This window comes from Triturus cristatus, chromosome 5_1 (assembly GCF_964204655.1).
Source record: "Triturus cristatus chromosome 5_1, aTriCri1.1, whole genome shotgun sequence".
NCBI classification, from domain to species: Eukaryota; Metazoa; Chordata; class Amphibia; order Caudata; family Salamandridae; genus Triturus; species Triturus cristatus.
This window is the reverse complement of record NC_140587.1, coordinates 850,528,914-850,601,002: the sequence shown is the minus strand read 5'-3', so window position 1 is coordinate 850,601,002 and position 72,089 is coordinate 850,528,914.

Here is a 72,089-nt window from a genome sequence, read left to right as displayed (position 1 = left end):
AACACCTGAAACAAGGACACCGACACAGTCCTGGATCCTCAATAGGGTCTCTATAAATGAGTTCCTTGCTCAACCTTCGGTAGCTGACACCGAGGAATGAGGCTGAACTTAGGAGAGAGACATGGAAAGCATTTAAAAACATCATTGCAGTAAATAAGTAAGACACAACACACAATAAAAATCCCACACCAATTTATAAAAATAGGACATATTCTTATCTTTACAATGACCCCATAATGACCAGAATCCAATGTATGTAACCGGAGATATGAATTTGTAAATAATACATACTTTCTAGTGTTTAGAAGCCAATAGTGCCACTTCTGGACATCTGATCACGCTTGATGAGGGCAGAGTCAAAGTTTGAGCCTGACCGTGATGGAGCCCAAGCTTGGATACCCCACTTGGGAGGCCTCAGTCAAAATGTTTAACTTCGAATTCGGAAACTTTTCTGGAGCGTTTTTTCAGAAGGCCCTCGCTGCTCTCCCCCGTCTGGATTTGGTGAGGGTTTGCTAGCTTGACTTTCAGAGAGCTGCAGGCTAAACCTTGGATGTTGGACCTCTGGAGCTCTTCAGTGGGACGAACCTGGAACCCGGGCTAGGTCATGGTTGAAAGTGGCCAGCTTGGCTCTCATGGTTGAGTCTGTCCCCTTATGGATCTTTTTCTAAAACAATTCCCAAACTTTCTCAAGCTTCTGGAGGTCCTTCCAGGAGGTCTCCTGGTGGGTCCAAGTGTCCAAAACACAAATCTAATGGTCTGGAATATCCTAGATGGTCCTTGGCAGGCCTGGACTTCACTTCCCACAATGCACTTGTTCAACCCCTTAAAAACTCCACTGGATGCACTCCAGGAGGGGGACTCTGCCTCGAGAAGGGTCTGTTAAGCTCTTTTAACCTGTAGCTGCAGGGAGTCCACTCTTTGCTCTTTCTTGAAGCCAGGCTAAGTCCTCAGAGCTGTAGTCCCAGATAGTGCAGCAGGTGCAGTCTTCACCAGGGAGGCCCTTGGGTGCAGATCATTATTCCAGGAGGACAATCCTCCTTCTTCTTGTAGTTTTAGGCAGCAGAACTGCAAGGCTCTGCACCTCTCACATATTTATCCAGTGTCGTATGGTGACAAGCAGGGGGTCAGCCCTGTCCAATGAGGTGCATGACAGCACCCTAAAGCATGACAATTTACTCCAAAGTGTGGCATAGTATTGTTCCAGAAAGCACTATTCTCTCAAAATCCATCATGCCTGAAGTTTCAGAATAGTAGCATGCGCTAACTAAACTAAACTCACAGTATGGCTCGTTTCCATAAACTCCCCTTACTCACATCTGTAAATTCCTTCCTTATTCCTTCCATCAGGAAGGGAGAGGGAGTGGACCTGGCTGACAGGCTTGCTTGACCTGTTCTTCCTTCAAATCTGATGCTTTGTGGCCCAACCCCCAGCTCCGGTATTCCTGTGCCCCACAGAACTCTCTCCGCCAGATAGCCTCTGCCTGGCAAGGCCACTTTTCACCCAATCAAGGCAGCTTGACGAATCCCCTCAGGGATGACTAATCAGGGAAGAGTGCTAGCGGCTGGATTTTGACTGACAGCAAAGAAAGTCTTATAACTACAATTTTCTGCATAAGTTTTATTTAATTCAATGCTGCCAAGTTGCTGGATTTATCAATACCATTCTATTCAGTCTTCAAATGAAACCTTGCACAATCTCCTAGCAATATTTATCCATCCATAGCATTTTGCCATTTTAGCCAATGAGGCCAAATATCCTCAATTAGGAACATGAAATGTCCAGCTTTTTTCTCACCAGGGCTTATAGAACCTCCTTTATAAACCACTGCTCATAATCAAATTACCCCCCACCACTGGGACACCTAAGGTAGATCTGGGGGGTACCTCATATGCAAAAGGTTTTTTGGTTATTACTTCACAGCACCAAAGTTTATGTTGTAATGAATTTCCTACACTGGAAAAAATAAAAATGGCCAACTTTCGCTCACCAGGGTTTCTAAAACATATTTTATAGAGACCTTGCTTATAGTTACATGACCCCCCCACCCCTGGAACTCCTTGAGGGGACCTTGAGGATACCCACAATGTACAAATAAGGTAGATTATCACTTTTAAAGTGCCCACACCACCAAAATCAAGTTTGCAGTGAATTCTACTTTTAAAGTCAGTGCTTTTAAAATCACCTCAGGCTCTCCGCAGTGCACACATGCAAGTGCAACAAAGGCTACTGGGCTTTTAAACTGCCGTGGCCTATTGTTTACTAAGTACTTAAAGGTAGTTGTTATTCCCTTGCCCTATGTTGTGTCCTGCTGGACTCGTTATAGTGTCTCAGCAGACACAGAGTTTGTTAACCACTCCCTTGGGGGAGTGGGCACAAATGCACCCCACACCCATCCATCACAGGTGTCACAAGTGATGTGAGCCTGTTACTAAAAGGGCCTGGGTGCACGTGCTCATGGCCAGTTCCTGTACCTTAATACTGTGTGTGCGTGTCCATCATTAGTAGCATGTGGGCCCAGCTCCCACAACACCACATTGGCGACGAGCGGGTCTGACCCCGCGCATACCATGGGTGCTGACTCTCTGTTCCTCGTGGGGGAAAGAGTTGCTGAGATAGGAGGCACCCCCGGACCTACTGGGCACATGTTGGCGAGATTGTGTCCCCCGCCTGTAGCAGCCTGCTATGCTGATCGGCCCTGAGGTGGGAGAGAAGAGTCCAATTGTCTCCCACAGTCCGGTAAACCCGCTGCCACCCGCTTGGTGAGTCAGGGCATGTATAGGAGGATGGCGTAATAAGGAGGGATGCGCGGCAGCGAGTGGATGAGCCCACAAACACCCCAGTGGTACGATAAGGCGTAAGACTAGTTCTGCTACATGCCTGTGGTGCAGCAAGCTGCCCCTGCCTGCCACCATTCGCCTCCGTAAGTCAGAAGTGCAGTGAAGTTATGGTAGGGCAGCGCTGGCCGGCAAGCACGAAGAGGTCACACCAGCCCTGATTCACCGCCTATATTGTACAACTTTCCCCATGCCGGTCTCCGCAGCTGCCAGCGGAAAGTGGAACAGCCTGCAGTGCTGTGAAGACTGCAGTGGCCCCATATGTGCAGAGAAGCGCCATCCCGGCATGATCCGACACAGCAAAGCTAACTGAAAGCACCCATAGCTACACTCCTGCCCCTTGGACAAAATGATCTCTGCTGCTACAGGGAAAAGGCCAATGATCCCTACATTCAAACAAGGAATGGAAGGAAGGTTCCCTGCACCTCCTTCCCCATCTACAAACTGCCATTGCAGCTCACAGGACAGAGAGCAGGAGGAAGCTGAGAAGCTGCAGCTGCCCGCTCCCTATGCCAGTCTCTCCTACAGCAGGGCAGAGCTGAATCCAGCGATGAGCACCGCTGCACCAAAAATACTGAACCTGTAATGCATTCTCCAGAATGATGGGGCCCGCACCTTTGCGGAGGCTGTTTCACCAAGGAAGTTTCTGAAGTGCCACCTAGTGTCACGGCGCTGCACTTCAGCACACCACATACATGAAGCAACCCCCCACCCCAGCACAAGTTTTCAAAGAGGTATGCTTCTTGGCATGTGTGAATAACATGAAGTGTCCTCTGCAAACCTTCATCCATGTTTAGCAGAGGGCCCAAAGCATTGTCAGCCCACCAGCGGTCACTACCTGCATCGCCTCTACCAGCCAGCACCAGAGTGAAGGGTGAACACAGAAAAAAAAACTTTGCATCAGCACATCAAGCAGGCACACATGCCTTCTCAGCCTGCCCGTACACACTGATGGTCTCAACCCTGCGGGCCCACACCTACAAAGTGTCTCTCCTCAAACCAGCACCTCTAGCACCCACCAGGCCCGCAGCAGTCAGGAACAGCTGCTGGGGTCTCTTCCTAATCGCCAGCAGCGCCACGAAGTGGCCAGTCAAAGTTACCACTTTGAAATAAAAACTGAACACTTTTGCAAAGGACAGGCTAGCAGCACTGCTAAGGCTGCAGCAGCCCAAAGAAACAACCAATTCAACACTGCCAAAATGGAGCAGAGGGCACAACACGCCCCTAGCGGGCTGATGAGGCTGGAAGGGGGAGAGACAAAGAACCCCTGGAGGGAGAGAGATGCACACAGAGTACATGTAGGGAGCACCTCTGTATTTCACATACTCAAAGCCATCTGAGACAGAGGCTGAAAGAAACAACCAGGACAAGTGCTGAAAGCGCAGCCTGCTCCCTGGTGGCCACCTGTTTCCATTGCTGCACTGAAGAAGCGGTGTGCAAGAATAGCAGTACTATCTTGCATAGCAGCACACATGTGAGGCTGGGGCAGCAACAGAAGAGGACTGTTTCAAAAAGAGAGTCACACGCATCCTGGACCTGCCAAATGGTTTTAGAGGGGGAGAGACTGAACCTCTGCAGAGAGCTCCTGCCAAGCCCGATGTGACAGTGCAAATGAGAATCTATGAACACAAATGGCCCCATTGGAGGACTGTTACTCCCGGGCGCCGCACAACTCTGCTGACCCGCCTCGAGAAGACCAAAGCGGCACCAGCTCAGGAAAGAGACAAGTAGCCAAGAGCAGCAAAGCCTAAGAAGGCATCCAGCCTTAAACAAAGTACAGGAAGAATATGCAGGGAAGACGCAACCCCCAGTGGATGTCTTACGCCACTGAAAGTGAGAAGAGTGCATCACCTACCCCAGTGGTGAATAGCCACCACCGCAAGCCCAGAGCGGGCACCGAAGAAGAGGATGGAGTGCAGGAGGTCCGAGGTGCGCAGAAGGCCACACCATCGAGCCTGATGGCATGGGCAGGCGCCCAGGAGATAGAGACATCTTCCAGAGAAGCACTGCTAAAACGCAGCACAGAGAGCATCCACATATGTGCCGCACCAGCGAAGCCTCACAGCGGACCAAAGACAGCACAGTGTCCTTCCTCACACTGCCTCAAGATGGAGTCCTCTATGACCCAAGACAGGCAAGAGGAGAGTTGAACACTCCAAGTGGCCAGCCACTACCACAGCTCCCTATTGCCCGTGAAAGTCATTCCCAGAAGAGGGAAAACCCGGAGTAGGAGCTTCAAGAAGCTGCCTGAAGAGGGAGCACACGAGACAAGTGGCTGTTCGCCACCCAGCAGAGGAGAGCGATGGAAGTCTTGCCTGCATAGTCCAGAGACCATTTAAGTTGATAGGCCTTGTTGGCCTTTTTGGAGTATTGTGCATGTCACTGCACCCGGAGGAGAAGCGAAAAGAAGAGTGACAATCCTGTCACCAGGAACAGCTGGACAAACACAGGTGTGCTGAGGAAAACAAGAGGAGAAGCACGAGGACTGGTAGCAGCACAAGCCAAGAGCACACCCAGAGACACCAGATAGCCACCAAGGCGAACCGACATCCCTGGAGACAGCCCCATGGGAGAACCAAACATAAGCCGCAGCAAGTGCGAACTGCGTTTCTCTCCAACACTTCCCAGTGCGACCGTCCATCCCCGAGTGTCGGCAGTCGAAGTCAGACGGCATCCCTGCTCCTGACCGCAGATGCCAGATGTGAAGAAAGCGCATCAGCAAGGCAGAGACATGTAGCTGCGAAGTCCCTCAAGAAACCTCCTCTCACAGAAGATCGTCAACACCTGTTGTCAAGGTCCCATGGCAACCACCTCATCATTGCCATATGCATAACACCTTATTCAGCATGAAACGTGGAAGTGTGACCGGAGGGTCTACACTAAGAATCAGAAAACTGACCAAGTTCAGAAGGGGAAGTTGTGAGTGGCCGGGCCAGATGATGAAGAGAACCCGAGCTGCAATAAGAGCGAATCCTGACACACCAACAGCAAGTGAAGGGGGTGACAGCCAGAGAATGAACTGGCGACCGCCCAGCGGGAGACCGAGAGTAAGCCAAAAAGGGTGACTTTCTAATACACAGTTCACTCATTGGTCCTGAGATAATACCATGACTCTATAAATCGTGTTTCCAATATGCACTCCAGTGATGTAATGCAAAATGATGCCACTTCCCCACACCCGCCCCTGCAGAATGTGATGAGTGCTCTTGAGTCTCCCATATTTCACAGATATTTATTTAGCCTCGGGCTGAATTGCCCTCCCCCCCAAATAACTGGAGCCACCTGGAGAGTTGGGGGCCCTCTGCGACGCAGGGTCTGCAGTGACCTGCATTACACCCCTGATGCACTCGTTGTGTACCTCCGAAAGGTGTCGCATTTGTAATTTTAAGCGGTTTCATTTAGTGATTTCACATGCTGCAGTCCACAACTTTAAAGCTGATATAACCTCCTACAGTGGAAACAATTCCTGATAGTACAGAGTCCAGGTTACATATTTATCAATTCTAGGCACCAGGATTCATAGATATCTGCCAACCAACTGTCCAGCTATGAATATAAAAGAAATTAAGAACAAAAACACTAATTGGCGAACAACATGTCTAAATCTGTGAGAGCAGACAGAGGGGTTGGAATAAACAAAATTTAGTGCAGATATCGATATATTTACTCACGGGAAATTATTCCCTAAGAAGATCGTGACCTATTTAGGACAAAAACAGTAGGGCAGCAATATTTAAAACACGTTTTCGTTAAAAACTGAAGAGAATAACAGATAAACGTTTCAAACGTTGGCGGTTTAGTCCGAGTTGTGAGAAAGTTCCTCTCGGCGAAGTGTAAGCGTGATGAAGTAATGAGCGTATTAGCACAGCAGCTGTGTGTGCACCGCAGCAGGGGGCGGGGTTTACGACGCATCTGGTCTGCAGCACTGATAGTCAGCGAAAACGAAATATGGAGCCTTTTCTGTCGAGGATTATGGCTACCGTGGCTCAAGGGGATGTCACATGCTGAGCAACATCAACTACCTAGTGCCGTGCAGGGACGAGTAACATTGATGGTACCCCTCATTGAACCCCTGCATACTCAACGTCGCATCTATTACTGCGTTTTTCTCAGTGTTAGGAAATGGTGTGACTTGTACTTTAGCTAAAGCTGCTATCACATTGCTGGCGAGATGCATAGAGATAACACTTAGGACTGGACCAATCGAATGTCTCGTTGGGCATATTTTGCAGAGTACTCAACTATGTTGAAATATTTTCAGGGAGGTCATCGTGCAGAACGATTATGTTTCGGGCAATAAGCACGTCCAAGTCCCAAATTTGGGGTAAAAGGCCGCTTTATTGGACAGGTAGGCAATAGAATACATATTTATATACAGATCATACTTCAAAACATATTCCACCCTATCACCCCCCGCCCCTAAGCAATATCCCCATCGCAACTATTACCCAACCTTATTCGGCCTAATCCTCCTCCCCAAACCCCTATCTCCATCTCCTGCCTACCTCTTGCCTCCAACTACGCTCCCTTGCTTCCCTCTGTCCGAAGCTATTCCTAATGCCCCCAACCCTTCCTGCCTGTCTCGATATCCTCCAACTCTGCCACCTGTCCAAGCGACAACCGCCAAAATTAAAAAATTACATGAAAAGCTTTACATAAAAAAGAAAAAACAATAAAATACATAATGCAAGGGTGGGAGGGCGGGCTAAATTTCCTTTCCCTACCTCACCGCGGTCAGGAGCGAATGCGCCACACAGAATTTCGCGCTCCTGGGGCTCGCGCTGCTGACCGCCAGCCAATCAGTGCAGCCTCCTGTCCTTAGGGCCGTACTATGTGCCCGAAGCTGCCCGGGGGTGGACACTCTGCGAGTGCCACCCCCAGGAGCCCTCATTCTGTGGTTCTTTATTTTCTTTATTGTATGTACCCATTATATTGTATCATATCAAAGCGTTGTAAATCCAAAGCATTCGAAGACAATGCATGCCTGACGAAACAGCGTATCTACTGCAAAGGCGGGGGGTTCATAGCAAGAACTCAACAAGAATCAGGACTGACAGATTCTATCCCAAGGCTGTTGAAAATGATATGGGCGGAAAATCAATATTTTTTACAGCTGAAATTAGAGGCAATAAATAAATGTAGGAAACTATTCAAAATCGTTAAGAAACCGCTCGTAAAATGAAAGACAGCAAAATAAAGCAGATACAAGCTGTGAATTAATTCGTTACAGAGAATATCATTTAAATAAAAGTTCGTATTGATCTATAGAGGTTCCCAGAAGGGTCCGACAGCACAATTGTAGCCTCCTAAAAAAAAGGTGCTTCACCCGCTTTCAAGGAGAGACAGCTGAAGAATTCTGGCTTAAGTTTCAAAGATGAACTCTTACTTTAATCCAAGTATGCAATACTCAGTGTGATAAAGAAAACCTGTGCATCCTCCCTCATTTCTGAAATATTGACAATCATATTATTTTCAGAAGCTGGGCTTATGTGACTGTATAAACAAGCATTGAAAATGCAATAGGTCTCGCCCTCGTTTAAGTTAAAGCAATTCTGTTTGTAATTAGGTTGCTTTTTAGCTTTGCTTTTATTCGTGTTTTTCAAACTTTCATGTACATAACATGCATATGTATGCATATATGTATATGTATGCATACATTTATATTTGTATTTATATAGATATGCAGATGTATATAGATGTTCATATATGAATGTATGTATATACACATACATATATATATATATATATATATATGCATATGCAGGATACTGGGGATTTCTTTAGAAAAATTGCTGATATTGAGTGGCATGAGGGATACCATCTCTTGGCCCTAGATGTATCCTCACTTTACAAGTGTATCAAGAATCAGGATGGATTAAAAGCTGTTGATTACTTCTTAGCAAATAGGCCACTGAAATACGCAGAACACAACAAGATGATAATGGACATGTTAATATTCTGTTTGGAGAACAATATGTTTATGTTCAAACACCAAATGTTCCAGCAAATTCAAGGTGTTGCTATGGGGGCCAGCTTCTCCCCCAGCTACGCCTGTCTTTTTATGGGCTGGTGGGAGGAGCTGGTCCTCAAAAGAACATTTGAGCAGGTATATAAGAACAATGTTGTATGCTGGCTAAGATATATAGACGATCTATTCATTGTGTGGCAAGCAACACAAGAGGAGGCCCATGATTTTGTCGATCAGTTGAATGACAATGATGTAAACCTGCATTTCACTTCTAACATTAGTGACACGAGCATAGCCTTTTTAGATGTACAGGTCAATATAATCAATAATAAAATGACCACTTCCCTACATCGTAAGGAAACAGCAGGCAATACTTTATTACACGCATCGAGTGCACACCCTCCGCATCAAATACATAGCATTCCCTATGGAGAGATGCTTTGTATTCGAAGAATCTGCAGTGAGGAGTATGATTTTAATATAAAACAAGAAGAGTGTAAGCAGCGGTTTCTGGACAGAGGTTATACTAATGCAACCATTGAAACTGCAATGGTCAAATCTAGAAGCCGTTTGAGACAAGAAATTATGCAGGATAACAAAAAATCTCCTAAATTAGAGACGGACATGAGGGATATAATAGCAGAGCCCACAAGACTTATTCTCACCTACTCGAGACAAGAACAACAGCTTAGAGCTATAATAAGAAGAAATTGGCCAATAGTACACGATGATCCAGTAATTGGCACTCTTTTGCCTAAACAACCAGCCATCACCTACAGAAGAGCAGCCACCATGGCTAATCCTCTGGTTAAGAAAAGCCTGAAGAACATGAGAAAGTAGGATGGCTAACAGCTAGAAAGGGTTTCTTTAAATGCTCTACTTGTAAAGCATGTAAATATGCCTCAAACAGAACTACATATCGAACAGCCTTCAGTGATAGGCCATGCGATATAAAACAACATTTGACTTGTAGAACTGATTACGCTGTATATGTTTTACAGTGCTCTTGTAACCTATTATACATAGGCAGTACCAAATTACATGTCCACAAGCGTATATTACAACATATCAGGGCCATTACAAATAATGACCCCAGTTATCCCGTCGCAAGGCACTTTAAGATACAGCATGACAATTGTTCGCAACACCTACAATACTATGTCATTGATGCGGTACCACCACAAGGCAGAGGTGGTGATCGAGAATTAAAATTAAGACGCCTTGAAACACGGTACATTCTAGAGCTAGACACGAAACAACCAGGGGGTCTCAATATTAGCGAGGATTTACATACTTATCTTGAATTAGAGAGAGACACATCAGACCACCTGCACCATTTTTCTTTTCAGACACTAATACACTTACACATGGATAGGATTATGCATACATGTATGTATTTACATATATATGTGTATGGGTTTATTAATATTCATATTTGTATTTATATTTATGCATACTCATACTTCATATTCCTCATCATTTGCTAAAAATATCACCATTCTTATCTTTTTGACATAAGTTTTCTTTAACCTCATGCTTTTGAAATATTTAATTGATCGATTTGCACAGGACATAATTTTATGAAAAGATCTAATTTTATGATTATTTTAGGGGTAATTTTAGGAATGAAACTGTAATTTTGATACTGTATTTATATATTTAATATTTAATATTTATTATTCAATATTTATTGTATTGACTATATTAAGATGGTATGAGGATGTAATTGCCTCACACAGTTCTACCTTCCCAGTAATAATCAATCTGTTTTCAGAAATTTTCTAATAGTCTTGTTAGCCATACAGATGACAACATCCTTCCATCTTATTCGCGAAATTTATTTGTTATGACCTATAGCTCTGATAAATCAGGTCTGTGACATAAGAATTAGCTTTAAAGTCATTTGTGTATATCATATATTATTTTCGAAGTATATTTTTCATATACTTCTTTTGCACAGGCACTTTAGTATTTTTAGCACCGGTTCTTTAACTTTTCATACTTATATTTGGTACCCTGTTATATTTTATGGTTGGCACACAGGGTCTAAATCTATTTAATAGACATCAATTCAAAACATAATGTCTCCCGCATTTATGCTGTTATGTTGTTAGGATTGACACTAATTAGATTATATATAAAACACATATATTGAGTAGCTATAGAACTCCGGACATTGAAATGTAATATGCATTTAAGCAATTAATTTTCTTTGCGTCAGGTATGCATCTGTGTATATATATATATATATATATATACATATATTTTTTCTATGTCTATTGAAACATGTGACCCGGCACTTGCACTTTAAAAATGGTGATCCTCCATGTGAGCGCTGTCATGTGATCAAGGCAGAGGAGCTGCCGAAACGCGTCATGGGGGAGTGTTGCTTGCAATAAAAACAAGTTAAGCACTTAACTGGGTCCATTGTCATTCTATTCCAGTACAGCGGAGTTGCAAGGCGAGCTTCCTTTATATATATATATATATATATTCATTCACTGAAAAAACCATAGGTTTCAGGGACGTTATAGTCCGGCACGCACCTACTAAATAATCCATTCAGGGACTTGTAAATTCACTCTTTCTTCAATACACCTTGGCATAGATATATACGAAAAATATTTAAACTTTACAGAAACACACAATCACTGGATGATGTCATCAGTGATGTCATGTGAGATGTCATCAGTGATGTCATCAGTGATGTCAATGACCATGTCATGAGTGATGTAATATGTGACATCATCACCAGTGCATTGCGGGTGCGTGAGTTATAGTTAGCTCAACTAGCTATAACGGGTGAATTTCTCTGGTTTTATATGAGTCAAATGTCCAACTAACTATAACGTCCCTGAATCCTATGGTTTTTTCAGTGAATTTCTGAGGTTTTTTAAATGCTAATTCCTAACTATAACGTCTGTAAAACCTATGGTTTTTTCAGTGAATTTCAAAGGTTTTTTAAATGCTAATTCCTAACTATAATGTCTGTAAAACCTATGTTTTTTTCAGTGAATTTCGAAGGTTTTTTAAATGTTAATTTCATATTTTAATATTTATAAAACCTATATATTTCTATTTTTTTGTAATATTTTGGAATTCTATTATCCTTTTTTCTTTTTAATTTGAAAAATATGGTAATGTTTTATATCTTCAAAAAAAACGTAGGTATATCGTTTTTTTGAGAAAACTGAAGTCCCGTACCAGTAGTGTACCAAGCTCCGTCAGCACGCTAATCCTATCCGCCATATTGCTAAACTCTTAAAGGATGTGGATTTCGTATCCAACGGGTTTGTGGCATCGCGTCCCATGTGACATCATATACGTATGTGGTCGTGCCAGCTGCTACTTTGGTATGCGACAGGTGCGCAGTACCAAGCCACGCCTTACGTCATTTATGTATGGGGTCACGCCCGCTGCACACTTAGATAGCCACATCAAAAGCATTCAGCATGTGCACAACCTGCGATGATGCGTGCTGCGGGCGGGCCGTACTAGGAGCAATGTCTGTTGCCTACAACACTACATCATCTGCAATAGCAACTCGATCTGAATTGTAAACACTGCTGTCTGCAGTGTAGGCCAGAGAGCGGTCAGCAAGGGCCCACAGACACGTGGCGTTGACTTGAGCTGCCCTGTTTGCCATACGCGAAGCAACAAAAACCATGTGCGGACCCTGTGATGATGCGTATGCGTGGTGAGGACAGAGCGCACTGGAGCAATGTCTTTTGCCTACAGGACTGCGTCATCTACAATAGCGACTCAATCTGAATTGTGAACACTGCTGTCTGCAGTGTAAAGATAAGGCAGTAGTGAGTACAGTCTTCCATGAATACTTTTTCTCACGTCCTCTTCACAAAATACAACAACATAAATTACACAAAACTCTAAAATAAATAAATCAAAACAATTCGATTTGCGATCTCTGCTGTCCACTGTGTACACTGTTATTCAGTGTTCTTTACCACTACCAAGAAGAATTTGGGGGCATATGCATCAACATTAGCATTTGCGATTCCTTATTAGCGAAAAATAAGGAATCGCTAATAAGGAATAGCAAAAGGCTATGCATGTAGGAATCGCTATTCAAATAGCGATTCCTTAACATTCCTTATTACCGAATCGGTAATACCGAATCGGTAATAAGGAATACCTACCCATTCATTCCTATGGGCTTGGAGGCCCATAGGAATGAATGTAAAGCCATTCTGTATTAGCGATTCGGTATTACCGAATCGCTAATAGCGGGAGCACTTTCAAGGGTGCCAGGGTGTCAAAAGGACACCCTGTTGCACCCCTGAAAATGATATGTGCACATATGTTGCACACACACATGCTCTAAGGGCATGTGTGTGCGCAACATGAAACTTTGAAAAATGCACAAAAGTGCATTTTTCAAAGTTTTTGCAAATTACCATGCAGTTCATCTTCATGGTAATTTGCTCCCCTTATTAGCGAAATCGCTAATTTTTTAACTTTGATGCATTGCATTTAAGGAATCTCACTTTGGGATTCCTTACATGCAATCGCTATTTAAGGAATCGGTATTTAAGGAATCCCTATTTAAAGAATCGCTATTTAAGGATTCCTTAAATACCGATTTCTGCTTTTGGGTTGATGCATTGGGATTGGGTATTTTTTACTTAATACCGGGAGCTAATAAGGAATCGGTATTTTACCGACTGGATTTTGGCTTGATGCTTGGTCATTGTACTAGACCTATAAGTCATCTTAAAAAACTTCTTCAAGCAAGTATACTAAAAGGCTATTGTGTATATTTCAATTGACGTTGTAGTTAGTTGCCTACTGGATTCTGTAATTAAACAATCACCACTCCATCTGAATTGTGAGCCCTGCTGACCACACTGTAGGCCAGAGGCAGTTGTCATTAACGCCTCACAGTCACGTGCCGTTGGATTCGGAAGCACGCAGTTGGTTGCACCTGATCTGAATGGGTACACAGAAATCATCACAAACTTTAACTCCTGACATCCTCAATCACAGAATCAAGACCCCGTTTCAATGTTCCGACCTGCTGTACCACGGTGTACTACACCGACTGCAGTCAATCAAGCCAAATAATCATGTGCAGCAGATAACTACGGTAGCACAGAGTCTGATGCACCTCAACGAAGGGAGTTCTGTGAAAACCAAGCAGCACGTAGTATCGGACATCGTCCATTCAGGGATCAAGACACCGTTCCACTGTTGGGACCTAGAGTTGGTTACACCTGGTTGAAGGGAGTACCTTCATCTGCACTCTCAGATGCAGTTCTAACATCGTCCATTTTCGGATCAAGACCCCGTTCCACTGTTCGGACCTGCTGTACGGCGGTGTAGTCCACCGAGTGGTGTCAACCAAGCACAATAATCATGTGCAGCACTTAGCTACGGAAGCACAGAGTCTGATGCACGTCAATGCAGGGACTTCTGTGAAAATTCACAAGCAGCAGGTAATATCGAACATCGTCCATTGTGGGATCAAGACACCGTTCCACTGTTGGGACCTAGAGTTGCTTGCACCTGGTCAAAAGGAGTACCTTCATCTCCTCTCTCAGATGTAGTTCTAACATCATCCATTTTGGGATCAAGACACCGTTCCACTGTTGGGACCTAGAGTTGGTTACAGCTGATCGAAAGGAGTACCTTCATCTGCACTCTCAGATGCAGTTCTAACATCGTCCATTGTGGGATCAAGACACCATTCCACTGTTGGTACCTCTTCAACTACTGTGTTAGTAGTATACAGAGCACTTCATGGTGCTGGGTCTCAGGTTGCGTACGCCGAGCCAGCCCACTACGCTAAAGATTTTGAGGGGGAGGGGGCACGTATGCGCTATGTTTTCGTAATCTTCCCTACTGACTGTACTATCATGGTTGCGTCCACTGTCGACTTCACTCAATAGACCATCAGTGTATGTTGACAAGTAAATGTCTGTGCTCTGCATAATCAAGTCTCTCCGGCACATCCCCTCAACACCTTGCATTGTATACTTTTATAATCGAGAATCACTTGCCACCTTCGCACATACTTTGCTCCCATCTCTCCCCGCATTCTGCATTGTGTGGCAGAGGTGCCATGCCATGTTTGGTTTGTGTACATGGCTAGCCACGGTTCTCACAGTACGTAGTGTTGTTGTGTCTGCAAGGTGTACATGTTGTTTGTCATGTTATATGTGATTATATAAGGTAGCGCATTTATTTACGAGCAGTGGTTTCTCCCATTTACATATCGCAGTCTTAAAGAGGATACAGAAGTTTTTCTCACAGGTGAAAAGTGCGACCACAATGGCAGTCATTCATTACTATGCAAGAATGTCCAACTGCACGACGCTTCTAAGCTTACAGCCCCCAATCTTGCGTGCTTTCTTAAAAGCACGCCAACTCCCACAATCAGACCAACATTCACACAGCTTTCTAACAGCAGTTATCTGCTTCTTAATAACATGGACAAATACGCAATGTGAGCTGGCATACCGTATGTCCTTACTGTTTCAAACCGGATAACTTCCTCTGGCAATCTCTAGTCCCACTCACACAAAGTATATCCCAAAGTTCAACCTGACTTTCAGTACCTACTTTGAAAACAGATTTTATTAAACAGAGCAAACTGAAAGCGCTTTTGTTTCAAACAGAAGTGTCCCTCACTTCTCCAAAAGTAATTTATCGACTGCAGATAGCACAAACTTCAAGTAAAATACACTCCCTTTTAAATACGAACCTCCCATTACACTTTGTGAATTGTTATACAATTTACAACACATCTGACATTTAAGGGCTGGCACACTTTTTTAACATTGTCTCCTTCTCACAGGCTTTCAAACTGTTTTTAGTCCAATACCAGACTTCATTCATTCGATCATCTCTGGAATAACAGCAACAGTGCCCATAATTCTCGCTCTGTTTGCGGCCATCCTACTACTATTTTAGCTTGTTAAAAATGGCTATGCTCCCTGTGGTAAAAAGCATGTCCGACAGAATATGCCTCTACGCAAAGCTAGATCAATACCGTGAAAAAATGGAACAACTTTTCGGCTGCCTGCCTCTATCTATTATCGGAGCCAGCTACAACATGAAATTTATTTACACATATACAATCTGCATTCAACCATCTTTTTATTGCAAAACTTGCCCAATAGACTGGCGATTGGATCTATGCCTTGCCAACATCCCAGCAAACGCTCCCGATATCCAGCAGGTAATGTAGCATCTTGAAAACCATGAACTTGATTGTTCGGGCAGTGGAGCAATGGCGGATGCAACGCAAAAAGGTATCTTGGCGGAGTGGGATTTCTGCGGAGCCGCGAAAGATCTCCTGCAACGTGCGACCTTTGACAACATCGTAGATTACCTGCCAATTCAAATTGCCGCTCCAACATTCGAAGAACATTACTGTCCCTTTGAGGATATGAATTGGATCACTTCGCTTTTCTCACACGATGGCAACAATTGCCTCTTGGAACATTACGCATCTCAAGCCGCTGAAGAACTTTCGGACTGCAATCTCCAAGACTTGTAAGAAATTCACTTTATTCTTGGATTGATTTTTTTCCAACTTTTTTGACTTTTTCCTATTAAATTTTTTAATACACTTCAATTGAACTATTTTCATATAATAACTTTCTAAGTATGCTTAGGCATTTGAACTCTGTTTTCATTATTGTCCCTAACCTCTCCACACTAACCAGGGATGGATGATGTATGGCCTATGCAAATACGCTATTTACTTGCTAAATTAGCCTAAACCTGACATCCATTTTGAAATCATATCTATTCTTAGTACACACGTCTCTCTGCCTGCCTCTTATCCACGAAGCCCTTTCACACAAATTAGCTCATCCTCAGCCTCTGCTCACGAACTGGTGATCAAGATCAAAAAACACGGCATTGTTTATGAACTGGTTGGCACAGTTTGGTAATCGTATCCTACCGTTATTTTCATTCTACAATTTACAGTCATTCATGTCTAATAGGTATTGTTTATGTCACATGGAACTGTAACATGTAATGTGGAATTGACTGAGCTTAGGTTTGAATACAGCAGAAGCGGTTGGAGTTTGCCTCAGCTGGATGCCTTAGCTCTTGCACCAGTGGTTCCATTTATGGCACTTACATAAAGACACTTTTTATATAACTTGCAGACTCCATTGCTTTATCTCACACAGCCATTTTCTTAAACACACCTGATTTCACCATTTCTCTTCAGTGGCATTGCAACATTCTGCATCATATTCTTCACAATTATTTCTTTATTCCTACTTGCTAAAACACTCCATTCGAGTCTTCAGACCGGTAGGGGTGAGTAGTTTGCTTCCCACTCCCGCTATAGTCTAAACCCATACAAACACCACTTGAACAGCCATACTACAGCGGCCAGTCTGCTACAGCACCAGGAGCACATCAGTTTACAGCAATCAGCTCACGGTTCCATCCCTGTGTGTACTGGCACCTCACCTCAGCACCATCTCACTCTGGGTAAAACAGCACTTTCACACTGGTAGGGGTGTATACATCACTTCACACTCCCTGTATAGCATACCATAACCACCCCACAGACCTCACAGCGCTCCTACCCTCCTTTTTCCTACTCTTTTCGCCCTTTTTTCCCCTTACTCACTTCAACGGAATCACAAAATGGCAGCCAACACTTCCTAGTTGCAACCGCTTGCAGCGCTCACAACCAATAAGCAGCAAGCTCGTGCTTGTAACGCCTCAGCCAATCAGATGGCAGAATTCCCAAATATCGATATCTGTAAATTTCGATATTTCTCAAAATGGATTTACACCAAATAAACACAAAGCATGCTTTCTAGACCAAGAACCTTCTCCCTGCCAAATTTGGGGCAATTCCGTTCACCCGTTCGACCTGTAGCCTTGTCTAAAGTTTCCTATGGAAATTAACATGGAGGAAACAGGTTTTGGGACCCCCCTTTTTTCTCAGCCTCCTCTTGACAAATCACCCCCAAACTCCCCACATAGGAGCTGATATGAACAAAGAATTAGTTTGGAAAATTTCATGAAGATTCATTAAACGACTCCAAAGTTATAAGCAAAACAAATAATGCTCTTCCTATGGAAACTTGGTCCTAACTATAACTACCTACTGGCGACCGCCAGTTGGTAATATATTTATATATATCCACACTAACCAGGGATGGATGATGTATGGCCTATGCAAATACGCTATTTACTTGCTAAATTAGCCTAAACCTGACATCCATTTTGAATCCATATCTATTCTTAGTACACACGTCTCTCTGCCTGCCTCTTATCCACGAAGCCCTTTCACACAAATTAGCTCATCCTCAGCCTCTGCTCACGAACTGGCGATCAAGATCAAAAAACACGGCATTGTTTAGGAACTGGTTGGCACAGTGTGGTAATCGTATCCTACCTTTATTTTCATTCTACAATTTACAGTCATTCATGTCTAATAGGTATTGTTTATGTCACATGGAACTGTAACATGTAATGTGGAATTGACTGAGCTTAGGTTTGAATACAGCAGAAGCGGTTGGAGTTTGCCTCGGCTGGATGCCTAAGCTCTTGCACCAGTGGTTCCATTTATGGTACTTACATAAAGACACTTTTTATATAACTTGCAGACTCCATTGCTTTATCTCACACAGCCATTTTCTTAAACACACCTGATTTCACCATTTCTCTTCTGTGGCATTGCAACATTCTGCATTATATTCTTCACAATTATTTATTTATTCCTACTTGCTAAAACACTCCATTCAAGTCTTCAGACCGGTAGGGGTGAGTAGTTTGGTTCCCACTCCCGCTATAGTCTAAACCCATACAAACACCACTTGAACAGCTATACTACAGCGGCCAGTATGCTACAGCACCAGGAGCACATCAGTTTACAGCAATCAGCTCACGGTTCCATCCCTGTGTGTACTGGCACCTCACCTCAGCACCATCTCACTCTGGTCAAAACAGCACTTTCACAACGCTAGGGGTGAATACTTCACTTCACACTCCCTGTATAGCACACCCTAACCACCCCACAGAGCTCACACTGCTATACTCTAAACCCATACTAACACCACTTGTACAGCTATGCTACAGCAGCCAGTATCCTACAGCGCCCAGAGCACATCAGTTTGCAGCAATCAGCTCACGGTTTCATCCCCTAGTGTACCAGCACCTCACCTCAGCACCATCTCACTCTGGGCAAAACAGCACTTTCACACTGGTAGGGGTGTATACATCACTTCACACTCCCTGTATAGCACACCCTAACCACCCCACAGACCTCACAGCGCTCCTACCCTCCTCTTTCCTACTCTTTTCGCCCTTTTTTCCCCTTGCTCACTTCAACGGAATCACAAAATGGCAGCCAACACTTCCTAGTTGCAACCGCTTGCAGCGCTCACAACCAATAAGCAGCAAGCTCGTGCTTGTAACGCCTCAGCCAATCAGATGGCAGAATTCCCAAATATCGATCTGTAAATTTTGATATTTCTCAAAATGAATTTACACCAAATAAACACAAAGCATGCTTTCTAGACCAAGAACCTTCTCCCTGCCAAATTTGGGGCAATTCCGTTCACCCGTTCGACCTGTAGCCTTGTCTAAAGTTTCCTATGGAAATTAACATGGAGGAAACAGGTTTTGGGACCCCCTTTTTTCTCGGCCTCCTCTTGACGAATCACCCCCAAACTTCCCACATAGGAGCTGATATGAACAAAGAATTAGTTTGGAAAATTTCATGAAGATTCATGAAACGACTCCAAAGTTATAAGCAAAACAAATAATGCTCTTCCCATGGAGACTTGGTCCTAACTATAACTACCTACTGGCGACCGCCAGTTGGTAATATATTTATATATATCCACACCAACCAGGGATGGATGATGTATGGCCTATGCAAATACGCTATTTACTTGCTAAATTAGTTGGTAATATATTTATATATATATATATATTCACTGAAAAAACCATAGGTTTCACACACGTTATAGTTAGGAATTAGCATTTAAAAAACCTTGCAAATTCACTGAAAAAAACATAGGTTTCACACACGTTATAGTTAGGAATTAGCATTTAAAAAACCTTGCAAATTCACTGAAAAAACCATAGGTTTCACACATGTTATAGTTAGCTGGACATTTCACTCGTAAAAAAACAATGAAATTCCCCCATTATAGTTAGTTCAGCTAACTATAACTCGCGCGCCCGCAATCCACTGCTGATGACGTCACATATTACATCACTCATGACATGGTCAGTGACATCACTCATGACATCACTGATGACATCTCAAATGACATCACTGATGACATCACTGATGACATCATCCATTGAGTATGTGTTTCTGAACAATTTTAATATGTTTAATATATATAGGGAAAGGCCTGTTGAAGAATGAGTGGGTGTACAAGTGTGTAAATGGATGATTTTCTGTGGTGCGTAACTGACTCTATAAGTGAGTCTATTAAATGTATCTTAGTGCAGACTAGTGACTAAACTGTGTATATGTCTGTATGTGTCTGTATGTTGGTGTATAAGTGGCTGCATGGTTTTGTGAATAGCTATATGAGTGTCTATATGAGTTATTGATTGCTTGACTCAGTATCTGTATGGGTTCCTGAGTGTTTGTGTGGGTAGGGTGTGTGTTACTCTGTGACTAGATGTGTGAGTGGGTGATTCTATGGGTGCATGGTTTTAAGAGTGCATCTGTGAAGGACTGTATGGTTGACTGAGCGTATGTATGGGTGTGTTAGTGGGTGAATATATATCTCAGTGGTACATTTGTGACTAACTACATATTTGAAAGGCAGTATATATGCGTGTAAGAGTATATAAGTGGGTAGATGTGAGAGTGTGTGATTGTGAGAGTGACTGTATGGATGAGTGTGTGCTTGTATCAATGATTCTATAAGAGCCTAAGAATGTGGTACTATTTTTATGAGTAAGTGAACTTGAGTGTGTATAACCGCATAGGTGAGTAAATGGGAGTGTGATTATTTACATGACTGACTAGGTGTGAGAGTACCTCTATGGATGATTGGTGGTGTGTGAGTGTCTATATAGGTGTATAAATGCATATGATAGTCTTGTATGGAGTGACTGTAAGTATGAGTGACTGTACAGGTGAATGAGTGGAGGTGTATGTAGACCTAAGAGTTAATAAGTGGGTATGTAGTTATTGGTATTGCAGTATGTATGGTTTTGAGAATGGAACTCTGAAATTTTGAGTCGGTGTATCAAAGTTTATATTAGGGTGTGAGAAGATGTGGTAATTTATCACATGGATGACGTCATCAGTGATGTCATCAGTGATGTCATTTGAGATGTCATCAGTGATGTCATGAGTGATGTCACTGACCATGTCATGAGTGATGTAATATGTGACGTCATCAGCAGTGGATTGCGGGCGCGCGAGTTATAGTTAGCTGAACTAACTATAACGGGGGAATTTCATTGGTTTTTTACGAGTGAAATGTACAGCTAACTATAACATGTGTGAAATCTATGCTTTTTTCAGTGAATTTGCAAGGTTTTTTAAATGATAATTCCTAACTAAAACGTGTGTGAAACCTATGGTTTTTTAAGTGAATTTGCAAGGTTTTTTAAATGCTAATTTATGAATGTATTATTATATTTTTTAAATATTTATTTTACAATAAGCTACCTATGTATATAGTTATAGATTGACTTTATCCTGTAATATGGAATGGCTTAGCTCTTTTTTTTTTTATTTGGCTAAAGTTGAACAACATAGTTAATACCGTCAATAAACGTATAAACACTTTACATTTTTTTTTAAGGGTTTTTGACAGTGCGCGCACGATGTACGCATGCATACGTGCTCCGTGTGCGAATGCGTACGTGCTCCACGTGCGCATGCGTACGTCGTGCGTGCTCCGTACGCGGGGGCTCCTTACGCGCATGCGCGCGTGCTCCGTACGCGCATGCGCGCGAGTTCCGTACGCGCGTGCTCTGTACACACATGCGCGTGCTCCGTACGCGCATGCGCGCGTGTTCCGTATGCGCGTACTCCGTGCGCGCATGCGTGCGTGCTCCGTGCGCACACCGTGCGCGCACGGTGCGCGCACGGCAAGTCATGTGATTTAGAAACAACACTTTTCATTGGTTTATAGTAGTTTCAGGTCATGTGATTAAGAAACAATACTTTTCATTGGTTTATAGTAGTTTCAGTTCCAGAAATTTCCAACACCACACCCACTCCCCTCATTATTTCTTCTGATTCCCTGGGAGAAGGAGCTGAGCAGCTTTTCCAGTACTCCAGTACTTGAGAATGGCAGAGCAGCAGTCATCTTCTGGGAGTGAGCAGGAGACCCTTGTGAGACAGAGGAAACAGAAAGATTCTTTTATCTGGCAATTTTTTTAGATTTCCAGAGGGGCAGAAGAAGGTGAATGCTCCAAAGGTCACCTGCACTATTTTTGGTGTTGTCTTATCAAGAGGAGATCCTAAAAAGAAATACTCTTTTAGTATCTTCACTATGATCAGGCACGTTAAAGGAGTACATCCTGTGGCTTTTGCTCGAGCTGCTAGAGACAACCCTCCAGCAGCTCAGCCGAGCACATCCGCAGCAGCTCAGCCGAGCACATCATCGGCAGCTCAGCCGAGCACTTCATCTGCGGCAGCAGCTTCACCTGCTTCTGTTCCTCTGGATATACACCCTCTTTTCAAGAGGGTGCATATACGGTGCAATGCGTGCAATGCTCTTCTCTCTTATGGGGACACCAGCATTCCCCTAATAGAGAGCAAGATACAGCAGCACACATGCGGCACCCTATATTTTTTTTCATTTTTTTGTTCCTCTTTTCCTCAATTAACACAACGGCTCTTTTTAGACACTTAAATTTAATTTTTTATTCTATTTTTTTAATGATTTTTTTTCCGCCGTGCGCGCACCTCGCGACGGTGCGCACACCCCGCGATTTTTTAACAAAAATTAAAATGTTTTTTTCACCCTTCATGGTCCTTCAGGGACCCCCTGACAAAAGCTAGGGGGTCAGGAACTCTGTACCCTGCCCCCTTTTCACGTTCTCCACCTTTCTTTTTTTACTGTCACACACAAAATGGCGGCCGACACTTCCTGATTTCGACCGATTCAAATGTTGACTGACATGTAACCACCAATCAGAATTACGCTCGCGCACGGCACCGTGCGCGCACGGTGCGCGCACGGTGCGTGCATATAGATATTTATGTACTTTTAACTGCAATTTTCTCAGGAACTACTGAACAGATTGACACCATATATGCAAAAGGCACATCCCTGACCTGAGGACTACCTCTTTGCCAAATTTCAAGTAATTCAGTTCAGCCGTTCGGGCTGTACCTTCGACTAAAGGTCCTATGGGAAAATGCATGGGGAAAACGCGTTTTGGGACCCCCCCTTTTTTCTCAGCCCCCGCTTGACGAATCACCCAGAGACTTTGAGGGTAGGAGCTGAGCGGAGCGCCTCATTAGTTTTGAAAATTTCGCGAGGATTCGTCAAACGGCGCCAAAGTTATTCAAAATAGAATTTTGAGATTTCCTATGGAAACTCGGTCCTAACTATAACTATCTACTGGCGACTGCCAGTAGATAATATATATATATATATATATATATATGCATATGTGTGCGCGTAGAGAGGTAGAGAGGTAGAGGTAGAGAGAGGTAGAGAGGTAGAGGGGTAGAGGGGTAGAGGGGTTGAGAGGGGTAGAGTGTAGAGGGGTAGAGGGGGAGTAGAAGGGTAGTAGAGGGTGTAGAAGGGTAGAGGATGTATAGGGGGTGGATGGGGGATAGAGGGGGGTAGAGGGGTAGTAGTGAGGTAGTAGAGGGGTAGTGGCATAGTAGTGGGGTATTGGGGTAGTAGAGGGGTATTAGGGTAGAAGAGGGGTAGTGGGGTAGTAGAGGGGTATTGGGGTAGTTGAGGGGTATTGGGGTAGTAGAGGGGTAATAGAAGGGTAGTAGAGGGGTAGTAGGGTAGCAGAGGGGTAGTAGAGGAGTAGAGGGGTAGTAGAGGGGTAGTAGGGTAGTAGAGGGGTAGTAGGGTAGTGGGGTAGTAGGGTAGTGGGGTAGTAGAGGGGTAGTAGAGGGGTAGTAGGGTAATGGGGTAGTAGGGTAGTGGGGTAGTAGAGGGGTTGTAGGGTAGTGGGGTAGTAGAGGGGAAGTAGGGTAGTGGGGTAGTAGAGGGGTAGTGGGGTATTGGGGTAGTAGAGGGGTATTGGGGTATTGGGGTAGTAGAGGGGTTGCAGGTAGTAGAGGGTATTGGGGTATTGGGGTAGTAGAGGGGTATTGGGGTAATAGATGGGTAGTAGAGGGGTAGTAGAAGAGTAAAGGGGTAGTGGGGTAGTAGAGGGGTAGTAGAGGGGTAGTAGGGTAGTAGGTTAGTAGCGGGGTAGTGGGGTAGTAGAGGGGTAGTGGGGTAGTGGGGTAGTAGATGGGTAGTGGGATAGTAGAGGGGTAGTGGGGTGGTGGGGTAGTAGGGTGGTGGGGTAGTAGAGGGGTAGTGGGGTAGTAGGGAAGTGGGGTAGTAGAGGGGTAGTGGGGTAGTAGAGGGGTAGTGGGGTAGTAGAGGGGTAATAGAGGGGTAGTAGTGGGGTAGAGGGGGAGTAGAGGGGTAGTGGGGTAGTAGAGGGGTAGTGGGGTAGTAGAGGGGTAGTGGTGTAGTAGAGGGGTAGTGGGGTAGTGGGGTAGTAGTGGGGTTGTAGGGTAGTGGGTAGTGGGGTAGTAGAGGGGTAGAAGGGTAGTAGAGGGGTAGTAGGGTAGTGGGGTAGTAGAGGGGTAGTAGGGTAGTGGGGTAGTAGGGTAGAAGGGTAGTGGGTTCGTAGGGTAGTAGGGTAGTAGGGGGGTAGTGGGGTAGTGGGGTAGTAGGGTAGTGGGGTAGTAGAGGGGTAGTAGGGTAGTAGGGTAGTGGGGTAGTGGGGTAGTAGAGGGGTAGTGGGGTAGTAGGGTAGTGGGGTAGTAGAGGGGTGGTGGGGTAGTAGAGGGGTAGTGGGGAAGTAGAGGGGTAGTAGGGTAGTGGTTAGTAGAGGGGTAGTAGGGTAGTGGGGTAGTAGAGGGGTAGTAGGGTAGAGGGGTAGTAGGGTAGTGGAGTAGTAGAGGTGTAGTAGGGTAGTGGGGTAGAGAGGTAGTAGAGGGGTGGGATAGAGGGGTAGAGGGGTAGTAGGGTAGAGGGGTAGTAGGGTAGTGGGCTCGTACGGTAGTAGGGCAGTAGGGTAGTGGGGCAGTAGGGGGATAGTAGGGTAGTAGGGGGGTAGTGGGGTAGTATCGGGGTAGTAGGGTAGTGGGGTAGTAGAGGGATAGTAGGGTAGTAGAGGGGTAGTAGAGGGGTAGTGGGGTAGTAGAGGGGTAGTGGCATAGTGGGGTAGTAGAGGGGTAGTAAGGTAGTGGGGTAGTGGGGTAGTAGGGTAGTAGAGGGGTAGTAGTGTAGTAGGGGGTAGTGGGTAGTGGGGTAGCGGGGTAGTAGAGGGGTAGTGGGATTGTGGGGTAGTAGAGGGGTAGTAGGGTAGTGGGGTAGTAGAGGGGTAGAGGGGTAGTAGGGTAGTAGGGTAGTGGGGTAGTAGGGCAGTAGGATAGTAGGGTAGTAGTAGGGTAGTAGGGTAGAGGGGTAGTAGAGGGGTGGGATAGAGGGGTAGTGGGGTAGTAGAGGGGTAGAGGGTTAGTAGGGTAGTAGGGTAGTGGGGTAGTAGGGTAGTAGGGTAGTGGGGTAGTAGGGTAGTAGGGTAGTAGGGGTAGTAGGGTAGTGGGGTAGTAGGGGGTAGTGGGGTAGTAGGGTAGTAGGGTAATGAGGTAGTAGAGGGATAGTAGGGTAGTAGGGTAGTGGGGTAGTAGAGGGGTAGTGGGGTAGTGGGGTAGTAGGGTAGTAGAGGGGTAGAGAGGTAGAGGGGTAGTAGAGGGGTAGAGGGGTAGTAGAGGGGTAGAGGTGTAGAGGGGTAGTGGGGGTAGAGGGGTAGTAGAGGGGTGAGGTAGAGGGGAAGATGGGTAGTAGAGGGGTGGGGTAGAGGGGTAGAGTAGTAGAGAGTAGTAAAGGGATAGAGAGTGAGTAGTAGAGAGTGAGTAGTATACCAATGCCAAGTTACACGGTGCAATTCAACAAAATAAATACAAACTCAGTGTAAGTGGCATTTTTAAGAAACGTGCCAGTTAAGAATAAATAAATAACAACCATTTTCGTTGCTATGGGCTGTGTACTTCCAAACTCTTCAATCCCCGGCAAGCTGCGTACTTTCAAAGTCATCAAACTCCGGCTAGCTGCGTACTGAAAGCAGCCTTTTTAACAAAAAAAACACACAAAAATGTGCACCGAGTTACACAGCGCGCATTTACACAAAATAAATACAAACTTAGTGTAAGCGGAATTTTTAAGAAACGTGTCGTTTAAGAATAAATAAATAACAGCCATCTTCGTTGCTAGGACACCTTCCATGCCGAACAGGAAGCAGCATTTTCGTTGCTAGGACAACAAAATGCAAAATGCAAAATGTTGTCGGGCTGTCCACAGTCCCTACGGACTACGGACACGTGCATGCTGTTTGCTATGGACAAATGGCAAGAGCAGCCATGTTTGTCCATGCAGACGCGTGCATGCAAGCCCTCAGCAGAATCGATTCCAAAAGGTACTCGCAATAACGTGTGCAGCGCATGCGCTGCTGTCGCTAGGCGAGACCTAAAAACTAAATCGTTGCACCCTTTTAAAATATAAAATAATTTTCCAACTACAGACTTACAAAACTCCATACTTGATAAAAATAATCAAAAAACACTCAAATTCAAATCTATGTGAAATCTCGCCAGCCTTTGATGGAAAGCAGCCATATATGTTTGACCAGGGGCCTGATTACAAAGAGGGCTCGCTGTCCAATGGCAAGTAGGGACAGTAAGCCCTATTACTGATAATCCGCTACCCATAAATCAGCCCCCCCCCCCCCCCATCTTTCATTGTGTAGGCAGAAGCCACTTGCTCTTCAAAGAGGAAAAAAATATCTCCCTGCAGGCGGGTGCAATGAGTGACTGCACCCGCCTGCAAAGGATGTCCATGGGGGTCCATAGGGCCTACTTGAATCCCTCTAGAGGACTGCCTTAGAGGGGTGTACTTACAGTGCACCCACAAGAAGCAGCCCTTCTGGTTTGTCATTTACATGCTAGATATTACTGTTTGTTTGATCTCATCTGTAAATATAAAACGAGACAATATTGGACATCCATGGTAATTGTGTTCCATAGGACGCGTTGAATCAGAGTTTGACTTTTCTTCCTGGAGCCTGCTTTGATTGCTCCACCATCCTCTGTGTTAGACTTGTCAGCATTATGGTGGTCCTTCCCCGAACTTTTGCCTTTTCCCTCCATTTTTGCTGTAATTCGTTTTTGTTTGTGATAGGGCTCTGTACACTTTACCACTGCTAACCAGTGCTAAAGTGCTTGTGCTCGAACTCCAAAACATGGTTAATTTGCATTGTACCTGATTGGCATATTTAATGTACTTATAAGTCCCTTATAGACCTGTAAATTACATGCTATTAGTGGGCCTGCAGCACTCATTGTGCCACCCACTTAAGTAGCACCTTACAACATGTCCCAGGCCAGCCATTGCAGTCTGAATGCAGTTTAAAACTGCCAATTCGACTTGACAATATAACCCCCTGTCTCTGCTTGGCAATATAACCCCCTTGCCAGCCTTAAACTCCCCTTTAATTGCATATAGATCACCCCTAAGGTACGCCATAGATAGCACATAGGGCAAGGTGCATTTTAATTAAATGGGTTGGACATGTACTTTTAAGTTTTACATGTCGAGGGTGTGAAAAACACCTAAATTAGTTTTTCACTACTATGAGGCCTACCTGTCCCTTAGTATAATATTGGACTGCCTTATTACATTTAATAAGTGCTAACATTTGATTGGGGACAGATAAGCTTTCCTGTTTGGTATCTATGAAATTGTAATTAAAAATCCTTTTTAGTGGTAAGGTCGGATTTAAAATTGAAAGTTGGCATTTTCCTGTCCTCTACCATTTGATGACTGTGGCCTGTCATGGGGCACATGACTGGGTGTATTTGACAGTTAGTCTTTGCGAATTCCTCCCAGAAAGTCACACAATAGAGGAATTAGGTGTGCCTGAATGGGCCATCTTCTGGCAGGTTGGGGGACCCAGCAGGATACAGCCCTCATTGCAACTGAATAGGCTGTGCTTTGGCTCCACACAAAGGGCTTGTCACTACTGCATTGCTCCTGCAGCCAGCTTGCGGTCAGGACAGGGGAGTCAGGAAATTCCAAGCACTTCATAGAGTAACCACTAGAAACTTCTACTTTAAAGAAGGCACCAGGTGTAAAAGTAGGGCCCTCAGACCCACTCTTCTGTTCACTTTCTGGACCTGCGGAAGGACTCAGAGGAATGCCTGATGGTGTGGCCTGCTGTGTACTCCACTAGACCACTTTGCTGCACCTGGAAGGACTGCTTTGCTGTCTGGAGCTTGCCTTGAACCCTCAGAGACCTTCCCTACTATTTGAGTCATGTTTCTTCACCTGAACGCAGTTCTACCAGAGTGGCTCCAAGGGCTATTTTGCTGGCCTCCAGGGACATAACAGGCTCCCATAATTTTGAACCAGCACCTCACCCAGCCTGAGTTAGTATTAAACCTGAAGTGGTGCCCCTCCAGTCCTCGATCATTGGTGATTGTGCTAAATGTGCCCAGACAGCCACAATCGAAAACTTGGAATGTAGAAAATATTTGGCAAAAAACTGCTCTGAGAACCGAGAGAAGATAGGGACCAACCTGCTTGTCTATCCGCTAATGGTACCTCCTGCTACATTCCTCTCTGCAGCACCAAATCCTGTGCAGAAATCCTTTGCCAAAAGGGTATCTGGCCTCCTGGAAATCTCATTGGCTACAGCCTACTGCCTCATCTCTCTGGAGGTTTTTAACTTCCAAACAGGTGACTGAGTCCGAACGTTGAAATCTTCACTGTGAATTTGTCGTGCATCTCCCCGATGACAACACACCCTCCTTGGACACTACTTGTTGCCTTGCCCCATTGAACTTTACTTTCTCAGAACTTTTTCCCCAAAATGTTTTCTAAGCTTGAAGGTAAGCACTGACCAGGCCCAATCTACTGTTTGTATCCAACTGCACTCCAACGCGGTCGGCCATATTTTTTGACTTTGACCCTGTCTTGCGTGACTAGATATCCGCTGTTAGAGCTTTAATCTTTAAGGCACTTGTTTTTATAAAAAATGTAATGATTCAAAGCTCCAGTTCTAGTGATTGAATTTGTGTTGTTTTGGTGTTAAATACTTTTTAAATTGATTTTATTTTTCTAAATTGGTGTGGGATTTTCTTGTGTTGTGTTTTTGTCACTTTCTTGCTGTTTGAATGCTTCACATATATTTTACATATTGCCTCTAAGTTAAGCCTGTCTGCTTTTGTGCCAAGCTACCAGTGAGTTAAGCAAAGGTTAATATCCTGACTTTTTGTGGTTCACCCTGACAGGGATTGTGGCTATTGCTTCAATAGGGATCACCAGCCCTTCATCCAACAACCCAATTTCTCACATAAGTGTTAAGAGGTGTGGATCAGTAATTGCGTTTGTGTTTCTTGCAGTGGTTTCCCCGGACTATTTTCTTTCTGACCTCCTGATTTGATGACTTCATTTTTGCTGGCTATAGGTTTATGGGCACTCTACCACTGCTAACCAGTGATAAAGTGCAGGTGCTCTGTCCCTAGGACATGGTAACATTGACTCATCCAGAATTGACATATTTACTTTCCTTACAAGTCCCTAGTAAAGTGCACTGCATTTGCCCAGTGCCTGTAAATTAAATGCTTCTAGTGGGCCTTTAGCACTGATTGTGCCATCCATTTCAGTAGCCCTTTAAACATGCCTTAGGGCTGCCATTGCATAGGCTTTGTGTGCAGTTTTAAACAGCCATGTGGACCTGGCAAGATAACACACTTGCCAGGACAAAACCTTCTTTTTTAAAACATTGGACCTGTACTTTTAAGTTTTGCATGCCCAGGTAGTGAAAAACTATTACATTCATTTTTCTCTGCTGCAAAGCATATCTTGCTCATAGGTTAACATTGGGATTACTTTATATAATAGAAATTTCGTGTTTGCTGCCTCTGGACTTACAATTTGAAATCACAAGTTAGGGTGAAGTTGGATTTTAAATTGCAAGTCTCAAAAGGCCACTTTAAAAAAGTTCCAACAAGAACAATTGGTGGACAGAATGCTGAACAATGTCAAACATTTACCCCAGTACAGAGATCTGGGCCTAAATCCATTGTTTTTTTGCTCCCCATACTATTCCAGTTTAAAGCCAGTCATATGCAAATCAGTCTTGACCCTGCTCCCCATGGAAACAGTCCAGCCCCAACTGCCAGGTCCGGTCCACCCTGGATTTGAAATAAGCATCCTGGGACCAGTTTTGGAGTATCACCCCTCATCAGCCAGGCTAGCTTGACTCCAGTGGCATGGAGAGCACAGACCCACCTCTGAACATACCCGTTCTACTCGGGGTGATAAATGCAAAAAGAACAATTGATGGACAGAATGCTGAACAATGTCAAACATCCACCCCAGTACAGAGATCTGAGCCTAAATCCATCATTTGTTTGCTCACCATGCCATTCAAGTTTAAACCCAGCCATATGCAAATAAACCTTGACCCTGCTCCCCACCTGAATAGGGTTGTGCCTTTCCCCAACCAAGGAGCTGCATATCCCCCTGTAGTGAGTCTGGAGCCAAGGCAGGAGGGCAGGGCCCTTGTGGGCTTCAAATGCCTCTCTCTGAAGTCTCAGTTCTTCAAAGGAACAACTTGGTATAAGTACTGGACCCTTGACACCACCAACTCAGTACACTGTGGGCCTGAGGACACTCTGCCAGGAAGAAGGACTGCTGTGCTGCTGAAATGACTGACACTCTTTGGATTTGTTGGATCTGCTGGATTTGTTCGACTCTTACTCTACTGTGCCTGCCCTGCTGCTTCTAGCCAGGTGGTGAGAAGGACTAGGCCTGAATCTCTACCTCCCCAGAGCCAAGTGACTCCAATGGCTTGCTGGCTTGCCTCCTGTTCTGTAATCACTTGGAAATCAAATACTTCATTCAACCCGGCTACAGCCTCTGGACTCTGCCAGCTGTGAATCCTGCCCTGCCAAGTGGTGCCAATCAAGTTCTGGGCCCATGGAGGTATTTTTTTCTGTGCTGTTCTGCCAGAATCTATGCATCGCCTGCTTTGCACCAGTCTGAACCAACAGATTCACCTTTCAATGCAGGCACATCGCCACTTTAAGGACTCCACAGCATCGGCGGTGTTGCACGGCACATTACTTTCATTGTAATGGGTTCGACAATGACGTGGAACCCAACTGCGAGGCTCGAAGACGCATCGCTTTCACAGTAAGGGGTTGTATGATGACGCAGAGCTCACCTGTGATGTCTGACGATGACAAAACGACAAAACTGCGCGACTCAGAACCAATGCAGCTGCTCCTCAACATTGACACTTGTCCTCTGTGAAGGTACTGTTTCAGGGGGGCCTGCGTGGCTTTTGCAGCTGGCCCAAAGTCCATTGCTTGACTTTGCAGATTTGAGCCAGTCCAGAGCGACTAGATAGCCTCTGTTGAACTTTATGACTATAAGCACTATAATTCAAGATATTCTTTAAAAATGTATTACTCCAGTTCTGCTTATTGGATGTTTTTCGTTTTGGTCTTGTTTTGTTCATAAAATTAAGCTCTATGTTTCCAACCTGTTGTGGATTATTTTTGTGTGGTGTTTTCCCTGTTTTGCTGTAATAAGTGCTGCACAAATACTTTACACATTGCCACTTAAGTTGAGCCTGACTGCTCTGTGCCAATCTACCAGAGGGTGAGCACAGGTTAATTTAGGGTGTGTATCCAACTTACCCTGAGGAGAGTAGTGGTCCCTACTTTGACAGGCTGCCTCCCTCTACCAACTAGATACCCCATTTCTAACACAAACAGTGGGTTGTGTTATACAAAATTTCTGACAAATAGTTTGACACCAGTGCTGACCTCTTTATCAATTCCTCTTGATTTTCTAGTGTCGGTTTTTACCTTTTCCTAAATGTAAGTACCCTTTCTTTCTTTTTACCATGGAGATGGATCCGTTCAAAATTTACACCCTGAGCAGTGCTGAGCTCCTGAAGCTTTGTAAACATACTGGGTTGAAGGCAGGCAAGATGGCTACTAAACTGGATCTCCAGGTAGTCCTTGGAGTCTTTTTTTGTTTATTGGTTTTCCATTTAGTGGTGTGCATCAGGTCATACAGTTGCATCACAAATCAATTTTTAAATTCAGTCGTTGTCGTGAGTAGACTTACAACTCAGTTTGTTTCCATTAAAACTTTAAACTGTTTACAACATAAGTAGTCCTTGGAGTTTTGGAGGAAGAGAAGAGGTGGCAGTTCACCTCAAGAGATGATGATAATGACAATGAGGATGAAGATGATAATGAGGAGGGAGGAGCCCTCTCATAGGTTGAGGATGAGATTAAGCACCCAGCACTGGGTCCTGAGCTGCAAGGAGAACCCAACTCAACCCCAGCAGATGCCAAGGAGGCCCAGGATGGGGCAGAAAGCAGCATGTCCGCCAGTGTCCTATCTCCAGAGGTGCTGGTGGACAGGAAGGCAGAGAAGGAGCTCAAATTGCAGCTGATGAAAATGAAGCTGGAAGCAGAGGGGAGGAAGGCCAGGGACAGAATGACCTATAAACTCAAGGCCTCATTTATGAGGTTTTGCCATAGGGCAGCACTGCAGGCCTTCCTGCTGCGCTGCCCTACGGCAAAAGAGGAGGACAGTGCATTCCTGCCCTTTTCCCTTGCGCTGGTGCACAATGGTCTGCCATGTGTCAAAGCAGGCATCTTTGCACCATAGAGCAAGGGTGCCTGCTTTACGGGGATGATTATTTTTGTGCAGGAAGAGAAACCTTCCTGCACACAAACAATCACAAGAGGCTTTTTTCCTCCTGCAGAATACAGCACACATAGAAAAAGTAAAAACAAGGGAACCCCCTCTCAATCTTAGAGTCATCAATAATGACAAGCTCATGAGAGTGAACGTCATCCAAAATCCTCCCCCCCTTAATCCGGTACGACTCAAATGTGTACTACTAAATTGCAGGTCCGCCAGTAAACACGCCTCCGATATCTTCGACCTCATCCAACACAATGAGTTCGACATTATCATCCTCACTGAAACTTGGCTAAATCCCACATCCACTCCTATTCTAGACCTCCTAGTACCTCCTACCCACTACATAATTAGGCTAGACAGAGCATTGAAGCTGGGTGGTGGTCTGGCCTGTATTCACAGGAACACACTCTTAATTTTCCACTTGGAGTCCTCTAAGCCTTCCTCCTGTGAATACCTTTGTCTCAGCATTTTAAGTAATAACCTGCCGGTGTGCAAACTTCACACTTTTTATCCTCCATCAGGAGACAATCTCCCCTTCATTGACCAACTAATGGAAATCATCTCTGGCAATGTCGACTCAGTATTGTCCCAAATCTTCCTTGGTGATTTCAACCTTCGCTGGTCTAACCCCAACGGCTACGCTGTATCTTGCCTTAAATCATTCTTAATTGATCAAAAATTGATTCAGAACTGTGACCAACCAACTGATAATAAAGAATACATTCTAGACCTCATTATCTCGAAACGACAGACCATCACATTGGATACCATTACCCCCTGTGATTGGTCCGACCACCAATGCATCCTCTTTTATATTAACAGGGAGGTGGCTATGAGGAAGGCTCAACCAATTAAATCAAAGATCTGGAAAAGGGACCTCAGATCTATAAATTCAGATGAACTAGCAGCCCACCTGGTTGAGGTTCAGTTACTCACTGACTTTTACAACTCGACCATCTCCAACATCATGAATGACATTGCACTACTCCAACAAAAAAATGCCTCTACAAAAATATCCAAACCATGGTACAACGACAATTTAAACACGGAATGCCACAACCTTAGGGCAGTGGAACGATCCTGGAGGTCCAAACCCTCCTCAGACCAACTAAAACTTCTTAGAGATGATAGGAGCTTCTACAACAAACAAATCAAGAGTGCTAAGGCAGACTACTTCAAATTCCAACTTGTTCAAGCTGCTAACCACCCAAGAAACTTTTTGAATTGGTTAAACAGCAACAGAGGTAGTTCCAAATCACTCTGATTCTGGAGGCAGCCCACCCTCCTGCAACGAATTGGCTGCCTTCTTCACTGAGAAATCAATACTTATCACCATTGATCTCGCCTCTAAGAAGTCTCTATTGTCATCCTCTAGGTCCACACCACTTCTTAACCTCTTAGAAAAGCGTAAACCTATCAGCCTGAACACAAAGAACAATGCATCATTGGGCACCTTTACCCTCTTCACTGAAAAGGACATCAGCAAAATTCTTCAGACCATCAACCCATCTAACCACTTCAGTGACCCGTTGCCCCCGGCCATCTTCAAAGAAATCAAGAATGTACTCATCCCTACCTGGACAAAGATAGTAAATGTGTCACTGGCACAAGGCACGATCCCAGACTGCCTAAAAGCAGCTCAGGTATCTCCTATACTAAAAAAAACCTAACACAGATAGAGCTGACCTCAATAACTTCTGCCCTTTCTCCAACATCCCCACCCTAGCCAAACTCTGAGAAAAATGTGTCCAATCCCAACTCTGCTCTCACATACAGAATTTCCAACTCCTAGACCAGCATCAATCTGGCTTTCGGAGGGGGCACAGCACTGAATCGGCTCTCACTCACGATATGGATGACATTTTAAAAATGATTGACCAAAATGAATCCTGCCTCCTAATCCTCCTCGACCTTTCCTCCACCTTCGACACAATCAATCACGAGAACCTTCAATCCATTCTGAAGAACAGGATGGGTTTCTCTGGACAGGTGTTACAATGGTTCTCATCCTTAATACACCACAGATCACAAAGAGTCACGGCGAACCAATCTCTCTCCCAGCCCTCTCTCCAGCTAATTCACTAAATTCCATGAACATTCTCTTCCATATGTATGCAGACGATATGCAACTTTATTTGAAAATCCCCTCCCCAGACAACATCATCTCACTCAACACTACCCTTACGTCTACTCAAAATTGGTTAACTGAGAACCATCTTCTGCTCAACACCTCCAAAACTGAACTCCTTGTCATCTCTCCTCCAAACCACATCCCCAAGCTAGATCTTTGGTTGGACCACTTCACTGCTTTCAACTGTCTCCCCTCATTATAGACTCTCGGAATCACCCTGGATAAGCACCTAAACATGAAGAATCATATCAGCAATGTTTGTAAGGGAGCGAATCACTTGATGAGGATACTCAGAAATATCAAAGCATTCCTTCCTCTAACTGATTTCAAGCAGGTGGTCCAGCACTGGTTTTGCCGAGGCTAGACTATGGCAGCGCTACGCTCTGTGGCCTCCCCAAATACACCATGGCTCCACTAAGGGCATCACTGAACGCTGCGGCTTGGCTGGTTACAGGTACCAAACGAAATGGCCACACAGCCCCAGTCCTAAAATCTCTTAAATGGTTGCCCTACAAAGCTCAAATTCAGTTAAAGATTGACGTTCTGACGCACAAAGCCCTCCATTTCAAAACCCCCAGGTACCTAGCGCACAAGTTTGAATTATCCTGTGGTGGTAGAGCCTCAAGAAGCACTAACACTTTCCTCTTGAAACCACACATCTTTTGCAAAAAGAGAACCTGCCAACGAGCCTTCTCCGGCGCTGCCCCGAAGTTATGGAAGTCTCCCTTTCACCGAAAGTATGCAGAATCTCCTCCACAATTGCTTTCAAACTGGAAGCCAAAAGATTCCTAATGAACAAGTTGTTACCTTAACTGGGGTAGGATTATCTGCTCTAAGTCATTGATCCTACAGCCATTAGACCATAAGGGGCCACAGCTCTTCTTTACCTCATCATGTGCCCCCTTCGTAGCCCGATATGTTCTTGTTTATTGTATTACTCTCCTTTGACCCCTTTGTCTTGTAATCATGTGATCATTCCTGTTTATTATTCTTACTTGATGTCAATATTGCATTTATTACCTTCCTTCCATCCTTTTGTAAAGCACTCTGATATCCCTCTGGATCTTGTTCAAGCTATATAAAACGTTATAAATAAGTAAATAAGTAGAAATAAAGATATTTCTCCTCATATTGCCTCCTTTACACCTCCCCTGGAGAGGCGCACTTTTTTGGCGCTGTCTCAGGTTTACGATTTCTCGTAAATCTGGGGTAGTGTCAAAAAGCCATGGATATTGCTGCCAACGCCCCCAGCAACACACATTGCACGCCCCTTTATGCAGAAAACTGCATTAAAGGGAAGGATATTTACGAGGCAGCATTAAGCCAAATAAAGTGGCTTAGTGCTGCCTCGTAAATATGGATCAAGCTCCTGTGCCACAGAACGTCACAAAAAAGTGACGTTCCGACGGCTCAATCTGCCTTATAAATGAGGCCCTTAGTCTCAGAGAGCTGTACGTAAGAGACAAATAAGTAGAGACCAGCAATATTGGTGGCAGCATACTAGAAGTGTTCACTGGAGAGGTGAGGGTTCCACACACCACAGGAAGCGGTGCTAGATTATGTAATAGGAGATGATATAGACAAGTGATTTTCAACTAGGAGATAGCTCGGAAGGGACACAAGGGTGAAGTTAAGGTGCAACCCCTCCAGGCCAAAACAGAGACTATCCTGGCCAGGTAGCCCTATAAAACTCAGACAGAAGTGAGGACCTTCCTGGGCCTCACTGATTACTACCTACCGTATGTTAAGAGATTTGTCCCCATTGTTCCATCTTGATTGGACTGACTTCCAAGATTTAGTCTAGGATGGTGGTCTGGACACTGGACAGACGCCTGTCAAAAAGCCTTTGACTCCCTCAATCAGGTCATATGCACAGACACTGTGCTGAAGGCCTATGATTTTTCCAAATAATTAATTGCCTCAGAGCATGGCATTGAGGCAGTACTATCACAGCTAAATGAGGAAGGTCTGGACTTACCTGCAGCTTTTATCTCTAGCAGGATATTTCCCATGGAACAGAGGTGGAGTGCTGTTGAAACTAAAGTCTTTGCTGTGGTCTGGGCATTGAAGAAGCTGAGCAGTACAAAAGGGGGTGGTGATGGACGGAGCATCAGAACCAATCAAACACTCACACCCAGTCAACAGATCTGGGTTTGATCCATCACCGTTCCTTAGCCCACTCTGCCACCCCAGTTCAGACATGGCCATATGCAAATCAGTCTGACCCTGTGCCTCATGGGAACAGTCCAGCCCGAACTGCCAAGCCATGCCTTCCCTGGACCGGAAACAAGCTTCCTAGGACCGGTTTCTGGCATTTCAGCCGTCTTCAGCCAGGCTTGCTTGAATCCAGTGGCAAAGTGAGCAAGGGACTCACGTCTGAGCATACCCTGCCAACTTATGGCGAACAAAGTGGTACAAAAGGGGGTGGTGATGGACGGAGCATCAGAACCAATCAAACACTCACACCCAGTCAACAGATCTGGGTTTGATCCATCACCGTTCTTTAGCCCACTCTGCCACCCCAGTTCAGACATGGCCATATGCAAATCAGTCTGACCCTGTGCCTCATGGGAACAGTCCAGCCCGAACTGCCAAGCCATGCCTTCCCTGGACCGGAAACAAGCTTCCTAGGACCGGTTTCTGGCATTTCAGCCGTCTTCAGCCAGGCTTGCTTGAATCCAGTGGCAAAGTGAGCAAGGGACTCACGTCTGAGCATACCCTGCCAACTTATGGCGAACAAAGTGGTACAAAAGGGGGTGGTGATGGACGGAGCATCAGAACCAATCAAACACTCACACCCAGTCAACAGATCTGGGTTTGATCCATCACCGTTCTTTAGCCCACTCTTCCACCCCAGTTCAGACATGGCCATATGCAAATCAGTCTGACCCTGTGCCTCATGGGAACAGTCCAGCCCGAACTGCCAAGCCATGCCTTCCCTGGACCGGAAACAAGCTTCCTAGGACCGGCTTCTGCCATTTCAGCCGTCTTCAGCCAGGCTTGCTTGAATCCAGTGGCAAAGTAAGCAAGGGACTCACGTCTGAGCATACCCTGCCAACTTATGGCAAACAAAGCTGTACAAAAGGGGGTGGTGATGGACGGAGCATCAGAATCAATCAAACACTCACACCCAGTCAACAGATCTGGGTTTGATCCATCACCGTTCTTTAGCCCACTCTGCCACCCCAGTTCAGACATGGCCATATGCAAATTAGTCTGACCCTGTGCCTCATGGGAACAGTCCAGCCCGAACTGCCAAGCCATGCCTTCCCTGGACCGGAAACAAGCTTCCTAGAACCGGTTTCTGGCATTTCAGCCGTCTTCAGCCAGGCTTGCTTGAATCCAGTGGCAAAGTGAGTAAGGGACTCACGTCTGAGCATACCCTGCCAACTTATGGCAAACAAAGCGGTACAAAAGGGGGTGGTGATGGACGGAGCATCAGAACCAATCAAACACTCACACCCAGTCAACAGATCTGAGTTTGATCCATCACCGTTCTTTAGCCCACTCTGCCACCCCAGTTCAGACATGGCCATATGCAAATCAGTCTGACCCTGTGCCTCATGGGAACAGTCCAGCCCGAACTGCCAAGCCATGCCTTCCCTGGACCGGAAACAAGCTTCCTAGGACCGGTTTCTGGCATTTCAGCCGTCTTCAGCCAGGCTTGCTTGAATCCAGTGGCAAAGTGAGCAAGGGACTCACGTCTGAGCATATCCTGAAGAATCTGAGACCATCCTTGTGTGTGACTCACGTTTGTGTTCAGACAGACCTCAGGCCCCTCAGGTGGTTCATGCAGATCATGAAGGTAAGAATCAAAATGTATTGAGGTAGTCCATCTCCCTAAAGAGCAAGAAGTTCAGGGTGGAACACTGTCTTGGTTCAGACCACTCCAATGCTGATTTCGATCCATGTTCTTCCGCATTAGCGATTAGAAGGTTGGGAAGTTCTCCCTGCTTTCAGCTGGGGGGGGGGACATTCTTGATCTGCCAACCTTAGGGTGGTCTTTCAACATTTTGCCCTTTTTCCTCTATTTTGCTGGAAATGGTGTTTGTTGGCATTAGGACCGCTAACCAGTGCTAAAGTGCTTGTGCGCATTCCCCTAAACATGGTAACATTGTCCTATACCTCATTGCCATATTTAGTTTACCTATAGGTCTCTTGTACAGTGATATACCATAAACCCAGGGCCTGTAAATTTAAATGCTACTAGTGGGCCTGCAGCACTGATTGTGCCACCCACTTAAGAAGCACCCTAAAACATGCCCCAGGCCTGCTATTGCAGCCTTAATGCAGTTATATACTGCTAATTCGACTTGGTAATATAACCCTGTCTGACCTGGCATCCTTGGTGCGGTTTACCTCTACCTTCTTGCCTTCAGACCTCCTTTTTTTCTGACTTCATTTTTGCCGACCTTAAAACTCTACGGGGCATATTTACAAGGGCCATATCTCCGCTTTTTTGCTTTTAAAGCCAAAAAAGCGGAGATAAAAATATCACCCTATTTACAAAAGGGTGATAACATGCATTAGCGCATGTTAGCACCTTTTTACCAGATGCCTCCCTTTGCATCTCTAATGAGATGCAAAGTGGGCGTCACTGGGCAGTACAACCTTGTAAATATCGCTGATGTACACATCGCGATATTTACAAGGCTGCCCACGCATTTTAGCAGACGTTAGTTTTTGGCGAAAACAGCTGTTTTCTCCAAAAACTAACGTCTGCTAAAATGCAGACTTAATATACTTACCATTGGGGGTGGATTATGCTGATACGACCACAGGGTCGTATCAGCAAGGGTATCGCTGTTTTCCATGGAACATCGCTGGAAAACCTGTGATGTTCCATGGAAAACATCGCTATTGCTGGGATATTATCGCCATTGTGCTATGCGTTGTTAATACAATGCTAGCATGGCGATGATTGCCTGCGATAGCCAGCGATAAAATTTTTCTCACTAAGAGCGGCCAGCGATAATTATCGCTGCCACTTGTTAATATGCCCTCTTGCACTTTGCAATTGCTAACCAGTGGCAAAATGCTTGTGCTCTCTACCGAATTGGCATATTTATGTTACTTATAAGTCCCTAGTATGGTTCACTACATGTGCCCAAAGACTGTAAATTTAATGCTACTAGTGGGCCTGCAACACCTGATATTGGCTCCCACTTAACTAGCTCATTAAATGTGTCAACCTGGCAAAATAAACTTTTTTACTTATTGAGCATAGTCACGCACTGGCTACAAGTAGCACTGCCTAATAGACAAGGGTTATGAAAATTATTCACAAGAGTCCAATTTTTGTCAAGTAGTTTATTTTAATCCATGTTTTATTACAACCTTCTTCAATGCTTTCACCGTTCACAACAAAGGCAACATGATTCAAAATTTTTTCAAATGCTAAAGTAATGCCCATGCAGGCCTTTTTCTATTGTACGTAGGAATTCACAGTTCATCCTGGGCAGCCTCACACATATTTACCCAATGCATTTCAGGCTAAACAGACCTTTGCCTGGGCTAACTACAATATTAAAACAAACATAACAAAACAAACATAAATACTCTAGAAGGTTTGCTTAAAACTAAATTCTAAAAGAATCATAGCCCCATGTGAAACATGCAACCCATAAAGTGATTACCACCTTTGGTTTGTTGTGAATGGGGAAAGCATTGAAGAAGTTTGGAATGAAACATGGATTAAAATGAATTACATGACAAAAAAATTGGACTCTTGTGAATAATTTTCATGACTTGTCTATTAGGCAATGCGACTTGCAGCTGGTGAGTGATGACGAGCCACAAGTTAAGGAGTTGCATATCTGTGCCATTGGGGCAGATCATGAGGCAAGCCTGCATGCCAAAACTTTGCCATTAGCATCCTTGAAATCTGAGTAGAATACGGAGTGCATCCTATCATTTGTCTGTTCTATTCTTGACTTAGCCGTTGGTGGCTGTAGCCTCTCTCTGGTCATATGACTGGATATAGTTGGCAGTTGGGGTTTGTGTATGCCTCCTAGACAGCCACACACAATGGGAGCTTAGGTGTGACTGGACGGGCCATCACTGGTAGGATGGGAGGGAGGAGCTGGATATCGCCTCACTTACTCCTGAATAGGCTGTGTCCTGCCTCCCGCGAAGGGCTGTACACCCCCTCTAGATAGTCTGGAGCCAGGACAGGGAGGGCAGGGCATCTGTACACTTCAAAGGCATGCCTCGAGAAGTTTCTCACCACTTCAAAGGCACAACTGTGTCTACAAGAAGGACCACAGACACCACCACTTCAGTACACTTCTGGGCCTCTGGATACTCTACCAGGAAGAAGGATGGCTGTGCTACTGAAGGACTGATACTCTGCTGGACTCCTAATTTGCTGTGCTGACCTGCTGCACTCTTTCGTGGGTGAGAAGGACTGGACCTGCATTTCTTGAACACAGAACCCAAAGTGACTCCAAAGGCTAATTGGCTGGCCTCCTGATCTGCAGCCTCAGGGACATATCAGGCACCCAACAACCTTTCATCTTATCCTGTGCTCTGCTATCTGTAAGTTTACCCTGCCAAGTGGTGCAACACCAGTCCTGGATCCTTGAAGGTGGGCTTATGGTGCTTTCCCGGCCTCTGTGGATCCAGCAGAACGGACGCATCTCCTCTGATGAGCAGCACAAATCTGAGGAGGACCAACGCATCTCGGCAGATGCGTGGTTTGAACTTACGTCGCCGCTGCAACGCCTTCTGAACCACCATTGCATGACACATTCTTGGTGCAGGCCCTCACTTCCCTCTTCAACGGTAGCCTTGAGGATGATGCCAGACTCTGCATTGCAGGCCCACAGCTCTTCGCAAGCAATATATCGCCCCAACGGCCCGCCACATCCTCGATGCTGGACTTTGCATCACAAGCCCCGTCAACAAATCATTGATGACGATGCAGGCCCACGCATTGCAGCCTCTTGGTATCTTGGAACAACAAATCACTTAATCTGCGTGGGGCATCTTTGACGTGGATCCTCATAACGCTCTAATAACCAGGAGTTAAGGAACTTTGTTCAGTGAGCCTAACTGGTACCTTGTAGCCAGCGGACACTCCATCATGGTTGGCCTGAACTTGTGACTTTGTCCCGATCGGGCATGACCAGATCTCCACAGTTCACTCTTTATGCTTTTTAGCGCTATTGTTTTCTAAAACTTTAAATATTTCTGGTTCTAAAAATTGGATTTGTGTTATTGTGGTCTTGTTTTATTTATGAAATTAAGTTCTATGTTTCTAACCTGATGTGGGAGTCTTTTTGTGTGATTATTTCACTGTTTTACTGTTTGGAGTGTTACACAAATATTTTACTCATTCCCTCAATGTTAAGCTTGACTGCTCTGAGCCAAACTACCAGGGGGTTGAGCACAAGTTAATTTGGGGTTTGCTTGTGCCTTATCCTGAATAGGATTGTGGTTGCTGTTTGACCATGCTCATACCACAGTCAACCAGTAACCCACTTTCTTACTAACCCCCTTCTTTTGAGTTAAAAATATTTTATTGAAGTTTTTAAATGGACAGTAAACATGGACATACCTTAAAAATAGAATTGAGCAATAATATCTATTACAATATATAAAATACAAAATCATCATTTTCATTACAATACATATAAAACTATTCATATTCAAAGAGAAATAAAAAGGGAAGGGGGGGAGGGAAACATCCGTAAATAATTAGGGGCAGATTTATGTTTCCTGGCGCATCCCTGCAAATCAGCAAGGATGCACCAGGAATGATGCGTCACGCAAGTTTACCCTTGCGCCACACATGATGCGCTGCATTTACAATGCGGCGCATCATGGCGCAGGAAAAAACAGATGCGTGACGCATCCGATGGCGTAAGGTTGGCGCAGTGCTTCAGTTGTGTCGCAAGCGTGACGCAACTCCAGCACTGTTCCAACCTACCCTATCCCTAACATGGTGCGTCAAGCCTTACGCCTGCTTCAAGCAGGCGCAGGGTTTTGGCGCATCAGCGTTGGGAAAGTGACTCAGTCAAATCTTATAGATTTGACTGAGTCACTTTTCAGGGGTGTTCCTGCGACGGAACGCCCCCCCCTCTGTCGACACGCCCACGTGAAACCTGACGCAGGTTTTACGTGGCGCAGGGCTTTACATCGTGACGCATCTCCATAGATGCGTCACGATGTAAATATGGCGCAACGTGGCGCAGGGTTTACACCGCCGCTGCGTCACAAAAGTGACGCAACAACGGCGTAAAAGTGGCGCATCTCCGATATAGATCTGCCCCTAAATGCGTAAGCTATAAATAGAGCTACTATATCTTATTAATTAATGTAATATATGAACAATAAAAAGGGAAACAAGCAGTAAATATACCATTAGGATGGTAAATAAACATCAACAGGTATCCAGAATGAATGATAAGAGTTAGAATTATGATTAATCCCAGACAAGGATAACTGAGCACCTCTTCTTGTAAAAATAACCCATGACCACCAAGCATGAACTGATAATATCGAAACATCTTTCCAACAGAAAGTAATGGATTTTAACACAGCTGAAATTAAGAAATCAAAAAGTTTACCTTCAAGAACATTTAAACTCTGTGATAAAATAACAGATTTGCATATTAACAATTTGTATGATATAGTCTCATGAATATTTAATATCTTTTTAATAATGTCCCAAACTTCATTCCAGAATTTTAACACTAAAGGACAATCATAAAGCATATGTTGTAACGAACCAGGATGTAAATTACAATGCCAACACATTGCAGATTGAAGAAGTTTAGCTTGGAATAAACGTAACAGAGTCCATAAACAATTAAATAAAATATAAGAATTGGTTTGATAAAGTGAAATAGGTAACCATCCAGATATATTACTAAGCCAAATATTTTCCCATGTATCACTAGATAAGGAAAGTGAAAGCTAATTATTCCAAAACATTGAAATCATATTTATGTTACTTCCTAGAGTATTAGATAATTTTTTTAATAAAATAGAAACACCATGAGATGACGCTGATATAGTTTGGATATAAATTGATCAGTCAGCTTTAACATTAGATGGAATATCTTGAGGAAAAGAATCTAGAATGGAATTACATAAATATTCGTATTTAATAGAATCAGATTGAGGTAAACCAAATCTTATTTGTAGATCCTCAAATGGTATGAAAGTATTGTTGGAATAGACATCTTTAAGAAAAAAATACAAGCCTTAATCCATGAAAACCAGAAACTGATATTTCTATTCAATTTAATACCATTGCTATACCATAATGACAAGTCTTTAGTATTATACATGGGAAATAGAAAAATTAAATCAAAATCGCTAAAAATCATTTTAGTGGATTTAAGAATAACAGATTCATGAAAAAATTTGGATTTGTTAGACATAGTTAACAGAGTGGGTAAAGGAAATGGATTTACAATAGATTGTTTAATATGGAGCCAAGTAGGGGAATTATGTAAAGAGGAATGATTAAACCATATGGAACTTTGTTTTAAAATAAAAGCTTTATTATAAAGAAAAAAGTCAGGGATACCAAACCCAACATTACATTTCGGCATTTTTAGTTTTTTATAGCTAATACGAGGTGATTTGTCATTCCAAAGAAATTTGGAGAGAAGTTTATCAACATCTTTATAAATCTTTAATGAAAGTTGAGTAGGAATCATGGCAAGGGTGTAAAAGATTTAAGGAGCAATCGTCATTTTAATAGAATTCATTCTACCCCACCATGAGAGATGTAACGATGACCATTGGGACGTTTTTTCTTTAATATACTCTAAGATAAAATTACAGTTTAAAGATATTGTTGATTTTATGGATGAAGAGAATAAAATACCAATATATTTTAATTTATTCTTTTGCCAAATGATTGTATTCATGGGAATCATATCTGAAGCACAATAAATGTTTAAAGGAAAAAATTCAGTTTTGTTAGTGTTTAATTTGTAATCAGAAACTGTAGAATACTTTGCTATAATCTCTAATAAGGAAGGGAATGAGGATAAGGGATCACTGATAAATAAAAGCACATCATCAGCATAAGCTAAGGTTTTAATAATAACATCCTTTATATTGATTCCTTTAATATTATACCAATTTCTTATAGCAGTAAGAAAAGGTTCAATACCAATTAGAACAATGGCGGGGAAAGGGGACACCCTTGTCTTGTACCTCTAAAAAGGGACAATTGAGTCGAAACTTGGCCATTAATAAATAAACGAGCAGTAGGAGCAAAATATAAAGCTGAAATCATGCAGATAAAAGTGGCACCAAAATTAAATGATGATAAGGTATGAAATAAAAATTGCCAATGAAGTTTATCAAAAGCTTTTTCAGCATCTAAAGCCATAACTCCTGAGGGTAAGGTTAAAGAAGAACCTTGTTCAATGATATGTAACAAAATTCTTGTATTATTAGCAGAATATCTATTTTTTATAAACCCAGATTGATCTGGGTGAATAATAGCATCTAAGACAGGGGCTAATCTAGTGGCTAGTATTTTAGCATATAATTTACAATCTTGATTAATTAAAGATATAGGACGATAATTAGACACAAGTGTGGGGTCTTTATCTGGTTTGGGAAGTACAATATTTAAACCCTCAGTAAAAGAACCTGAGGTAATTCCTGAAGAGCCAAAAGATGAAAAAAAAGGTAAAAGTTGGGACTGAAAATCTTTGTAAAATTCAGCCGGGATACCATCAGGACTCGGAGATTTATTTTTTTAAAGAGATTTTATGGCAGATAAAATTTCATCTTTAGTAATGCGTGAATCAAGTCCAATTTTATCTGAGTGAGAGATCTTAGGTAATCTACATGAATTTAAAAAAGAATTAATTAAGGAGTCATCATGAAAATCGGGCTTATTATATAAATTTGAACAAAAATCCAAAAATTCATTAACAATATCTTTATGAGATACAACAATTTTACCATTAGGGTCATGAATTGAGTTGATTTTAGTTTTATCTTTTTTTAAACGTAAGTAATTAGCTAAAAGTCTTCCAGATCTACTTGCATTAAAACTAAATTTGGCTTTGGCCCTAGAAATCTGAACACCAGCTCTTTTACTAAGAATTGTATCAAATTCATAGTGAAGCTTTTGCAACTTAAATCTATATTGAGGATCATTAGACGTAATAAAAAGTAGCTCAAATTTCACAATTTGTTTTTCTAAATTTTTAATATTTGCATTAAAGGTCATATTTTCGTGGGCCATAATAGAAATAGTAACCCCTCTAATGTAAGCTTTAAAAGCATCCCATCTATTAACCATTGAAGTAGAACTTTCAGGATTAAGCATAAAATAATCATGAATGGCGGATAAGAGTTTTGGTTTATTATGTTCATTGAGAACTATACCAGTATTCATTCTCCATCTAGATTGTTCAGAAAAAGTTGGATTTAAATTTAAAACACAAGAAATCATAGCATGATCTGAAACGTCAATGTTACCAATCTTGGGATTAATGACTGAGTTAATTAGTTGGCTGGTAACTAATAAATAATCAATCCTAGAATGAGAATTATGTGGGTTTGAAAAAAATGTAAAACTTTTGTCTGTAGGGAAATGTAGACACCAAATATCAACTAACTTAGTGGTTTGAAGAAATGATTTAAAAGCGTAATAAATTTTAGGAGGGTGACATTTGGTAAGAGATAATATATCTAATAGAGGATCAGATATGACATTAAAATCACCGCCAACAATTAAAGGAACATTACCAATCTTTAGAACCTCAGTTGAAAGATTAACCCAAAAAACAGGATCACCCGCAGTAGGACCATAAACATTAACTAAAAATATGACTGAATCATGAACTTTGCCACTGGATTCAAGATAGCCTGGCTGATGAGGGTTATAAACCCGAAACCGGTCCCAGGATGCTTGTTTCCGGTCCAGGGAAGACAAGGCTTGGCCGTTCGGGCTGGACTGTTCCCATGAGGCACAGGGTCAGACTGATTTGAATACGGCCATGTCTGAACTGGGGTCGTGGAGTGAGCTAAAGAATGATGATGGATTAAACCCAGATCAGTTGACTGGGGGTGAGTGTTTGATTTACTCAAACACTTCGTCCACCATCCCCTTTGGTATCGCTTTGTTCGCCCTAAGTTGGCAGGGTATGCCCAGACGTGGGTCCCTTGCTCACTTTGTCACTGGATTCAAGAAAGCCTGGCTGATGAGGGTTATGAACCCTAGACCAGTCCCAGGATGCTTGTTTCCGGTCCGGGGAAGACATGGCTTGGTAGTTCGGGCTGGAATATTCCCATGAGGCACAGGGTCAGACTGATTTGCATACGGCCATGTCTGAACTGGGGTGGTGGAGTGAGCTAAAGAATGATGATGGATTAAATCCAGATCAGTTTCCTGGGGGTGAGTGTTTGATTTGCTCAAACACTCCGTCCATCATCCCCTCTGGTATCGTTGTGTTCGCCCTAAGTTGGCAGGGTATGCCCAGACATGGGTCCCTTGCTCACTTTGCCACTGGATTCAAGATAGCCTGGCTGATGAGGGTTATGAACCCGAAACCGGTCCAGGGATGCTTGTTTCCGGTCCAGGGTAGACATGGCTTGGCTGTTCGGGCTGGACTGTTCCCATGAGGCACAGGGTCAGACTGATTTCCATACGGCCATGTCTGAACTGGGGCGGTGGAGTGAGCTAAAGAATGATGATGGATTAAACCCAGATCAGTTGACTGGGGGTGAGTGTTTGATTTGCTCAAACACTCCGTCCATCATCCCCTTTGGTATCGCTCTGCCATTTGGTGCCTGCAGTCTGTCTTGGGTCACATGACTGGGTGTAGTGGGCAGTTAGTCTTTGTGAATTCCTCCCAAACAGTCACGAAATAGAGGGACTAGTGTATCTGAATGGGCCATCTGCTGGCTGGCAGCAGGCCATAGCTGGGAACAGCCATACTTACAACTGAATAGGCTGTGTTCTGCCTTCACACAAAGGGTTTATCAGCACTGCATTGTTCCTGCAGCCAGCTTGAATCCAGTGCAGTGAAGTAAGGAAATACAAAGCACTTCAAAGAAAAACCTCTAGAAATGTCTCCTACTTCAAAGAAGGCACCAGATATAAAAATAGGGTCCTTGGAGCTACTTGTCAGTTCATTTGCTGGACCTGCAGAACGACTCTCAAAGGACTGCCTGCTGCTGTGGCCTGCTGTTTACTCCACAAGACTGCTTTGATGCACCTGGAAGGACTGCTTTGCCTTATGGAGCCTGCCCCGAACACTCGGAGGCTTGCCCTGAAGTTTGAGCCCTGCTTCTTCAACTGAACTTGAACTCAGGACTACCAAAGTGACTCCTGTTCAGTGTCATAGAGAAATAACAGGCTCCCACCATCTTGAACCTGCACCTGGACCTGCACCGGGACCGAACAATAGTGAGTCCTATCCCCCCAAGTGAAGCTTGTCCCGTCCTGGTGGTGGTGCTAAAGGTACCCAGATAGCCAGAATTCAAAACTTGGGAATGTTTAGCTAGAAACTGTTCTGAGACCTGATAGAAACCTGGGACCAACCTACTCATCTATCCACCCAAGGTGCATTGCCAGTCGGCCTGACTTCTAGGCAGCTGCTGCTACGTTCTTCTCCTCGCAGCAGCAAATCCTTTGCCAAAAGGGTATGTAGCCTGCTGGAGCTCTTGTCGGCTAAAGCCTCCTGAATCATCCAGCTGGAAATTTTTGACTTAAAAAAATTGTCTCCGTCCATACGTAGAAGTCTTCACAACAACATCCAGCCAGTCCTCATCAGACACTGTCGTTATCCTTGCCCCACTGAACTTTACCTTTGCACAACCTTTTCTTCAAAATATCTTTTTAGTCCAAATGTAAGTGCTCACCGGGCCCAATTCAATATTTGTATTCAATCCAGGCTTAATTGCCATAATTTTAGACTTTGAACCGAGCTTGCACAATTACATGTCCGTGGTTGATGCTTTGATCTTTTATGTGCTAGTTTTTGCTAAAAACTTTAAAAAATCATAACTCCTGTTGTTACTGAGTGGGTTTAGGCAATTTGGTGTGAAATTATTAATTACTCTATTTTTCAAAATTGGTGTGGGATTTTTCTTGTTTTTTATTTTTACTTTATTTCTGTTTGTGTGCTGCATACATACTTTATACATTGCCGACAAGTTAAGCCTGACTGCATTTGTGCCAAGGTACCGGAGGTTTTAGCAGAGGTAATTTAGAGACATTTGTGGTTCGGACTGACAGGGATTGTGGCTAGTGCTTGAATAGTCCCTCCTTCAACCACTGCCCCAGTTTCTCACACTGAGCCTTCGGAGTCAAGTGTCTAAAAAGGACAGGACCGTGCATTTAGCACTGATAGTATTGCCCAGGCCCCCTGTGTATCCCAGATCCCAAGGAACAGTTTGTACAGAAGCGTTTCTGAATTACACCCAAAGGACCTGCTGATTGTTTAGTTCTTCACAATCATTGACACTTTCTAGTTTTGATTAGTCTAAAAGTGTGATGAGTAAGTCTAAGTAATGGAGAAATCATTCCCTTGACACTAAAAGCGACTGACACATACATCTTTCCATATGTTTCTGAAACGACTCAGCCACTAAATAAATGATTGATGTGTCCCCTGTCCATCATGTGACATATATATATATATCGTTTTCAAACCCATAAGTAATCAATGGCAACTGCCTGTGGGGTCTTTACATTACTAGTCTGCTGATCATTTTAAGAAAATGCATGGTTTGGAACATCGCCCTATCTGGCACATTTATTATTATGTGTGTAGGATAAATAATTTTTGTAGACAGAGCTACATTTTATCTAAATTCGGTTGCATAAGTCGATGGTACAACTTAATGTTTGGTGTAGCTTGGCTGGCCAACACGCTCCATGCCATCTTGAACATTATTTCCAGTCTTGTGCTTTACTGTGATAATACAATGATGCATTCTGGGGGTTGTAGTCTTAATTTAGTTCATTGAGCTAATCTGACCGACACACCTGATAGCACGTTTTTGTGGGTTGAAAGTCCAAGACTGGAAAACAGTGTTCATAGCAACATGGAGAGAAGTGGTCACTTCAGAAGTAACCTGGCTTTGTCTGTGGCTGGCCAATGCTGAAGTGGAAAGGCTTAGGCCTATTAAAAAATGTATGAAACAAGCATCCCCTTGTCCATGCTGTCACAGTACACCAAGGCTACAAATCAGAATAACAACTGTTATAGCTGCTTAAACATTTGAATAGACTCGAGACAGGAAAAAAGTATCAAAGATGCTAAGGAAAAAAAGCGGATGTAGGGTGGCTCCTACAATCTCTAGAAACTTTTACCTGGAGCTATCATGCTACATCGATGTTCTTTCTTCATGTTTAGTGAAGGTTTTAGATCTGTGCACAGAGGATCACAGTTATGTAGTCTAAGCACCTGGGGCATATTTACAAGCCCCTTGAGCCACTTTTGCACCACTTTTGTGACGCAGCAGCAGCGTAAAAGTTGCAGCCCATTTACAACGTGATGCATCTAGTGAGATGCGTCATGTTGTGAAGCCCTGCGCCACATTAAACCTGTGTCAGGTTTAATGTATGCAGGGTGGGCGTTCCGTCGCAGGAAGCCCGGTAAAAGTGACGCAGTGAAATCTACAAGATTTCACTGAGTCACTTTTACGTCCATGCTGCGTCAAAACCCTGCGCCTGCTTGAAGCAGGCGTAAGGAGTGATGCAGTATGTTAGGCATAGGGCGCCCCTGAGCATTGCTGGAGTTGCGTCGTGCTTGCAACACAACTCCAGCAATGCGTGACTTTTCCGTCAACACATGCGTCAGAATTTCTGACCCATCTGTCACTCCTTGCGCCTTGGTGCACCGTATTGTAAATACGGCGCATCCATGGTGACGCAAGGGTTTTGCATGTTGGCGCAGGGAAAGTGACGCATCTCTGCAGATGCGTCACCTTCTTGTAAATCTGCTCCCTGGGGTCTTACTTAAAAGAAGCCCTGTGAGCCGCCGGAACGTCACCTTTTTCGATATTCAGGTGGTGCACAGGGCTTAGCCATATCTACAAGACCAAGCAAAGCTACCGTGCATGGCTTTTCATCGCCTTGTAGATATGGAGTGTGGCAATGTCGCGCAAGTCCCTGCATTGCAGTGGGTGTTCCGGTGAAAAGCACACAGGTTTTGACACATTTCTAGATTTACAACATGGGGAAAATCTGATAATGTGTTAAAACCGAAGATTATAGCGCAAATTTGGAGCTGGAATTTCAGGTGTGGATTGCTATATTTTGGTGCAAAATGGCAATAATGAGGTAAATCATTTTTGAAGAGAGTGTTAATGTGTACTATAGGGACAAAATAGCGAAATAATACTGCCACAAAACGTGCCATATTCTTGCCATATAGTTTCGTTGAACTTGTCACCAATGGGTCTCATGGCTGCATAGCTCCAGTTGGCTACACACTACCCACCTCAAAATGAGGGCCTATGTGAATGACTCACCACTTCGACCTATCATGAATTTCCCCCACACCACACTTTCAATGATAATGTTTTATAACATGGAGCAATCACATCTGGCCAGAATCTTAATACAAACACGTGTACAGGATGTGTAATATGGCCTATGCGTACCATTGTGTAAATGCCCTGGTGATGTGTGCAAGCAGGAGTAGCTGCTGATGGCCTGGACCTGACCCTCTCAGAATAATCTTTTATCTTTCGCCTAATTGGAACTATCTAGCGGCTCCATATTATACCGCAGGGACACACAAGCAAGCAAATGCACTGGGTCATTTGTGAAAACAGGCAATTTGCAGCAATCACTGCCTCGAATCTGCAGTCTGTGAAATAAAGAAGCCAATTAATACGGCTGCATCTGAGGCATTAAAGCCAACACGATGACGGGAAAGCCATCCCGCAACAAAAAGACCTCCATTTTCTCTGATATGCAAACACATTAGGACATCAATACAGGCACTGACGACATGTTTATCAGAATCATTCAGGGTAAAGCAGCTTAAATTAAATTTGGAACGTTAAAAATGTGTTTATTTCTGATACTGCCACGCTCTTCAAATCACATTACCCTGATACTCCGTTTTCCTGGACAGTGGCTTGATGAACAAAATCGCAATTCCACAGTAAGTAATTTGTATTTCTGTGATCTCGATGTAATTGTAAAATTATTTGGAGAAGTAGAAATATATTGTTTCGTTCCAAATACACCCATGCAGCCAATTGGATGCATCTTGAGTAAGTCGCTATTCTTACAACTCTCTTACACGGAGATCGCCACAAAATCTCTTTCACATCCGTTTGAAATCCCAAAAATTTAAAATGGAATTACTTTGTAACTCCGTGTATGACTTGGGTTTCAAAATTCACCTGGAAAAATTAAAAGTTTAGGAATTGGAAGACATTTTGCTTTCTAGTGGCTGATGATATCTGTCACTTATTTTACTCTTGCCTGGGACTGGGTGTCCAGAATATATTCTATTTTATTGTATTGCAGTTGCATTGATATACCGTTCAATGCCCTGGCAAGGTAGCACATTGGATATGGGTAGCAAACTATTCCTTGGAATCACTTGTTTGAAAGAGTGTTTGTCGGTCATGTCGCCTATAGGTGTACTGTTGAGCTGTTGGCCGTGAGGTATAGAGCTGTGCACTTATGAATTCCTCCAGAGTAGTCCCAATTTGGATGTTTTGGTGCTAACGGATATGTTATATTATGTTGATTTGTATAGCGCACTATCACCCTGGAGGGATTCCAGGCACTGAGCAGGTGTGAGTTTGGCCTTGGCTAGGGCAGCAGGGGACTATTCGAAGAGACACATCTTACGTTTCTTGCGGAACTCAAGAAATGAGGAGGAGGTTCAGCTGTTCAGCGGCAGGTCGTTCCATGCTTTAGGAACGATGTAGGGGCATGTACAAAGGACCAAGGAGGACAGAAGGGAGGGGTAGGGGCTGGACCCAGACAAAAAAGGGCAGAGGAAGGGGCTTCACAACTGACCACGTAGGGCAGACGGGAGGAATAGTTGCAGCACAACAGAGCATGGAGGGGAGAAGACAGTAGCAGCAAAATGGACTATGGAGGACAGGACGGAGGGGATAGGGGCATGGAACTGGGACAGGCAGGGTAGAAGTGGCAGGGACAGGCGACAGCCATCTGACCATGCTAGATAGGTGGGAGGGGCAATGGCAACTGCACAGAATACTCAGCATAGATAAGAGGGTGGCAGGTCCGTGAAATATGGTTGGGCAGAAAGGAGGGAGTAGGACCATGCACACATATATCAGAGGGCAGGTGAAAGGAGAGTAGGGGTAGCAAGCCAAGCACAGAGGATAAAATGATGGGGCATAGAATTGGGGAACACAGGGTAGGAGCAGTGGGCAGGGACATCAAGCTAAATGGAGGGCAGTGGCAGCATAATGGACCATGGAGGCGGGAGGGGGCTGGTGCATGAACTCACACAACGGAGGGTAGGGAGGAGTATGGGGCAGCATGCTAACTGTTTAGGACAGGTGGGAAGGGCAGTTGCAGAACAATGGCTACACACTGCTGTAATGAGGGAGCAGGGTCATGAACACAGACAATGGATGGCAAGGAGGAGGGGGCAGGAGCAGCAAGCTTGGGTGGGGCAGCACAATGCTAGGTCAAGCCCTTTGTTCAGCACCACCCAACAGTGCATTGCAATGGGCATCTTACTTAACGTTTAAAAAACTATAAAATTCAATGAAAAAGCCAAAGGTTACAGGGATGTTATAGTTAGGAAATAGAATTTAAAAAAAACAAAAGAAAATTCACTGAAGAAACAAAGGTTACAGGGACATTATAGTTAGGCTCAGATTTCACTTGTACAAAACCATTGAAATTCAGCAGTTATAGTTACCTTCGCTAACTATAGCTGACGCCCCTGCAATGCACTGCTTATGACCTCACATATTACATCACTCATAACATGGTCAGTGTCATCACTGATGGCATCACTAATGATAGCTCAAAGGGCATCACTGATGACATCATCAAGTCAGTGTAAGTGTTTTGTAAGAGTTTATGAGGGTTAAACACATGTACTAACCTACTACAAAAGTTAGATTAGTATACTAGTTGTACTACTAATGAGTGATATAATTTCTAACATATGGGAGCTGAGTGTGACTTTCTGTATTAGTGTGTGAGTGACTGTATGGGTGTGTGAGTGTGTGTATGAGTGGATGTATGGGTGAGTGAGTGAGTTTCTTACTAGCTCTGTGGGTGTGTTAGTGGGTGTATGGGTGTGTAAGTGGTTTTGTGGGTATGCAAGTGGGTTATTGATAGCTTTAATTTGCAAAAAATCTTCTTTCTCCAGCTTCAGTAATTGTTCATTGAAGTTGGAGCACTCTTGAAGTGTAGGCATTAAACAGACTATGGATCTGTCTTTTTCAATTAAATTGTACATTAGTTGTACTGCTGTGCTGTCAGATGAAAATCGTTTCTTGGTAAGCCGACTCTCCAAAGTACATTTCCCCTCCTTTGTCAGACCTCCTACTCTAATGTCCTTCAGGATATACCCATATTATACATCAGATGATTGACGCATATTCTTCAATATATCCTTGTATTTGAAGATTAAACAAATGTTTTCATTTCCAATACTTCCCAAATAATTTCTCGTTCTAATATAGAGAAGTGTCTTGAAAACAGGCTGCTCTTTCGCGGGAGTGAGTTGTAGTAGGTCACCGAAGACAATTAAATGCTTTCCTCCAAACAACATGTCATACTCTGTTTTTAAAATCTGCTATATTCTTAAGTGCACAAAGGCAAGCATTAAGTTGAAAACCATTCTCATCTCATGTATGATTATAAGCTTCAGTTTCTTCAATACTCTTGACACATTATGACAATTTTCACCAGATAACTTCTGGTATTCCAGGTTATTGTCATGTTCAACAGGCAGCATAAGTAGTCGGTGTAAAGTAATAATTTAATGTTGTATGCAGCTATTCCTGATGGTACATGATACATTAGATTCTGTAAACCTCTGTAGATAAGCAGTGAGAACTTAACTTTAATTAGAAAGCTTTTCCTAGTGCCAGCTTGATCACTAATGTATAGTAGTATTGACTTAAACAAAGAGCATTCACATTCTTTCTTCTCATACAGAAATACATGCTCTATTTTATCTTTTACATCAATATAAATGTATTTCTGTTCGTCACTCAGTTGAGCTACTAAGTGTTTGAAATCAACACTTTCCTCTCTTGCTTGTTGCTTTGCAGTCTCCACCTCACTTTTGGATATAGTGCCTTCATTTTGAATAACTGGTTGTCCAAGTGGATCTTGACTCATTGGTCCAGAACGTTGGCTGCTTTGTGAATTCTCCTTAGCTACCCCAGCAGCAATCGTTTCTTCCTCTTCATTTTTAATCTTTCAACATTTGCAAGTAGTTTGAAAAAACTGGAAACTGAATGCTGTCTTTTATAGCTTTGATAAAGTCTTCATAGTAGTCGTAGTTCCAGGTAGTTCTGATTCAGCATGCCACGGCTTGAACAGCTGCAGAAGAGCCAAATAGAAAAACTATCTTCTGTCTGCAGTTTGGCAACTCAGTTTTCTGTGGTTAATAAGATTTACTTTGCTGTGCCTCACCAATCAACCATCACATCCAACTACCACATATTTCTCTTCTTCTTGGTTTTCGTCACAGTACTTTTGTATCTGTAGTGTTGAAGTACTTCATACAGGCATATGTTCTCTATGTGTTGACTCCTTCTGTGATAGTATGTTTCCAACATATTTGACTTCACAATATCTCTGCCTTCTGCGTCAAACTCTGCTAGATACTAGATTTTCTGGAATACATTTCAACTTCTATTTTGTCTACTTGAAAGACCTAGCCTTACGCAAACAATTCCCCATGGCTGAGCACAACTGATCCTAGCACTCATAGGCCCCTATCTCTGTATGAGAGCTCCTTTAGCTTGCTTTATTTGAAAGAGATCAATAGCATCAGTGAAGAATTCTTTAGAATGCAAAGGATCCATGCTGTAGTGTTTGTAAATCTCTTCCTATCTCGATCTGTCCACTTGATAGTAATCTTTCATCCTCTACATACGTTTCATCTTGAGCATCATCAACATTTTTGTCATAAACATTGTGTAACAGGTATACTTTCTCTTTTTTTACTTTACTAATATCTACTAACTCTTGCCAGAGTTTTAAATTAATTATTCATTGTGACACTGTTTACTAGAATGATAACTGATTCATGAGCCTCTCTGTGTACACCATATCTAAAGGTAAGTAGACAACTCTTCCTTAAATGCCTTTCTGAAGGGCAGTTGGAGCCAGCTTCCCTTTCTCAGGCTCCATAGGAACTATATTCTCAAATGGGTGTACACATTATACAAGTATAGATCCATAAACATTCAAATCTCGTAGTTCTTGTGGAATTTATACTAATTCTAACTTGTTATGTAGTGCGCTTGCTGACATTTTGATATTCTCTAACTTTTCGTGGCAGTACTCACATATAACTTTTAGTGTAGACAAGTGAAATCGTTCCTCTACAAATAAATAAACAGCAAATAAATTCTTCCCACTTATCTCTATTCTCCTGTTCAGTATATGCGAATACAACTACATTGTGAGTTTGGCTTTTGTAGTTAGTAGGGTTGAGAGGAATTCATGGAGTTGCACTCTGTGGAAATCCGAGTTATCTAAAAACTCCCCGAGAGTCCGTGAAGCTCTATGAGCGGCGGAATTCTGTACATCCTGCTGCTTGCTGAAACTGGAAGGACGTTTGTGGTCTTTTATTCTCGAACCAACATAAATGGGTTGTGAAAACATTGTGATCTGCAGTTAACAATGGTGGCATTCATGAGAATTATATGAAATTTGTGAGGAGGAAAACTTCTAAACGTAGCGCCCGAGCCCACTTTCGGCTTCCGGTGCCTACTGATAATGAACAGGAGCCTCTAATGTATTTGCTGCTGACTGACTATCTGCATTAGAAGGCGAGGAATGAATATTTAAGGGCATATTTACAAGCCCTTATTGCCACAGGAACATCACTTTTAGTGATGTTCCTGTGGCGATATGGGCTTCGTCTTATTTACAAGGCTGAGTTAAGCCACTTAATACGGCTTAATGTTGCCTTGTAAATAAGGCCCCCTTTCATGATATACTTAGCAGGAAAGGGCCAGGCAATGGGTGTTGTGGTGGGCATTCCACCGCAACACCCATTAATATTTGCAAGGGCAGAGTAAATATGGGGCTAAGCCAAAATTAACACCAAGAATAACCTGGACTTAAACAGGCGCAACAAGGAGCAATGTTAAATTCTCCTCATTTTTGCTATATCTATGTATGCTGCACTGTGCAGCACACATAGAAACAACAAATGGCCATTGATTGTTTATATGCAGGAAGGTGACCTGTTCTGCACATAAACAATCAATTTAAAAATTGCCTTTTGCAATTTCTATGTTTTAAGCAGCACACATCGAAGTTTCAAAATGCCATTTCAGATTGTTGGATATGTGCAGGATGGGACACCTTCCTGCACATAAACAATCTTCCTCTACAACTCAGGCCCCCTTGCACTATGGTGCAAGAGTGCCTGTCTTGGTGCTAGGCAACTACATTTAGTGCCAGTGCAGGGGGAAACGCAGGACTGCACCTTAGTCTTGTAAATATGGTGCAGCCCTGCATTTCTAAAGTGACGTACCATGTTGTTAGCCTTCTTTGCTTAAAGACACACTTCACCACTTTAATTGTAAATATGCCCCTGAGTATCTTAATTATGCTGAACACAGTTGTTTACTTCATCGCCCTATAAATAGCTCAACCAGAAGATGTGGCACTGAAGACTGGCCCTGGGCACTCATACAGCCATGGAAGCCAGCACACGACACAGTCACCTATTGTTCTACATACATGTCAGGACAATGTTGTTGTGCACTCCTCTTGTCATCCTGTATGGCTCAATTTTTATTAGATAGTCCTGGTCCTTCAGAAAAAAGCTTGCATCTAACAAATCCAAAGTATAGGGAAGGTCCACGGAGCACGGATGCTGCTAAAACATTGCTGTATTATTCTTACAAAGTTGATACATACACTGAACGCTGTTACACTTAAGCAAAAGTTCAATGACGTCAACACGCATGATGTCATTATGTCTAAACCAGGAGTCATTATTTTTCAAATAAAAGCAACTGAAACACTAACTCCCCACAAGCCCTAATCATTGATTAAATTAAGTTGATCATACAGCGAGGTGGCCTGGCAAAGGAGAACTCTGAAGCCTCCGCGTATCCCACACTGTGTTGTGGAATTTTGCGGATACATATGTGAAACCAGGGGCTGGCATGGCTTTCGGGTCACCCTCTTTCCTCTTGGTGGTGCCATGTGGACTACCTGTCTAGCATGGACCGCTCTGACCAGCGTAGCGGGAGACAATTGCTCCAGGATGTGGACACTGGACTGCGCTGAGCTTAATCAAACATTCTTGACTTATGGCCAGAGCCACTGAAAAGGACCAGATGGGGAGATGCTTTTAGTGCTTCCTTTGAAGAGAGAAGAGTAGTTGCTGCTGAGAGTTGGTTTGCCTGTGGGGGGTTTCATGCTGGTGGGCACAGCTAACCAGAGATCATGGCTTCCACACCTTGTTGTCTAAGAAGCGGAACCTCTTGAAATCAGTTTGACATCCACTGAACAGTCTCAGTGGAGAAACGTAGTTATGAATATTGTGCATTAGGAGCTTCTGCACAGAGTGGTGAAATGTATTAGTAATTCCACGTTACATGAGTAACCCAGAGTTACTAAATTCCGCCAATTCCCCTGGCAGAATAAAACATTCAGCCCACCCCTAGTAGTGAGGGTGTTGACAACAAATACAAACACAATTTTGTTTCTCAGAAGGAACTTTGGTAAACTTCCTAATCGCTTCTGTTGATTTATCAGCACTAATACTTGTGTTGTGTTCCTCTACACCTCCACATACCAGCATTAATTTCTCCTAAACATAGAGCAGTAGTTTTGACATAGTTAATCCTCCTAACTAACTTTTGCATTATAGAGTGGGGAACAGCTACCATTCCGCAATGATGAAAGGTGCTTTGGCGCACTTTGTTCAAGAGACATGCAAGTGAATATCCCTGTAAATTTGTATACTTCCTTACTTTGCATGGATGTAATCCTTGCAACATACTTATTTTCTTTTCCAGGCTTTTGCATGTAAACATACTAAGAAAAGTTCTCAATATGTCAGTTGATTGCTGTCGAACACTGCAAATACTGCTACAGTTCTATTTGTACACAAGGGCCTGTCTACGCATTCCCTGTTCTTCTTCCGCTATCACTTCTTCAACATTCCGAGGTGCCATCTCCTCTTTTAAAATGGGAGTCCCATCCTTCATCTCATAAAATCGCCCAGTTGTTTCAACTGCATACGTTAATGTGTTCTCTTGCGAGAAGCTTTCTTCATTAAAAGAGGCCCAGTGCTAGAAGTATGCTTCCATTTACCGCTGAAAATTTTGCAAAAGTTACTTATATTCACAAGCCTTTTCTTTTGGCTTCTGTTCTCATTCTGCTCAGAATCAAAATGGCTTCCTCTTGAGGGCAAAGGCTTTATCAACTTCAGCCTCAACACGTTCCTTTTGTATGCCTGCTTCTCTTATCGTTTATAATGTTTTATAGTTCTTATGAGATTCTGAATTACCCTACTACATAAATATCTGCCTCTAATTTCTTTAAACTGCCTCTGTCTTCTTGTTAAACGATGTGCTTTCTTATATGATTTTTTACTCTTAATGGTATGCACTTTTTGTCCGTTCTTAGCTGATTTGCAAGTTTGCTTTTTATCTACTTCCTTTAGCTCACTTTTTAGTTTTCCATATACTATTTTAAGAAACCTTTTTGTTTTCTTACCAGCAGGTGTTTTCTCTTTCACTACATTATCTCCATTTTGCCTCTTTTGTTTCTCAGTTATGAGGAAATAGTATCCTTTCCTCTGTTTCTTTCATCTTTCAGTTTTTGATGGCATTGTAATTATATTGTTTTAAGTGGAAGTAAATATCTGCAAAGAGAAAAAACAATTGAGCACAATTATGTTTTCTTTACATAGTATTAAATTACATTTTTGAAGCATTTTAACTAAAAATATAAACAGTTACATTGCTATAGTCTAGCCACTTTATCTCTATTTGTTTCATATTTACATCTGGATAACTCTGCCTGCATTAGCGTTTCCATCAGTGTGTGCATGGATATACTACTGTATGCATCACTGTAATCCTGAGTGTCTAAGCATATGTATCAGTGTGTTTTAGAGAGTCTCATGATATGTGTAAATGACTGTCTGGGTGTAATACTGTATGGAGAAGCGTGTAGCAGCATATGTCAGTATCTTCTTCACTGTCATTGTGAATGTGTTTATATCAGTGTCTGCGTGGGTGTACTACTCTATCCATCAGAATTTGCATGGGTGTGTCAGGATATGTTTCCCTTTCTGCCTGGGGCTGTCACTGTAAATAATGCGTCTATATTATCCTGGATGTGTAAGTTATTAGGTTAGTGTGTGACTGGTTCTGTTAGTGTGTGCATCACTGTGTCGCAAAGTACCTCAGTGTATGCTTTAGTGAATCTGTAGTTGTGTCACTATATGCATCAGAGGGTAACTGGGTGTCTTAGTGTATGCTTAAGAGTGTGCCTGGATGTATCAGTTTATACATCACAGTGTATTTGGCTGTGTCACTGTGTATATGAGTGTCTATCTGGGTGTATTAGTTTATACATGAATGTGTGCCTGACCATGGCAGTGTATGTATCACAGTGTGCCTGGATGTCTTATTGTATGGGTCAGTGTGTGACTGGGTGTGTTAGTGTCTGCATTAGTGTGTGTCTGGGTGTGTCAGCGTATGCACTAGTGTATGTCTACCTGTGTCACTATATGCATCAGCGTGTACCTGGGTACATTAGTGTATGTATAAATGTATGTGTGGGTATACCAGTGTATGTGACAGTGTGCATCTGGGTGTGTGAGTGTATGCATAAATGTGCCCCTGGGTATGCAGTGTATGCCTAGGTGTCAAAGTCAATCCGTGAGTGTCAGTTTCACTGTGTTAGTGTATGCATCAGTGTCTGCCTGGGTATGCTGCTATATGCATTAGTTTGTGTTGCGGTGTGATCGTGTTGTATGCATCAATGTATGTCTACCTACGAGCTACCTCAGGGGTGACTTATAGGTAGTAGAAGCACAGTGTAAGACTTGGCAAAGCAATTTAAATGCCAAATTAACCTGGCAGTAAAACTGCAGCAGCAGGCCCAACACATGTTGAAAGGGCAGCTTTCTAAATGGGTGACTCAGAGCATAATTATCAAAAAAACTACCTGAACGAGTCAAGTAGACAGGAACCTAACCGGGAAAGACCAATGGTGTAGGAAACAATTTGATCCTTAAGGACACCGTTTTAGAAAGAAAGGGAAGGATTATCTCTTTCTATAGTCCCCTCACTCACCAGGGTTTCCCCACGGTGACATGCTTCATCATAGGGGTCCTCCCAGTCCTCTACGGACTGAGGCGTGCTACGACTTGCGGTGTTACGTAGGAGCACTAGAAACTTGTGGACTATGTGTAGTGAAAGTGAAGTAGTGGTGGAGTGGGATAATTAAAATAATCAGCTAGTGGGCTACAGAATAAACTTTATTGGTGCTCTAAGCTGAAAAAATTAAAAACGGGGTAATATGTCAAGGGACCCTAACTGTAATGGAGAGGTGTGCCTAGCATATATTCAGGTCAATAACTGACTCAGAGCATAAGCACTTGAGTAAATATCTGAGTGAGTATATCACTCCTTCTGTGTATGTATCACCGGATGTGTAAGCAATTATGCTATTATATGACTGGCTCTCTTAGCAACTCTATGGGTCTCTAAATGTGTATGTGAGTCAGTCTATGGATTGCTTACTGGGTGTTTTAGAGAGTACTGGGGTAAGTAACTGTGTGTGACTGCTCTGTTACTGCTGAATGCATAAATGCTGTGTGGGTGTGTGAGTGAATGTGTAAGTACCCCTGTCACTGTCTGACTGTCTATATGAGTGGCTCTATGCTTTTGTAAATAGGTAATTGAGTCATAGTATGGGTTGGAGAGTGAATACATAACCGGCCATATGGGTCTCAAACTTGAAAGTATATGGGCTATCTTTTAAGCACATAGCTCATTCCCTAAGGCCTACCTGCAGGCCTACCTACAGCCAATCTTAGGTGTAACTTATATGCAATAGAAGGGAAGTTTAAGGTTTGGAATTGTATTTTGAATTTCATTTGAGCCTAGCAGGAAAAGTGCATATACAAACTCTACAGTAGCAGGCCCAACACATGCTTAAAGGTTTGCTTGTCTGCATAGGTGAGTTGGTGTCAGTTCCTCAGCACATATCTGAATGAGTTCCTCAGTCCATGTTTGGATGTGTCATTCGATATTTAAGGAAGCATGTTGGTATACGACTGGCTCGCTGAGTGGCTCTGTGGTTCTCAAAATATGTAAATAAGGGGCTGCGTGGATTGGTTAGTGGCTGTGCTACTGAATATTGTGGTATGTAACTCTATGTGCAACTGCCTTCATTAGGCCTACTTACATAGGAGCTGTGTGTGAGTGAATGTTGAGGTACCTCTGTGACCACTGTTCCCTCTAAGGTGCGCGCCTGGGCGCAAGCACACCTATCTCACCTCGAGCGCGCAGTGGGGTGTTTGAAGTGCGCACAGGTAAGTTCAGCAGCAAGTGCCTCTTGCACTTGCTGCATTTCTTTTGTTAAAATGGTGTGGCTGCAGGGCAGATTGTATGCCTTTGTGAAGGTATTCATGTTAATCGCAGCACCCATCATGCGCTGCAATTAACATGATTACTTTACAAAGGAATACAATCTGCCCTGCAGCCGTGCCCTTTTAACAAATGAAGGCAGCAAGTTTAAAAGCACAACGTGTACTTTCGGGGGATCCTGAAAGCACACTTGTGCTTGTTGACTTGCTGCATTTCTTTTGGTAATAGAGTGCAGCACACAATCTGGCCCGCTCTATTACCAAAAGAAATGCAAGTCTACAAGCACACGTATGCTTTCAGAATCACTGCCTGCTACAGCTCCAAGAAACACCGGCCTGCAGGGGTGTTTTTGTTTTCTTTTTCTTCCAGCTCGGCCCACAGTTCAGTGCACCGCAGCTCCTAGAAGTAGCTGCCAGCTCCTATAAAGAATGAACTAGGCACACACGAGACGCTTCAGATACATCGGAGGCTCACAGAGGCCGCACATGCATGACGCCAGGGTGAGAGCGAGCATATGTGGAACATGAGAAAGGGCTTGGACACACATAGATTGGACAAATGAGACAAGGCCTTACCAGGGGAGAGGGGCGAGTCAAGCACACGGGGCACAGTAGAGGAGCTGAACAAAAAAATAGGTGTAAAGGGATTATACACGTGCACACAGACACAGCTTGAACACACAGAAGCTGTGCAGCAGGATACTACACACAGCGTGGGAGTTGGGGCACATTTCAAAACTGTGCTGCACAAAAGTTCAAACACTCTGGCTTTCAGAGGTGTGCAAAAAAGATGCTAACGTAATAAAAACAAGCATCTCTGAGTTCACAGCAAAGCACTATGAAAGTAGGGCACCTTCATTTTAGTGTCAGCGCTGGTAAGTGCCTAGAAAATAAATACCTGTGCATGCTAATTACCCTGGGTCAATGGCCAAATATACAGAGGTGGGGGGAAAGAGTGGAAAATAAAAGGAGCATTCGGCCAACATCTGGCAAACCCGCTTACCTTTTCACAAATGAATTCCACTTAAACACAATTTTATTGTTTCTATTTGTGGTTGCAGCAAAGTGGGAGAGGGCCACCTGCTGATTAAGCTGTCACTCTATTTTCAAAGCCAATACACAATTGGAGCAGCACCACATATAGAATATAAACTTAAACTAAAATGATGTCAACACTAAGCGATCTAATATGACACTTCCTTGTAAATAAGTGTCTGTGAAATCCATAGGAATTCTTTCTTCCTTTATTAAATTCTGTGCAATCCTTAAAAAGCCATCAGCCAACGCATTTCGTAGAAGGCAAAATTAAAAATCCAAAGCCAAATTTTGACTACTGCATAAGGATATTCCACCTGGCACATAGCGATGTACCACGTAGTCATCAGGGCTCATAATCACATGTGAAAAATATTTTCTTTCTTTTCATGTATATTATCTAAACAACTCGTAACATCGTATGCCCATCCTGGTACATTCAATTCAGTGTGTACAAGCGAATGTACCAGGATGGGCATACGATGTTACGCGCCCTGATGATGTCCGCACTGGACGGCACACGACGGCTGATTTAATTAGACTACTGGCTAGATTATTTTGAATTTGTACGGCTGATTTAATTTGACTACTAACTGAATTGTTTTGAATGTATACTTTTAACGCCAGATGGATTGAATAAAAATTAGAACTGTTATATCTACCGACAAGACTCCCTTAAGATCTTTTTTGTTTGGAGGAAGAGCATACAGCTCGGACATTGAACATTAACGAAAGATAAATAAATTACACGCTCCTTGTTTATAGGCTGGATATACTGTCTACCAGTATGGGTGACATGTGACTTCTACACCTTGCATTCCTCTGTCTGATGTAACATTTACTGTACACTGATTTACACATGTGTGATTGATTGTCTCTGTGTAATGTGTGTGTGATGTAAAGACACCCTACACTAGTATGAGCGGCGCTATAAACCTAATTAAATGCATCTCAGTGAGTGTGGTAATGGAGACTTGAGGGGCACTGTTGAAGGGTAATAGTAAGGGAATCACTGGCAGAGGTGGTCATTGGGGCACCAACAAACATTTTCGCACAGGCCTCCACCAGCACGCTAGCCGTCCCTGTGAGGGGCATATTGTGTGCCTCTGAGATTTCTATTCATGTTGATTGCAGCTCATGACTGGCGCTGCGATTAACATGAATACTCACACAATCTGCTGTTGGTATTTGTCGCTGCACTCACACACCCAGACAGGTTCCTTGCACACATAGCCTTGGCTGCAGGGCACAGAGACGTTACACTGCCGCACACAGAGGAAAAGAATTAGAGGGAACATTGTCTGTGACTGTCTGACTGTGTGTGTGAGTGGCTCTCTCCTTTTGTAGATAGCTATGTGAGATCCACTGTGACTGTAATACTGGATGTATAACTGGACTTTTAAGTCTTTAAGTGCATGTCAGTCACTAAAGCTTGAAAGCATATGTCTTATGTTTTAAGCACATATCTCACTCCCTCTGACCTACATACAGCCTATCTTAGAGGTAACTTATATGTAGTTGAAGAGGAGTTTAAGGCATGGAAAAGTGTTTTAAATATCACGTTGGCCTGGCAGTAAAACTGCACACAGGCGCTCTATGGCAGAAAGCCTAAGATATTTCGAAACGCCTACTTGTCTGGATGGATGACTTGTTAGTGTCAGTTCTTCAGTGCATATCTGAATGAGTGCCTCAGTCCCTATGTGGATGTGTCGTTGAATATGTAAGTATGTTGTTATCTGTCTGGCTCTCTTAGTTACTCTATGGGTCTCTCAATATGTATGTAGGGAGCTGCATCGATTGCTTACTGGCTGTGATAGTGAGTTTTGGGGTATTTAACTGTTTGTGTAACTCTCTCCATTACTACTGGATACATAATAGTTGCATGTGTATGCCCGTGAATGTTTAAGTGTCTCTGTCACTGTTTAACTAGGTGTATTAGTGACTCTATCCTTTCACACATAGGTGTGTGATTTCCATTATGGGTAGGAGACTTGATCTATAACTGGATATATGGCTTTGCAAGTGCACATGTAACTCAATCAATCTGGAAACAAAATGTCTTATCTTTTAATCCCATAGCTCTGTCCCTATGGTCTACCTACAGCCTATCTCGGGAGTGACTTGTATGTAGTAGAAGAGGGGTTTAAGGCTTTGCAACTTGTTTTCAATGTTAACGAAGTCTAACAGGAAAATTGCCAGTAGAAATGCTCACACAAGGTCTGCAGTAGTAGGCCTAAGACATGATTTAAGACTTCTTGACTCAATGGGTGTATAGGTCTGACACTTCTTGGCTGCATATCTGAATGAGTGTATCAATCCTTCCATGGTTGTGCCACCAGATGTTGAAATTAGTATGCCAGTATATCACTAACTGTTTTAAGTACTCTATTGGTGTCTAAATGTGTATGTAAGTGTCTCTATGAATTCCAAATGTGTATGTAAGTGTCTCTATGAAGTACTTACTGGCTGTGTTAGTGAGTGTAGGTATATGTATTGTGTCTGCAACTGGCGCTCATTCTACTGGGTACATAATTACTGTGTGGGTATGTGAGTGAATGTATAAGTCCCATCTGTTGCTTCTTTCACTGGGTGTGTGAATGGCTCTATGTTTTTGTAAATAGGAATGCCTGTTGTAGTATGGATGGCAGACTTAATGTATAACTGAGCATATGTGTCTGTAAGTGCACGTGAAACTTTCTAAAACTTCAAAGTGCATGTCTTACCTTCTAACCAGATGCCATCCTACCTTTTGCGTACTTGGGACCTACTTCACAGGTGACTTATATGTAGTAGGAGTGAACTTTAAAGCTTGAAAAAGGAATTTTTTAAATACCAAATCGACTTAGCTATAGAATTGCACACACAGGCTTGCTTTTTCAGGCCCAAGATATGTTTAAATGATGTCTTCTGTGCATTAGTGACTTCATTGTGTACTTCAGTAAATATGTGACAGACTGCATCAGTCCGTCTGCGGGAGTGTGATTGGATGTCTACCTAACTCTATCATCATGTCACTGATGTTCTTAGTAACTCTATAGGTTTCCAGATCTGTACGCAAATGGCTGTATAGATAGCTTACTGGCTGTGTTATTGAGTGTAGGGATATTTAACTGTGTGTACAACTCACTCTGTAATTGCTACATACATAACTTTTGTGCCAGTGTGTGAGTGAATCTCTATGCACGTCTGTCACTCTATGACTGTGTCTACGAGTGGCTGTATTCTGTTCTAAATTGGCATGTCAATAAGTATACAGACAGATGAAGGGAAGTTTAACGGGATATACTGCTCTGAAACTGTATTAATAAGTCACTGAAACATCAAATTTCATGTTTTGCCATTTAAACACACACCTTCCTCCCCCACTAGCTACATACAGTTTACCTTAGGGATTTTTTTAATATAATAAAAGAAAACTTTAGGACTTCCGTACACACAAGTCATTTTACGTAGCTGTCTAAAATAAAGAAACAGGTTCTAGCATAGAACACCTCACACATATTTGAAGGTCTACCTCTCTGGGTTGCACAAATAGATGTAGAATGAGTCTAGTAGTCATAATTTAGTATATATTGATATATGCATTTTTCATACCCACCATTATTAATATACCTCCGTAATGACTCTGATGTTCTGCAATTTGTAATGCACATTTCCTTGGATTTTCCAAACAAGAAAAAATGATAACTACTGCTCTCTGTGGAAAAGAGCCAGTAATGGCATTTTCCACTCTTTTCTGAGTGATACTGCTTTACCTTTCTTTCATGTTTTTCTTTGTTATTGCACTTATGCATGGACAGTTTTTTTAACCCTTTCTTAGTCTCCTGCTAAGAAGCAGAACCTGGTAGTGTCTCTTGGGGGATTTGCTCATCGCGGCCTCCCCATGTAACTTCGTGAGAAATTTGCAAATCTCTATGGGAGTCTGTTAATGCATTTATAATTACACTACTATTCATTTTCATCTCCATTTGACACACTGTGATTAAGGAAATTTGTTTTCCCAAATAGGTACTATGTGTAAACCACTCTCCTTTCTAGTTTGAACGTACAATACATTTAGAACCCTTCCCCTACACTGTTTTACCTCAGTTGCCATAGCAACCTCCTTTGCAACACTCTACTCTACCAGTAGGTCATAAGTTCACAGCATGCTAGCTTCAAGTTCAACTGTAGCAGGTGTGGTTGAGTGTTTTTGAATTGCCTTCAAAATGGTTAGAGTGTGGATTGTGGGTCATAGCTATGTGTTTTGGGCCAGAAAGTATCCTAGAAAGAATGGCTTAGAGAAGGACTTGGGATTGCTTAATGTGGACATTACTTGGGTTGGCCAGAGAAGGTTAAAATGGCATCAATTGCTGCCTTTGGTTGAAAGCATTATTGATTGCCAACATCCAGACCTCTTAATTGTGCATTGTGGTGGCAATGGCCTTGGCACACTTACTAGGGTTGAACTGAAAATCCGAATGAAGGATACCTTTCAGCAATTAATGACACTGTTTCCTCACTCTGTTTTGGTGTGCTCTCACATTTTCCAAAGAGAGAAATGGAGTGGTCAAACAAATTATGTTCATAGATAGATAAGGCAAACACAACAAGATGAAGGACAGAGTACTGAAAATTGTCAACCAATCTCCCCCAGTCAAGAGATTTGGGTTAAATTAATTCTTCTTTTGCTCAACGTGCCACCCCAGTTTAGGCCCAGCCATATGCATATCTGGCTTGACCCCGTTCCCCTTGGGAACAGTCCAACCAGAACTGCCAGGCCAGGTCCCCCCTCATCAGTCAGGCTGGGTTGAATCCAGTGGCACAGTGAGCAAGGGGCCCACTTCTGGGCATACCCATCCCGCTTAGGATGACAAATGATGTGCAAACAAAAGATGGATGGAATGTTAAACAAATCAAACAGTCACCCCTAATATTTGTGTTTGTAGAGCGCAGCATTCATCCCAAGCGACATCACGGTGCTAGGAAAGCGAGAATTTGTTTGGAAAGAGGTTTAGTTATGTGAGACATAAATAATTAGTCATAGGTAGCTTACTCCTGGGCATCAGTTCTTAAGTTCTGAGAAAAACCACATTTTCAGCTTCTTCCTGAACCTCATATGTTCATCAAAGAGGCGAAGCTCCAATGGGAGTTTGTTCCAGTGAATAGCCCCCAGATAGGAAAAGGAGCAGCCTCCTGCTCCAACTTTGCTTATGCGTATGGTTTTGGCTAGAGAGTGATTGCATGACATAAGGTCTCACGTGGGGACATAGAATTCAACTTTGTTCTGTCGGATTCTAGGTCCAAGTTTGTATAATGCTCTTTCAAGCAGACTGAAGCTGAGCTGTACTTGTTCTTGTTACGAACCAATTTGGCTGCTACCTTCTGAATAACTTGCAGACAAGAGAATGAGTAGTCAGCCATGCCAACATAATGTGCATTCCCATAGTCCAGATTACTGGTCAGATAGGCCTGAGTGATGGTTTTTCTCCAGTTAAAAGGGATCCACATAAAAAGTCTCCTTAGTAGTTTTAGGCGCATGGCAAAACATTTACCACACAGTACTCAGCCTCGATCCTGCATGTTTAGAGCATTATTTACTAGGAATCCCAGGGTTTTCACAACACGTTTGGCCTCGGGAGCGATGCCTAAGGATTGGGGCCACCAGGTTGTGTCCCAGACTAGGTGTGCTCCACCGAAGAGCAAAATCTCAGATTTCTCTGCGTTTATCTTCAGGCAATGGTCTGACATCCAACCTGCGGTTTTTGAGACGCAGTTGCTCAAATTACTCGTAGTGTCCTCAATTGTTTCCTCAATAGCTAACAGCAACTGCGTATCATCGGCGTCGGACCAGGTATTAAAACCCCATTTCATACCGATCGTAGTCAAAGTGGAGACACAAGCATTAAAAATAGTTGGGCTCAGGGAGGCTCCCTGCGGAACGCAGCACCCAATTGTTTTGGGGTTGGAGGAAAAAGGGGCCCATTTCTACTGTTTGAGTTCTGTTAAGCAAAAATGAGTTGTGCCAATGAAGAGTTTTAGAGTGGAGCTCTTTTTCATGTAATGTTCTCAACAAGAGTTCATGCAATGCAGTATCGAAGGCCGCCGACAAGTCCAAGAGGATCATGGCAGTGGCTTTATCCTGGTCCATCAATAGACTGATATTGTCTAATACTGCTAGCATAGTGGCTTCAGTACTGTTTGAGTCCCTGAAGCCTGTCTGTGAAAGATCCAGGAGATCATTAGTCTCGAAATAGTCAGCTAATTGCTTATTGATCAATCTCTCTAATACTTTGGACAAATAAAGAAGTTAAGAAATTGGTCAATAATTTTCTAAATTGGTGACATCCTTACCAGCTTTTTTTGCCAGAGGGGAGATGATGGCTTGTGTCCAAGATGCTGGGAAAATGGCTGTGTCTAGAGAGTGATTAAGAATTTGTGTTTCGTAGGGGCATAAAACTGAAATTAGTCGTGAAAAAATAAAATGTGGGCATGGATCGAGCAAAGATCCTGATTTGACCTCTGACATTACCTTCGCAACTTGTTCTTCAGAAAAAGGAACAAAGTTGCCTAAGTAAGAACAAGCATTAGGGTGGGGTTCCAGGGCTTCCTAATCAGTGTCCTCTAGATTGAACTGTTTTATAAATACAGAGTAAATTTGGGCTATTTTATCAAAGAAATATTTGATAACTTGCTCACAGTTGTCAGCAGGAGGGGTCAAGACATCTGGGGCAAATCCATTGATCTTTTGTTCACCATGCCATCCCACTTTAGACCCAACAATATCCATCATTTGTTCTTTTTGCCTTTGTTGCCCTAAGTGGGAAGGGTATGCCCAGATGTGGATCCTGCGCTCACTGTGCCACTGGACTCACGCTAGCCTGTTTGATGAGGGATGATATCCCAAAACTTGTCCTAGATGCATATTTCTGGTCCAGGGAGGACCTGGCCTAGCAGTTCGGGCTAGACTGTTCCCATGAGGAGCTGGATCAAGACTGATTTGCATATGACTGGGTCCAAACTTGGGTGGTGTGGTGAGCAAACAAATGATGGACTAAAAACAGATCTGTGACTGGGGGTGAATGTTTGCATTGCTCAGCATTCCATCCATCATCTGTCCTTTTTGCTTTTGTTGCCCTAATTGGGAAGGGTATGCCCAGACATGGGACCCATGCTCATTGTGCCACTGGATTCAATCTAGCCTTGCTGATGAGAGGTGATACCCCAAAATCGGTCATAGGGTGCATGTTTCTGAACTAGGGAGGTCCTGGCCTGGTAGTTAGGGCTGAACTTTTCCCATGAGGAGCAGGGTCAAGACTGATTTACATATGACTGGGTCCAAACTGGGGTGACATGGGAGCACAAAACGATGGATTAAACCCAGATCTGTGACTCGGGTTAATGTTTGCATTGTTCAGTATTCCGCCCATCTTCTGTCCATTTTGCTTTTGTCACCCTAAGTGGGAAGTGTTGCCCAGACATGGTCCCATTCTCAATGTGCCACTGGATTCAATTTAGCCTGTTTGATGAGGGGTTATACCCCGATACCGGTCACAGGATGCTTGTTTCTGGTCCAGGGAGGAACTGGCCTGGCAGTTAGGGCTGGATGGTTCACATGAGGAGCAGTGTCAAGACTGATTTGCGTATGGTTGGGTCCAAACTAGGGTAGCGTGGTGAGTAAAAAAACAATGGTTTAAACCCAGATCTATGACTGGGGGTTAATGTTTGCATTGTTAAGCATTCCATACATCATTGCTTTTGTCACCCTAAGTGAGGAGTGTATGCCCAGCCATGGGGCACGTGCTCATGGGGCCACTGGATTAAAGCTAGCCTGCCTGATAATCAGTGATACCCCATAACCGGTCTCATGATGCTTTTTTTCTGGTGCAAGGAGGACATGGACTGGCAGTTCAGGCTGGACTGTTCCCATTTGGAGCAGGGTATAGACTGATCTGCAAATTGCTGTGTGGTGTGGTGAGCAAAGATTTGACGGATTAAAACCTGAACTGTTAATGGGGGTGAATGTTTGCATTGTTCAGCATTCATTCCTTTGTCTGTTCTTTTCACAGATTGACAAAGGAAGGAAACATGTTAAACAACAGTTTCTGCATACCTCAGATGCCACAACATGGGCTCCATCTACGTCAACATTATGCACTTTGACATGGAGCATATCTACAGAAGTGACAGAGTGCATTTCTCAAAGCAAGACAACAGCATTTTCCTTAACAACTTGAAAGTAATCATCCTGTTTTGTGCGTAGTTATCATGTACACCTCATAAACACAAAGGCTCTTCTCAGAGCCACCTTTTTCCAAATACTGGTTCATTTTCTGTTAAAATCCTTTTTTTTAAATCCTTTTTTTAAATTTGTGAATCCTTCATGAATGCACAAAGCAAAAACACACCCTCAACACAAAACAGCACATTTTGGGTGAGAAAATTCATCTTATATCATCAAAGCTAAA